At 43.9% G+C, this 72089-nt stretch overlaps 1 protein-coding gene across 3 annotated transcripts; it reads left to right on the top strand.

The window, feature by feature from the left end:
• Positions 1-19297: 19297 nt before the first annotated feature.
• ATVPS33 (Sec1/munc18-like (SM) proteins superfamily) lies at positions 19298-66493 on the top strand. Of its 3 annotated transcripts, XM_086806386.1 has the most exons (22): positions 19298-19520; positions 19649-19688; positions 19785-19865; positions 20173-20370; positions 21598-21708; positions 21809-21874; positions 22038-22145; positions 22234-22278; positions 58012-58068; positions 58174-58268; positions 58559-58610; positions 58719-58775; positions 58944-59006; positions 61152-61261; positions 62470-62592; positions 64060-64141; positions 64286-64356; positions 64470-64550; positions 65458-65515; positions 65606-65658; positions 65907-66015; positions 66170-66493. In XM_086806386.1, the coding sequence occupies exons 1-22, from the start codon at positions 19468-19470 to the stop codon at positions 66263-66265; spliced, it is 1809 nt and encodes a 602-aa protein (XP_086662512.1). In that variant the 5' UTR covers positions 19298-19467; the 3' UTR covers positions 66266-66493. The 3 variants fall into 3 exon arrangements, with proteins under 3 accessions (XP_086662512.1, XP_086662513.1, XP_086662511.1); XM_086806387.1 differs by lacking the exon at positions 22234-22278 and having other exon boundaries at positions 19299-19520; XM_086806385.1 differs by having other exon boundaries at positions 19299-19520; positions 58012-58268.
• Positions 66494-72089: the final 5596 nt, after the last annotated feature.

Here is a 72089-nt window from a genome sequence, read left to right as displayed (position 1 = left end):
TTCTTATTCCTTGGCTTTCGAGTGCTACGTTGAGGAAGAGGTTTTGACTGTCGAGGCACCCAAATTTGATTGGCACCTTCATAGTAGCCTTGAGCTACAAGTAGCTGCTTTTCCACCCACATTTTGATACTATCAATATATCTTGATTGTGGTTGTTGTGGTGGAGTTTTCTTTTGGGATGATGTGGAAGGTTTGGGGCCCTCCTTGACTTTGGTTGGTGCTGAGGCTGCAGGTTTGAGACTCATGGGGGCATTGTTGATGATGATGAGATTAGAGTCTCTTGTTGAGTGGCTATCGATGATGAGGCCTTTGGGCATGTGGTTGTCTTCTTTGATGAGGTTTGTCGATGAAGATGTATGGGAACCGGGGCCTTTCCTTTGAGTTCCCTGTTAGAGTTAGATGGTAGGCTGATTTCAAAGTTTTAAAGTTGTTCTTGATCGTCGGCATCAATGCGATGAACCATCAACTAGATTTTTCCTCTAAGCATAAGTTCAACGCATGTACCTTAGTAGGCTTCACATCTCTGTTCAAACATTTGAATGAATTAAACAGGGTGGTCTGTTTTTCCGTCGTATTTGCCCATAATTTTGGAAATTTGTACAACCGTATTTTTGTATAAGTCATTGAGGCTGTATGTGAGTGCTCTTGTTGGAAAAGACTCACTGAGTCCTTGGGCCACCCCCCTTCCTAGACTAGTCAGTATGTCCAAGGTGTGGGCATCCAGGAAAGGGTTGGTACTTATAGAATTTGCAGGAATGTTAGGCAAGGGGCCAACATTGGGTTCAGTCCTTGTGTTATTGCAGGCAATCCCTCTATTGTGGCCATGTCAGAGTGCCTAAGTGCTCCATAATGAGCAAGCACAGTTTTTTTTAATTTTACTTTTTATAGTTTCCAACAGCCCGTTACAACCTCAAGAGGCAACGCGTATGCTTCGTTCGATCAAATGGTGTTTCTTTAGCCATGTGTAAAGATCCCCTAGAAAGCTTGACCTTGGAAGAATTTTTAGAGTTGGTTGTATTATTCTTAGTATAATTAGCTTAGGCGCTATACGCACATGAACGACCTGAGATATTTTTCCAAAAAAAGCGTATACTAGGAACTTCCCAAATGGAAGAGGAGGTCCAAAACCTATTTTCCATCACTGTCTCAAGACGAAAAAAATTTCTGAGAAATTTTTCCTTGTTTTAGGGTGATCCAAAAGGAACTTTGAAAAACTCTCTATGAGGGAGTGGTAGTATTTTTGGAGTACTATAACTTTATTTCCCTGATTCATCTGTGATTTTGTCATTTAGACCCTCAAAAAGTAGATCAAGCATGGCTTGTCATCGTTTTAGCGCGGTTTTTTCGATTGTTTGTGGTTTTTGGGCTGTTTTTGCTTCGTTTTCTGGGTCGAATTTTGAGGTTGTTGTTCGGAGGTTAGAATGATCAATTTTGACTTTGGAGGATTGGTTCAAAATCAAAGAGCTCGTTGTCAGCTTTTCGATGAGCCCTAGAGCACCTTCATCAAGTACACGGTTCAGGAGATATGGACCTCTAAACAGGGATGGTTTCTAGAGTATTTTTAATTTTTTTTCCACGTGAACTAGTTTTTCACGTCATGAAAGATGTTTCACGTCGTGAACCAGACTTCAGGTGGGAATTATTATTATTTTGGCCGCGTGAACTTCTGTTTCACGCCGTGAAACACTCCACGCGTGATCCGAACTTCATGTGGAAATTAATTTTTGATTTTTTAAAATTATTTTTTTCACGCGAATCAGTTTTTCACATCGTGAAAGATATTTCACGCCGTGAACCGGACTTCACGACGTGAGAATTAATTTTAATTTTTTTAATTTATTTATTTTTACCACGTGAACTATTTCATGCTGTGAAACACTCTTCACGTGTGATCCAACTTCACGTGAAAATTAAATTTTGATTTATTATTATTTTATTTTCACGCGAATTGGTTTTTCACTCGTGAAACATCTTTCACGCCATGAAGTGGACTTCACATGGGAATTAATTTCAATTTCTTTTTTCCTTTATTTTTTTGCTGCGTGAACTGCTGTTTCACGCCATGAAACACTCTTCAATCACAGGTGATCCGAACTTCACGTGGAAATTAAATTTTATTTTTAAATTTTTTTTTTCACACAAACTAGTTTTTCATGTCGTGAAAGATGTTTCACGCCGCGAGCTAGACTTCATGTGGAAATTAATTTCGTTTTTTTTAAAATGTTGTTTCACGCTGTGAAACACTCTTTACGCGTGATTCGAACTTCACGTGGAAATTAAATTTTAAATTTTATCTATTTTTTTCACGCAAACTGGTTTTTCACGTCATGAAAGATGTTTCATGCCGTGAACTGGACTTCACGTGGAAATTAATTTTATTTTTTTTATCGCGTGAACTTCTGTTTCACGCCATGAAACACTCTTCACACATGATCCAGACTTCACGTGGAAATTAAATTTTGATTTATTTATTTTTTCACGCGAACTAGTTTTTCATGTCATGAGATGAAAGATGTTTCACGTCGTGAACGAGACTTCACGTGGAAGTTACTTTTGAATTTATTATTATTATTATTATTATTATTTTACCGCATGAACTTCTGTTTCACGCTATGAAACACTCTTCACGCGTAATCCAGACTTCACGTGAAAATTAAATTTCGATTGGTTTTTTCATGCGATATGGTTTTTCACGTCGTGAAAGATGTTTCACGCCGTGAATCGGACTTCATGAGGGATTAATTTTGATTTTTTTTTTGGACGCATGAAATTCTGTTTCATGCCGTGAAACACTCTTCGCGCGTGATCCGAACTTCACGTGGAAATTAAATTTTGATTTTTATTTTATTTGATTTTTTTTTCACGCAAACTGGTTTTTCATGTCGTGAAGGATGTTTTATGCCATGAACCGGACTTCACGTGGGAATTAATTTTGATTTTTTAAAAACCGCATGAATTTCTGTTTCACGTCATGAAACACTCTTCACGCGTGATCTGGACTTCACGTGAAAATTAAATTTAGAATTATTATTATTATTTTTCACGCAAATCAATTTTTCACGTCGTGAAAGATGTTTCATGCCGTAAATCGGACTTCACGTGGGAATTAATTTCGATTTCTTTTTTTTCCACGTGAACTACTTCACGTCGTGAAACACTCTTCACACGTGATCCGGACTTCACGTGGAAATTAAATTTTGATTTTATTAAAAAAAATTTCACGCGAATTGGTTTTTCACGTCGTGAACCAAACTTTTATTTTATTTTTTAAAATTTTTATTTTTATTTTTTAACGCGTGAACTTCTATCACACACCGTAAAACACTCTTCACGCGTGATCCCGACTTCACGTGGAAATTAAATTTTAATTTTTTTTTCACGCAAACTGGTTTTTCAGGTCGTGAACTGGATTACACGTGAAAATTAATTTTGATTTTTATTATTATTATTTTTTGCCACGTGAACTTCTGTTTCACATCGTGAAACTCTCTTCACACGTGATCCGGACTTCACGTGGATTTTTTTTTTCACGCGAACTGGTTTTTCACATCGTGAAAGATGTTTCACGCCGTGAACTCCGAACTTCACATGGGAATTAATTTTGATTTTTTTTTATTTTTTTATTTTACCGCATGAGCTTCTATTTTACGCCATGAAACACTCTTCATGTGTAATCTGGACTTCATGTGGAAATTAAATTTCAAAATTTTTTAATTTTTTCACGCGAAGTGGTTTTTCACACTGTGAACCAGACTTCACGTGGGAATTAATTTTGAATTATTTTTTTTTAATTTTTGTTGAATGAACTTCTGTTTCACGCCATGAAACACTCTTCACGCGTGATCCAGACTTCTTGTGGAAATTAAATTTCAAATATATTTTTTTGCCACATGAACTTTTGTTTCGCGTCGTAAAGAACTTTTCACGTGTAAACCAGACTTCACGTGGGATTTTTTTATTTTTATTTTTACCGCTTGAACTTCAGTTTTCATGCGACAACCGGAGTCCACTTCACGTGGGATTAAATTTCGAAATTTTTTTTAAGTCTAGTCGAAAATACAAATTTTTTCTTATTGGGGGGATTTTTTTTTGAATTTAGAATGAAAGGGATATGGGCATTTTCCCAAAAAAGGTAAATGGAATTTAAAAAAATCAACTCTTTAATGACACACCTTACACCCTTCATAAATGACCCCCAAAATGGATAAATTGACAACTCATAAGCATCTTCTCATTAAATGCTCATTAGCCTTAATGAGTTACATAAAAAGGTGATTAAGGATTTATCCAAGATTAATCCTTTCACTAATCTTTCCCTCTTTTATACTAATCAAGGACTCTAATTAACCACTAATCCCTAATTAATTCACACAATTGAGCACACCATTGGATAAAGCAAGGAAAAACTAATCTATGTATCAACAATTGTATAAATTAATCTAAATTATAGTCTCCTTTTTAAGGCAAAATTAAGCAAAGAGAGTCAAATTTATCCAATTGATCAAACATTTGATGTGATTATGTGTTTTGATGCATCTAGATGCTCTCAAAACTTCATCATCAGTAATCTACTAGCAGAACTCAATTATATTTAGGAGCATTGACAATACCTGCTAGTAAGTAGTTAGGATATTTGCATTTTGTGTCAAAGATTAGTTATTTATAGGCATAATGATAGCCAATGATGTATTTAGGATGTTTTTCGCTGAGGATAAGCTTGACAGGACCAACTACCCATTGTGGTCCTGTATGATATGCCATGTATTGGTCACCAAAGGGCTTTAGAATGTTGTTATTAGCATCGAGGAATGTCATGTCTTACCAACACAATAGCATAGTATATGTACTTTGAATGGTGATATGAATTCTAATGTAACTGTGGCATCCGCCTCCACACCTCCCTCAACAATGAAACAAGCCAAGTAGGATGGCATAGATGCAAAAGCACATGCATTAGTGGGATTTTCAATGAAAAGGAGCATAATCACATTTGCTCATGTAAAATTATGAAGCATGCTTAGGATGTGAGGGTCAAAGCCTTCTTTCTCTTTCTCTCTCAAACACACACACACACACACACACCGGTGCACATGAACACACATACAGTAATATTGATGTCTTCAAAAAACCCCGATGGGTCTATAAGGTCAAACGTGGAACACCATTCAAAAGACAAAAAGGGACTAACTAAAACTATCTACCTCAGCATCATATCATGTGGATACATGTGAGAGTATAATACAAGGTACAACGCATGTGGATATATGTGAGAGTATAATACAAGGTAGAGCTCATGTGAATATGAGTGCAATTAGTGGCTGCATGAGGAGGAGCATCCTCCTCATCCATCCAAAATATCTAAAATAGGAGAGTTTGTGAATGAGAGGCTCACCATGTCCATTACTTTGTGAAGGGAGTTGTTATATTACTACATAATTTTGATAGAGAGAGAGAGAGAGAGAGAGAGAGAGAGAGAGAGAGAGAGAGAGAGAGAGAGAGAGAGAGAGAGAGGGTGGGGGGGGAGGGAGGGAGGGAGGGAGAGGACCTGATTGGTCTATATGAGAGAGAGAGAGAGAGAGAGAGAGAGAGAGAGAGAGAGAGAGAGAGAGAGAGAGAGAGGACTTGATTGGTCTATGAGATCAAAAGTAGTACAATGAATCCATGAGAATATCAAGTCATGGAAAGAAACTAAAAAGAAAAATACTCGTTATTGTACAATGGTAATCATGCGAGTACAAAATGAACTCATGAGAGTACAAGAAAGCCTCAGGAAAATGAGAAATAATAGGGGGAGACACCCTCATCACATCAATCCAAGAAAAGGTGTCATGACCTCAAAGGATATTCTCCATATCCATTTCCCCCACTGCTATCCACGTGCCTTTGTAGAATCTCTTTGATCTCAAGCTGCCATGTGGAGGTAAGCCTCGGCCAAAGTTCTATCCGGGTGCTAGTGCATTTGCCAGGGTGACTTTTGGGAGTCATGATGGTATGAGTACTAGTTGTATATGTCATCCACTCCCCTCCAAGGAGGGTTTGTGGGCTATAGTGGCTCCCTCGAGGTCATTGTATGGTGTTGCCTTCTTGTGTTACTTTAAAGAAACTTATGATGGATTGTTGGGAAGTTTCTTGGATGTGGGCTTATGTTCTCTCTTAGAGGAAAGTCACCATGTATGTGATGGTCCATCAACATGAAAGTTAATGATTTTGTCAAAATCCCTCTTGAAAGAGGCATTGAAATTTCCCTCAGATCTCATTATACACTAGGCATCTACAAATGAAAATCTCCTGTGTCTTGACCTCACATGATATATCTTCTCCTCCCTTTCAATGCCCATACTACTCTCGTTGTCTCCACTCTAAGGTAGTGAAATGAGACTCAAATATTCCCAATTGCAATCCACATTGCATGTGACATAAGTCTATGCAAATGCATACACCTTCGGATAACCCATCCATTGTGGCCCACAAGAAATGATCTTGGTTAAATTGCATCTAGAGACGTAAGGCATGTAGTGTGAGTGTGTAGGCCAAGGAGATTTGAGAATGAATAAGCTGGTTGACATATTGATGAGTGAGATGAAGGGAGGGTGCAGCTAGGATGTACTTAGGTTGTATTATAAGGGTGGCAAGTAGTCCCTATGAAGCGTGTGTGTGAGAAACCAATGAGAGTGCCTCTAGCATCCTATTGTGCCCCTTATAGTAATTAGGTTGTACTATAAGGGTGGCAGTCCCTATGAAGCCTATGTGTGAAAAACCAATGAGAGTGCCCCTAGCACCCTATTGTGCCCCTACCAACACCCTGTCATGATAATTCCAAGGAGTCATAGGATGTACCTAGGTTGTACTAGAAGGATGGCACAAGTAGCCCATGTGAAGCCTGTATGTGAGAAACCAATGAGAGTGACTAGTATACCACACCCTATTTGTTATAAAGTAATTTTATATGCACATGTATGGGTTTGGGCCTAGGTGTTGGAATTAGGGTCGATTAAGAGACATTATGATGATACTCATTGTATTAACATAAAACAAACTAGATGTGTGAGAGAAATTAATGCTAATCACATCATTGACTGAATGGCCAGCATAATGACACAAGAGATGGGATAATGGAGGTTGTGTACTCATGCATTAATTGAGAGCCTATGATATAGGCTGGAGTATAAGTGATTAGGGTGTGATTAACCCCTAAGAAAAACCCTTACATGTGACATTGGGGATAAGGGCATATGGCCCAAAGGTCTCTTTAGCCTTAGCAAATCTTTCTAGACTATGGTTGGTAGTATCTAGTAGCATCTTTGGAGGCACCTAGAACAAGTGGGAGAGGATCTCTTCTTGCACTTAAATCTAGGATTTTTGGTGCTCCCTCCCTCAACAAATATCCATGGCTACTAAGATAACAATGCTAGCTCTAGTTACTGTTTATAACTCTGGTTATGATGACCATCCAAGTGGTTGTAGGTCTTACTCATGGTGGTTTACAATGCCAGAAGTTGATGGCAAATTCTAGGATTCTAGTTATGTTTACATTTCACTTAGGATAGAGGGGTGACTATAGGTAGGCGGGCCCTAGATGGTGGTCTAAAAAACCCAATCATGCTTGATTTAGTTAGCATCTACTGAGGCTCCTTCTTCTTTGTCTTCCTTTTTGTCTTCACTTGAGCTGTCTATTGTTCTTGCAAGTAGAGCTTTCTGAGCCTTATTTCTAAAGAAACAATCTTTTTCTTCATGCCCTGGTTTCCCACAAAAATTGCATGATTTATTGGAGGTCTTTCTGTGGATTTGATCCTTTAGAGAACCCTTTGTTGGACTTCTTATAACTCCCTTTGTTGAAGAAGGCACCATCTGTAATACCCTGCCTCTGCTTAACTTTTGCATCTTCTTCTAAGAGGGATGCTTCCACATCCATAAGCTTTGGTGCTAGCAAGTTAGTGAGAGTAGCAACTATGTCACCATACTCCTCTTGAGGTAAACTTTTTAAGAGGACGGCTACGATTACATCTTCTTCAATATTTTTCTTGATCCCATCCAGTTGAGTGAGAATACTTTTCATGTAAACTTTTTAAGAGGACGGCTACGATTACATCTTCTTCAATATTTTTCTTGATCCCATCCAGTTGAGTGAGAATACTTTTCATGTAATTCAGATGAGTCAGGAGAGTGACTCTCTTTAATTCAAATTTAGCTCAAAGAATTTAATTAGGAGGCTGATTCTTTAATTGGACTCCAAAGAGAGCGTCTAAGGTGTTCTAAGCCTCATTGGATGAGTCCTTTTCATCTATATGATGGATATAAGTATCACTTAGTCCCAAGATTACGATGGCTAAAGTCTTCTCATCCTTTCTAATCCATAAAGTTTTCTCATCCCATAGTCCTTTTCTCATGAAAGTAAACTTAATCTTCATCGGCCATGTATGAAAGTTGTACCCTTCAAGCTTATCTACTTTAGCTGCACTAGCCATCATATTGGGTAGGTCTTACCTCTTAGCTCTGGAAGCTAAAGGACAGTGTCTAAACCCTTCCACTGATTTGAGATGCAAAGCTAGAAGCTAAAAACCCCCCATCAACGTAGAGGCAAAACCTCGGATTATTTTTGCAAGATGATAGTACCATGGCTTTTTATCTATTGGGTTTGTTGTTTTTGACTTCTTGCCTTTCTTCTTTGGCTTGAGATGTTTTACATTAGAAAATCCCACAAACAATTAGGCCAAGGGGTTAAACCACATTCTTTAGCAATGTAATAAGAAGAGATTTAGGCTTTAAACCTCTGGATTAGCTATAAAAACCAAAGAGTAGTCTATGTTCAAGTAAAGTAGCTCTTTGAGAGGTGCATAGAGCCTGCCCGACCTCTACAGTCATTTATTCAAAAAACCGAGGCCACCACACGAGATTCACAGCCATCGAAAACTCCGGGAGTATAAGGAATTAGGCAATTCTCCACAATGACGATTTTTTTCCCAAAAATTAGGGGACGACTGCGCGCATTCTCGGTTGCTGTGAACATCCCTAGCTATTGCGTGCTTCATTAGAGGCATTGGAGTTGGCCGCCTCTGAGCTAGGAAGAGCATTGAAGAAGCACTTTGAGCATTGGTTGGGTGTGAGAAGTGTGAAATCTACACTCCACTAGCAAGTGGCTGTGGAGAAGATATCCACAACAAGGTAGCCATGGCTAAATAATGTGATAGCTAATCCTAATTGAGAGAGAGTGATTAGGATTAGCTAATGCAAGCTTCGGATGATAACCTAGCTATGATACCATGTTGGAATTAGGGTGGATTGAGAGACATTATGATGATACTCATTGTATTAGCATAAAACAAACTAGATGTGTGAGAGAGATTAATGCTAATCACATCATTAACTAAATGGCCAGCATAATGACACAAGAGATGGGATAATGGAGGTTGTGTACTCATGCATTAGTTGAGAGCCTCCCATATAGACTGGAGTACAAGTGATTAGGGTGTGATTAATCCCTAAGCAAAACCTTAAAAAGAGAGCACCAAAAATCCTAGATTTGAGTGCAAGAAGATATCATCTCCCACTTGTTCTAGGTGCCTAGAATATGCTCCAAAGATGCTACTGGATATTACTAACCATAGTCTCTAAAGATTTGCTAAGGCTAAAGAGACCTTTGAACCATATGCCCTTATCCCCAATGTCACATATAATATTTTGGTGTATTGTTTTCAACACTAGGCACATGAACCTTGGGTTCTTTGGGCATAGATTTGGAGCATGGGCATATTATTAGCTAATGTGAAATAGCTAGGCACTATATAAGTGACCTTGGTCTAGACTATTGTATCTTTTTGATTACCTTATGACTTTTGGATCATTTGACATATACTTTTCTTGGAGCTCATGCTTCTATGGCTAATTTGGTTAGTCTTTCCATGTTTAGGTGGCTACTCTCTTGGGTTTCGCCCACCATAAGCTAGCCACTCCTCCATCGGGCGCCTCTCTCATTGTAGGTTAGTGATCATTTGGAGCTTGTTCGTAAGTGATTCCATTTTGTTATGTGTTGGGTTGACTTTGAGCATTGGTTATAGAGGGTGTTCGCATGCTTGGGATTCTTTCACGTGTAAGTGCCTTTTTAAAATTCTTGGAGCTCGTTTGCACACATCGGAGAAAGCATTGTGGATCCCATTCACATTCCTTGGCCTTGCTTGCTGATTGTTCAAATGCGGAGTAAGTTTTCTCTACATTGCTAGCCTTGCTCACAAGCCTGGTGCATTGTGGGCACACTTTGGGAGATTTTGTAGACCATGTTCACACGCTTTATGATTGGTGTGTTGTGTTCACACGCTTTGAGTGTGTTGGGTGGTGTGGTGTTTGCATATAGCTATGGGTTATTCTTATTACCTCTATCCTTCTTTCACATGCACTTTTGCATTGTTAGTCTTTGTTCTTATTCTTTGAGCACTTTGGTTCATGTTCACATGCGATCATGGGCTATTATTTATACCCTTCATTTGATTGCCATGGTGTGACCTCACATTGTCATCAATATCATTTCGACACCATTTTAGTTACAAATTGAGGGAGATGTAAATAATGGGCCATGGGTAAGGCTACTATAAATAGGGCCTTGGGTTCATTGTAGGGATCTTTTTTATCATTCTTATCTTGGACACTTATATGTACTCTTGGCTCCTTTCATGGAGATCACCTTTCATGGTCTAGGGCTCATGGTAAGCTTGTTAGTCATCCTCATGGGGTGAGAGGTTAAATCACTTAGGCCTTATGCACATACCTTCTTTGCTACATGTGCATGTGGATTTTTTCTCTTTTCATCATAATCACATGGATTTCTCATATGTGTTTGATGCTCATCAAATGGTTACTAGATGTGGACTTTATGTGTTGATTTCTTTGATATTTGGTCTAGATCCATTTTAATTGGTATCATAGCTTTGATTTTGATCCACTTTCTTGGATTTTATTTAAATTTTTATGAATTTTCTTGATCAAGAAAATGAGAAAATGGAAAAATAGGATGGTTGAATCTCTTAATCTTTGTTTTTTCTAACCTTTTGGAGCTTTGATCTTGATTTTGGGAGTTTTCTAATGCATTTTGGGCAAGAAAAATAGCAATTTACATGTGTTTTTGGCAATTTTCTTGATTATCTACATAATATTTCTCTGTACTTTCTTGATGTTGATGGGGAAGAGGGTGGACATAAAAAATTTAACCTCATTTGGTCAATTTCTAAGGGTTTTGTGTGAGTTTTAAGCCAAATTTTGAATTTCGGGACCAAATTTGGGACTACGACCAAATTTTTTGGGTAAATTGTGGACCAAAATAGGGGGAGATTAGCTAATCTTGATTAGTGCTAATCCAAAACATTTTCCCCTTTTACCCTCTTCTTTGTGCTTGATCTAAGAGATTTGGAGGAAGATTTACGCTTAGCCTTCACCATTGAAGCTTGATATGGGGTGTGGGATACATTTGGCATGGCTATGATAGCCTAATGGGGAGAAACGCCACGAATCGCCTTCTATAGTCCAAGGGCTTTTCTGTGTAGCCATCGCCACCATTAGGGCTCCATTGAAGCCTAATCAAGCTTGGAGAAGGGTGTTTAAGCACGCAATGGTGAGTTAACGTGTTTTCTTTGTTGATTTTTGGCCGTTTTAGCGCGTTTTTTTGCCAACGCTTTAGTGATGTTTTGGCTTGCACATTTTGCCTTCATCGTGGAGTTCTTGCATCAAATACAAGTCAGCTATGCCTTAGACATCATGTAGTATGTGGTTTGGAGTATTATCTTGATGATTTTGGCCGTGAGGGTGCCCGTGAAGCCGCTTACGTTTTTATGGATTTTTGGAGAAAAGAATGACTATCATCATCATCTTCATCAATTGCAAGTCCTCCTCATGGTGTAAGCTTCCATTCAAGTCAAATTTTTCATGAAGCCGCTTACGTTTTTATGGATTTTTGGAGAAAAGAATAATTATCATCATCATCTTCATCAATTGCAAGTCCTCCTCATGGTGTAAGCTTCCATTCAAGTCAAAATTTTCATGATTTCTTCAACATTTTGGGTGATTTAGGGTTTCTCATGAAATTAGGGTTTCACCTATATTTTTTTTTCCAAAACTAGCACCAAGTTTCTATTCTCTATGCTTTCTTCTCCCCATACATGCGCTCAATGTTTGATTCCACCCAAGATTTAGGGCTTCTTGGATTTCTTAAATGATTTGGGGTTTTCTTTAAAATTAGGGTTATTCACCAAATTTTTGAGAAATTTCTTCATGAATCTTCCTTATCATGCTTGGCTACATTCAAATATGTGATCAATTTTTGCATGAGTAGGGGATTTCATGGGAACTTTCATTTTCTTGCAATTTTAAAATTCTTGGGAAAAATCAGGGTTTCCTTCATCATCAGGTGTGTGGATAGAGTTACCTTCTATTCACTTTGATGCAATTACTTCTCTATCAAGCCATTGATACACATTACATGCACCAATCAAGTCATTAATCATCATATATGTGGATGCTTCCAATATTAGTCATTTTCAGCTTTTCCTTGATGCATGGGAATCCCTAGGGTTGCATCATTGGCTTGCCTATTAGCAAAAGTCACATGCTATTTTGGTTGAATGGTAGCCATACCACTCTTATGTTTCCAAGGATTGCCATACACCGACTTTTCTCAATTTGATTAAGTGGAAATTGTCTCAAGGACACTTGGCAATGCACTTGGCAATCAATGGTTCACAATATGGTTATGCAAGGATGCATAGTTGATCTCTTTGATTACATTAGATTAGGTTTATATTGATTGAGATCCACTTCCAAATGCAACAAAGTTATGGAAATTTTTTTCCAAAAGTAAGTCAAGATGCATTCAAAGGATGCTAATCGGATGCCACGTGATGCTTTGGGTATGTCGAAATGCACTGGTGCAAGGGAATGCAAAGGGGATGCTTGTGGTTACATTTGGGCATAATCTATAGATTTTACAAAAGTGCAATTTAGTCTGAGGGGTTTTGGGCTGACCCAAATTTGACACCCACACTTCATTCTCCATCCTAACACCTTCCAAACGAGCTAAACGGCATACCATTTGGAGCTATTGGTGAGAGCGGTTACACCTATTTTCATGGGGCTTCCCTGTTTTGGTAGTTTGTAAACTAAAAGTGATCTTGTGGACTGAACTTGATGGGTGTATAGTACTCCTTAAAAGGATAGCCATACACCAACTTTTCTCAATTCAATTAAGTGGAAATTGTCTCAAGGACACTTGGCAATGCACTTGGCAATCAATGGTTCACAATATGGTTATGCAAGGATGCATAGTTGATCTCTTTGATTACATTAGATTAGGTTTGTATTGATTGAGATACTCTTCTAGGTTCTCTAAGGTTTGGTTCCACATGTGTATACCATGATGTATGTTGCTTCGGCTCAATTTATCAACACTTACATGCAATTCTCAATTAATGAGGATATTGATGAAGAGGATGCTGATGCAATGCAAGCAAGGAGCTATGAATTTTCCATGCCTAGTGGTAGAGGAAAAATGAGCACTTGGATGTCCTCTAGGTAAGATATCTTTGATGCAAGGAGACAAAGATCTCAAGAGGGGACAAGTACATTGAGGACTCCTATGCAACGAGGTGGGACAAATAAGAATTGTATACCCATAAATCAAGTTGATGTACATGATGAGACACATAGTCAAACATTATTTTGCTCAAAGGAAGTGATTAGAAGAAGGCAATGTGGAATGAATGATCTTAAAACCTCTACAAGTGTAGCTAAGAAAAAGAAGAGTAATATTTGTGAATTGTTGCTACCTACACTTGGTTTTCCTCTTGCTTTGAGTGGGGATAAAAGATCTATCATGCACTCAATGTTGAAAGATTTTGGCTTGAGAAAATGCAAAAGAGGACTTCCCTTCATTATCACATTTGATCATTGCATAATACTCATAGCTTTTCCATTGGATCCGGTGGTTGGAATAATGGTCACATTGTGGATGACAAGGCATTTCAAAGGGATACATTTCCATTTGACCCCAGTGGTGGGATTCAGCTATGAGAGGATTGTTCACAGTTTTAGTGGATTTACTTGTGGATGAGGATGCATGGCAACCACTTTCTTAGGTGGTGCAACAACAAGATCTATTATGTGAGGATATGGTTGGGCCATTTGGTATTCATTATATGGGATTTTATGACTTCTACAATGGAAGATGTGCATTCTAGAATTTTCTAGATAGATTTGGAGTCTTTTGGTAATCTCAATGAGCTCTAATGGTGACTATGATGGTAGTTTATGATATGGAGATGCTTTGGTATCATGCACATGTCATTTGGGGCTTATTTTGAAGTGTTTTCATGAGATATTGTGGTTTCGACATCGACATGGGCTGCCATAATAGTCCACTATGCTTAAAGAGCACTTCTTTCATGATTGGAGGGTCTAGTTCCACATTACTCATGCATGAGGCTACTTGGAAATCTTTGGAGTATGTGAAATAATATGGCATACTTGGGGAAGGTCTTGTTTGACCAAGTGGCATGAGTTGTATGGAGAAAATGGGCAATACTTGGGATTATAGGCATGCTGTAATTTTTGGACAGTTCTGTTGTTGGGGTCAATGCTCTACTCCAATTAGCTTCAATTGGTCATCACAATGGAAGAATATGATGCGGGACATGTTTGGCTAAAGTTTATGCATCATTTGCGGCCTATTTCATGGAGTTTTCATGAAGCATTTTTCAAAGGATTTCATCTACAACAAGGGATGCCACAACAGTTCCACACATATCCATTGGAGATGAAGTTTTATGGACTTCCTTACATTTGGAGAGCATATTTGGGACCTTAACCACTTCCCATTGATTCCATTTGAGGCTATGATAAATTGTAGATATCTTGTATGATTTTGAGGACAAAATATTTGGGAAGAGATGGGTTGTAATGAAGTAAAACTAAGGCCAAAAATATGTAAATAATGGGCCATGGGTAAGGCTACTATAAATAGGGCCTTGGGTTCATTGTAGGGATCTTTTTTATCATTCTTATCTTGGACACTTACATGTATTCTTGGCTCCTTTCATGGAGATGGCCTTTCATGGTCTAGGACTCATAGTAAGCTTGATAGCCATCCTCATGTGGTGAGAGGTTAAATCACTTAGGCCTTATGCACATACCTTCTTTGTTACATGTGCATGTGGATTTCTTCTCTTTTCATCATAATCACATGGATTTCTCATATGTGTTTGATGCTCATCAAATGGATGCTAGATGTGGACTTTATGTGTTGATTTCTTTGATATTTGGTCTAGATCCATTTCACCATGATGATATTGATATATTACACACACGTGCACATGATGATAGTGATACACGTACACATGATGATAGTGATACATATGCACATGATGACATGGACACACATGTACATGATGATAATGTATGTGACAGTGATGTGTGTGAGCTAGATCATGTGGGCATAATCTCAAGGGTAGGGATTGCATTGAGCATTACGAGTATTGATACACCTAGGCCTACCTACCTTTTTGGGGATCATAGGTATGTATTTGATGATCATGTGGACCAACATTCGATTAGTAATGCATCCATTACATCCATTAGTACTCAAGAGGTTAGTGATACTTCTCATGGGGAGTCACGGGATACCTATTAGAATAGGTTTGAGTTTCTTATGTTAGATGTGTGAGGCCATTCTTCTACGACTTTCACATGTGGAAAATTCTTTCAATGAGGTGGATATATGTGCCAGATAGTCCGCACAAGGCGACTTCATCGACTCATTTCTTGGTTACCTTAACACATATGGTTCAACATTGTTCGCATGGGACAACTCTTATGTTGGTGACTTATACAAGTGTCATGTACTCGAGCCACCATGATTATGTTTTTGATGGTGTAGACTACATCGATAAGGATCTAGATGATGACAATAATGCATTGTATACTTATACACATGATGATATATCACACACATGTGCACATGATTATAGTGATACATATGCACATGATGACATGGACACATGCACATGATGATGTATGTGATAGTGATGTGTGTGAGCTAGATCATGTGGGTATAATCTCAAGGGCAAGGATCACATAGAGCATTACCTACCTACCTTTTTGGGGATCATAGGGATGTATTTGATGATCATGTGGACTAGCATTCAATTAGTGATGCATCCATTACATCCATTAGTACTCACGAGGTTAGTGATACTTTGCATGATGGGGAGTCATGGGATACCTATGAGCATAGGCTTGAGTTTCTTACATTAGATGTGCAAGGCTATTCTTCTAAGATTTTTGCATGTGGGGATATTAATGATATCACTACTACTAGCTCTCATAGCTTATCTGGTAGCATTTGTGTTGTGGGTATAGTGCATATATTTGAGCAATCAGGCATTGAGCATGACGGTAGTGACAACTTTACTATGGTGAGACCTCGTAGTAGGGAGGTAGGATTATATATATGGCATCTAGAGAGTTTTGCATTTGACTTAGACATTTTTTTAAAATCCATTATTGATAGAGATAGGCCATACTTATGAGGATGACTTTAGTGCCCTAGGGGACTCCATGGTTAGTGATTTCGTGGGTGATTCCACTTCTCTCACATGTGGATACATTGTTAGTGATAATGATGCTTATGGTGATCCTATTAATTGTATGTTTGCCTTGGAGGATCACACACATATAGAGGGAATTGTACATGAGGAAAATGTGCATGTTATGGATCATGCCTATACACACATTTGTTCTTGCATGATGCCAACCATGAGATGTGTTCCTTTGGCTTCCATGATTGTTGACATGATCCTATTTTCTTTGGAGCCAAGACATTCATTTTTGGGTGGATCATGTGCCATTTGAGATGTATGGTAGATGATTATGTGGCATGACATTAAGATGCACTTGTGATACACTCTAGTCTTCGCCTACATGGTGATTCTTTTGAGTCGGGATCTCTCAATATTCTGATCAATGGTTTTGACCTTTCTTGATAAATACTTTGGATTTTGGATTTGCACTACAGTCACAAGCATGCACTAGTGAGCTTTCCCTTGGATTCGAGCTTTCCTTTCGACTCAGGAGTTGCTATTCCATCGGCTTTAGGAGTTCGTGATGTGTACCATGCCTATCCATTTGATCCTAGAGGATACACAACTAACTTTTTTATTGATGGTTCCTTATCCTTTTCATTTGATGGTTCCTTATCCTTTTCATTTGATCCAAATTGTTAAAGCCATTATCTTGGAGTTCGCATGTCTCAGATTTTCTTTTAATCTAGGCAAAAGCATAGTTAGCCTCATTATCGATATTGGTTCTCTACACTTTCCATTTGATCTAGGCAGTTGGAGAGCCATTACTTTGGATCTTGGATTTCCTTTTGATCCAAGCAGTCGTATCCTTAGCCTTGTCTTTGATGGCATACCACTTTCCTTTTTGTTTGATCTATGGGGTCATGTAACTCAATTTCATGTGATTCCGAGGGTCATGCAACTTTGGTTTCAACATCATATGACTTGTGTTTTTGGCATCCATTTGCTCTGACATCGACACCTAGTTATGGTCGATTTTAGCTTTGCCTATTATTGTATATGTTTTGTTTGTGCATAACCACCCTTCGATCTCAAGGACAAAATCATTGTAGGAGGGAATGGTTTGTAATGAAGCAATTTTATATGCACATATGGGTTTGGGCCTAGGCACATGAACCTTGGGTCCTTTTGGGCATGGGTATATTATTAGCTAGTATGAAATAGCTAGGCACTATATAAGTGACCTTGGTCTAGGCTATTGTACCTATTTTATTACCTCGTGACTTTTGGATCATTTGACATTTACTTTTCTTGGAGCTCATGCTTCTATTCTTGATTCATGGCAATCTTTCCATGTTTAGGTGGCTACTGTCTATGATAAGCAGCATGGTTGATTCATGGTAGTCTTTCCATGTCTGGGTTGATACTCTTTATGATGAGCACCACATCTGTGTACTTTCTGTGTACTCCATGCAATGAGTGTAGTTTAGACCCCTTGATTACACTATTGTGACCCTACCAAATTGTTAGAATGATTCTAATGCAATCCTCAATAGTTCGTGTATCCAAGGTGTGGAGGTGATGTATGCAAGGCACTATCTCGAAAAATGCATCCCCCCCCATTAGCGGTGCTACTACAAAATCTACAAGAATAATGCGGTGTGACACTAATGGTTTGTGGAAAAACATCACATCCTAAAGCCTCTTAATCAAAACATAAAAGGAGAGAGAGAGAGAGAGAGAGAGAGAGAGAGAGAGAGAGAGAGAGAGAGAGAGAGAGAGAGATTGAAAAAGAAAGTTCTTTCTTTTCACACGCAGGAACTTTATATGTTGTATGCATGTTCACTTATTCACATGAGCTTTATATGTTTGATTTAATTGTGCCCTACAAGCCCAATTAATTAAAACCATCATACTAAGCTCACCCTTACATGACCCCATGTCATGCTAACTGGCAAGTGCTCCCCTCCTCTTATAGCGCTCTTATAGCGCGTATGTCATCTACGTATGTCATCTCTCTCCTTTGTCAGTATGGCCCTCATGCACGGCAAAGAAGAGGCCTTTCACTTAGGCTTCTGTATATATTGCATGATGTCAAGTAGAAAGCATGACCTTTGCTTAGGTGCAACGCCGAGTAGAGGCCAACATGGCCATCTCTCTCCTTTGTCAGTATGGCCCTGATGCAGCGGCAAAGAAGAGGCCTTTCACTTAGGCTTCCGTATATATTACATGATGTCGAGTAGAAAGCATGACCTTTGCTTAGGTGCAATGCCGAGTAGAGGCCAACATGGCCTTCTCTTAGGCCCCTTTACTAAGCCCCCCCTTCTTCAAACAATAAAGACCTCCCTTCTCCCTCTTTCTCAAATGCAATGCCTTGTCTTAGGTGCAACGCCCGAGCAGAGGCCAACATGGCTTCCTCTCATGCCCCTTTATTGAACCCCTCTTCTTTAAACAATAACGAACTCCCATCTTCCTCTTGCTCACATGTAACGTCTTTGCTTAGGTGCAACACCACGAGCAAAGGCGAGCATAGGGCCTTTAGTGAGCCCCCCTTCTTCCAACTCCCTTCTCGTTCTCGCTTTCAATGTATTGAAGCAACATGTTCAATGTTGCCATGCTGCTGGCCTTTTTCATTTAGGCATCACCACCAAAGGTTTACTTGCCATATAAAGAGAGATTTTCTTTAGATAAAGTTCACTTGGGGTAGCCTAAGGGGAGGCATTTTTTAATTAAGGGAATGGAAAGTTTATTCTTTTGACCCCTCCTTAGAGGGGGTTGTCTTTTTTGATCCCTCTCCTCACGCTACGTGTGTATTTTTCTCGAACCTTTGATTTTGGAAGCCGAGGTGGACTTGCTGCCTTTGTAAGGAGATTATTGTTGTTAGCAAACACGACGAGAGCTGGTGGTGTTGGATATGGCGCAATTGCCAAACCTGGACAATGCTCCCATAAACCTCTCTGCATTAAGGTTTCTCTCAGGATTCTTCTTCTTTTGTTGATCAGCAGTTAGCGTTTTGCAAGGGCCTTTCAGTTCTCTAACGCCCACTTTTGCTTTTGTTTGTTTGTTTTTTTCCTTTCTGTTCGGCAATTTTGAAGAGACAAAGCTCAGAAGGAGCTCGTGCGAGCCCTAGACTCTGTAAGCTACATCTAAATCAGAATTTTGCAGATTCTTGAATGTTTTCTCATGATTTTTGTTTCTTTCAAAAAAAGTTATTTCCCCGCTTTTGCACAGATGTATGGCAAGAAGGTTTTGTACCTAGATCCGAAACTGAGCGGTCCCCTCGCCTTGATCGCACAAACCTCCCTACTAAAGGTGCACCGTCTACTTTTTTTCCTGTTGCAATGTAGATCTTTGTGGCTGGCTAATTTATGTATAAATGTATCTTATAATAATATGTTTTCATGTGTTTATGCATGTATATTTTTATGCATATGGGTGTACGAATGTATGCATGTATGTAGAGAGAGAGAGAGAGGAGATGGAATGGCTGTAGTATCATGTTTGTATGCATGTATGTAGAGACAGATTACATGAGTCTTTTAATGCCATAGTTGAGCCCACAGACCACATATAGCTATACATTTGTCATGCTGGGATTGTGTTTTTTTTTTTTGTGCAGGACCATGGTGTGGAGAACCTTTTTCATCTCTCAGCAGATCCAGTGCAGTCTGATTGTGCAAATGTTTTGTACTTTGTCCGGCCCCGCATCAGTTTGATGAAGGTGATCGCAGAACAAATCAGGCATGATAAAGAACAGAGAATACAGAAGCAATACTCCATCTATTTCATGCCTCGACGGACTGTTGTTTGCGAGAAGGTAGGTTTATTTTTCCTTTGTATATGTAAGTAGTCTATGTTTTATCAATGGTAGGAAGATGATGTATTAATGTAGACTTACGGTAGGCCCATAAACAGTAGCTCCGTAGGGCTGCCCACCCGTGACCCACCTGGCCAGTGGTCACCTGCATGCTGTGTTGGTCCACCGCCAACTCACCATCTCTGTGTACTCGTCAAGTTCTGCTCTACCTGTGTGTGTGTGTGTGGTAGCTACCTGCAACAAGCTTCAAAGCCCTACAAACCCTAACAGGAAGATAGCTATTTGCCGATGGCTGCTTGTAGCCTCGCAGTTGGCATGTGGTTGGCCATGGTTTGCCATGGCAGGACATCCGTTTGTGTTCAGCTGATGCAGGAAGATAACTCTTTGCTGATGGCTGCTGGCACATTGCAGCCTCGTAGTTGGCATGTGGTTGGCCATGGCAGGATGTCCATTTCTGTTCAGCTGATGCAGCGCCCCAATGACATTGTCTCTGGGATTGCCCAAAGGCCTAGCAGTTTTGGTGGAGGATTCTTAGGCTCTGCACATCTTATCCCAGCACTCTCCACTTCATTACATGGCATGCGATGGCTTGGGCTGTGGAGGTGTTGCGGCTCTACAATGTCGCTTGGCTTATCTGGCGGGCTAGATGCAGAGAGGGCTCTGCCACACCTCCCACAGAGACGATCCACATCTCTAGCCAGACATCATTCACACCTTGCAAGGACGATGAAAGTACCTCATAGGTGACTCCGAGCAGATGACTCAGCCTTCATGCCCATATGGAGCCCAGGTCCCTTCCTCACACTGGAGGGGGTGACGGACTGATCTGGCACTACAGCTCCCAATATGGCTTTTTCCACCCCCTCCACCATTGTGACCTCCCTCTGAGAGCAGCCAGCAGGGGAGTAAGACCCCTTTTCATTTGTTTTTGTATGCCTCTCGGGGTTTTTTGCACTGCTTTTGCCTCTGCTTCACGGGGCATTTACTTTTGAATGATAAAAGGATCTTTGCTTGGAAAAAAAGACATACACACGTGTAGCTTTGTGTTGCAAAAGCTCTTTAATTTTGAGCTGGCAAAGCATCATTACAAACTTTCTTAGTGTATTTTAAATAAGGCATTGCTTGTGTGGAGGTAATACTTGCATTACATTTAGTTTGGTATGAATGCTATGTGTTGGCTGATAAGTGCTATTACTGTTTTCTATGCTCACCTTATGCATGCTTTAGGTCCTGGAGGAGAAAGGAGTTTCCGAATTTGTAAGCATTGGCGAATTTCCTTTACACTTTATTCCATTTGATGAAGATGTGCTTTCCTTGGAGCTTGATGCAGCCTATAAAGTAAGGTTCATTAGTGGCAACATATGGTCATCAACCACCTTCACATCTTAATCATTTATGCTAACTACAAGGAGACAATCCTGCATTTGTGATATATTAGGAGTGTCAAGTGGAGGGAGACACAAGCGCACTGTGGTACATCGCTCGAGCTATATCCAACTTACAGGTGTTTATGCTCTCTAGTTCTCTACTCTTTATTGCTCAAAATATCAAAATCTAAGTAGCAAAGTCCATGCCTGAGATGTTTTCTAAATGGTGGGCTTGTAAAGGTCTAACCAAGAGAGCGTAGGTTATCGCAAGAGAATAATTTGTATGTTTTTGTATTGCAGCTCTCTTTCGGAATCATCCCGAATGTGAAAGTCAAGGGCAAAGCGGGTGCGCAGGTTGCCGACATATTAAATCGCATGCAGCAGGAGCACCCAGGAACAACCTATGGGGTGAGGGAGTTTGTGACCAAGAGTTGATGTGTAGGGCTGTCTACAGGTGGTTTTAACTTGGTCATGCTTTCATGATCTTTATTTCCAGGCGGGAATTGCAGAAATTAATACCTTGATTCTTCTTGATCGAAATGTAAGAAACACACCCATTAATAACTTTTCTAATGTTTAAATACATCATGCATTTCCATATAAATTTATCCCCGTCTTACTGATAATTCTCAACATCTTTTCTTGAGAACAGTTTCCATCAATGGTATTATTATATTGCTGTCACTTTCACTACAATCCTTCTATCCTCTTAGGACAAGCTTTTATTCCTTGAAGTATGCAAGGTGATGCTTTTATCTCTAAATTATTGTTTTCATTAAGGGCACAACAACCACAACCTTCATTTCATTCATGAAAAGAAATATGGGTCATTTTGGGAATCTAATTAGTGCTCGTGCTTTTGCTTAGAAAACCCCATTCTTATCATAAGGTCAAGATCTTCTTGTTGATTAGGCCCTTTCATCAAAGGTTTAAGATCTAGTTGGGAGGCTTGGCTGAGCAGCTCACCCCAAGCCACTATTCTCCCCAGCATCTAAAAAGGACCACAAAGGCCAAAGCCTATTCTGGGCTGAGCAAGAAGGGCGATTAAAGAACATTTACCTTGAATCAGGAATCATTTGTGGAATTTTCCAAACAATTTTTTGAGCTCCATTTGATAGTTTTCAAAAGAAAGATTCAAAAATTAATGGGAAATTTCTACAGAGTCTAGAGTCTTGACACCTACAAGTAATCGGGGAACAAACCCCAAGCATGGACCATATAGTTATCAGGTAGTCCAGCAGAATGCATCATAGGCGCTTGTGCCACATGGCAGTCGGCTAGTGGACAGCTGTCAGGTTGGAAACAGGTCGTGAGCAGTCCTCTCCACAGGCGGACACCATCTGATGTGGCTGACCAGCACCTCACATGCATATATATATACGTGTGCTAGAAAATCACCAAAATCATATGCATTTCTCAACGCTAGTCTTTCTACAAGGTGTTTCTCTTAGAGCATGGGCTAGCCAGGAGATCTTCAGAAGTGCTTGGGCTGAGAAGTGACTTCTTCATCTTTTGTACTTGAAGTGCAGTTGTAACATTTCTTTCTCATACATAATAGAGATCAGTAGTTTAGGACTCTTGTGTGTGTTGTATGTGTGATTCCACTTCACTCTTTTCTCTCTCTCAAAACCCTAGCACATAGGCACAAGTGTTCTATAGCTGGTATTAGAGCACAGTGAACTTGCAATTTTTTTTTTCTTTTCTGTCACCCATGTGCGTTGATTGCTTGGAAGGGTAGAGCCCTAGGTTCTAGGAGTGCACAAGTCTAGGTTTGGGAAAAGTTATTATTTGGGTTCCTTTTGGTGTCTCCTATAGGTGCCTCCAATACCGCACAAGTGTGAAAGGTTGCAACCCTTGCCATCATTCTCAGATATCGCACATACCCTTCTCTGTGTGAAAGGTTGCAACCCTTGCCATCATTCTTTATCCATGGTTTCGAGGTACTCATCATGGATTCATAGATCACTGATTTTCTTCTTAGCATGAAGGCGTCTATGGAGGAATTTTAGCAGATGTGTCCTCCCGTTTGGATAGAGTGGAACGTACACCCTGAGTGCCTAGTGTTTCAGATTTGGAGTTTATCGAGGCTAATGCTTTTTAGTAGGTTCATGGCGATTCCGAGAACGAAGTGGCAAAACTTTCTAGAGAAGGGTTTTTCACTCCTTTGGATGCACAAAAGGATCCACGGGACGAGCTTTGCTCTGAGTCTAGCAATAGTCCTTCTACACCTGCGCATAGTTGGTAGTAGGAGAGACATCGTTCGTGTCACCGACGGTCTCCTTTGTGGAGTCCCTCTCCATTGGATTCTTTGGACAATTCCCGCTCGCCTTCACCGGCTTGATGCAGTGGGGGGCTACTGGTTTGCCGAGTTCTTTCTCCATGCCTTGTGAGGAATGAGCTCGGTTATTGAAGCTTCTATTGTCTCCAAGCTCAACAAGAAGATGGATGGAGAAATTGTCACCAATTGGACGTGGAGATGGTTGCCATGTTGGTGGCAGCAGGTGGTTGAGATGTTTTTCAACTCGATTTGGTGCAATGAGATTTGATAGGTGCCACCCTCTTTTCTTCTGGTGGGAAGACCGCCTTAGGCGCCACCTCCGACTTGCTAGGATGACTGTCGCAAGGTTGTGTTGAACCTGTTTATTCCCATATATTACCGGTGTGAATTGATATAATATGCGGAAGCTTCGGAGAAAGATCGGTAACTTCAAAACTCAGAATTCAGCACTCTTTTCGCGACGGAAATTAACGCACAACACTTGAAAGGAGAAGTGCAGAAAATAGAGAGAGAGAGGGAGAGATGGAGAGGACACAGTATTGGGTCCCAATCACCCTCTATAGGGCCCCCACCACGGATGGTGTATTTGCTTTATTAGAATGATGTGAAAACTGAAAGAAAATACAGCAATCTTGGACCTTTTCTTGGCTGGGAATACCCTGCCCTTGACCTGAATCCTTCACCCCTTTGCTAAGCACTCTCTTGGCTTTGTCTAGCCTCTTATGCTTGAGCACTTGGTGAAGAAATGAGATGAATCATTGGGATTATGGCCTCCACTATTTATACTTCTCATTAGGGGTAGTCGGCTGGTTTACTGTACCTCCACGACTGGTTTTAATACTATTAACTGCTGAAAGTGCCACGTTTCACACTGGACTGCCTTGGCTGCCTCTGTGGGCTGCTGTCCAGTCCAGCGCAGGCTGCTGGGCAGCGCCTGGGCACTGGCCGCCTGCAGTCCAGGCTGCCCTAAGGGCTGGCCAACTGGCTGGGCTGGCCCAAGAGCCAGTCGGCTGCTTGGCCAAGCCCTCTTGGGGTGGCCGACAGCCTGCCCAGCCCTTCCTTGGGCTGGTGGGCATGTCCTGGGGCTGCTTGGCCCCATTTTTGGGTGGCCCAAAGCCTTCCCTGTGTCCAGATCTGTTGCCTACCTACATCTACACAGCTGTCTGATATCTGGTGGCAGACCAAACATACAAAACAACTGACATCATTCTAGAGGGAGACTCACAGCGCGGACTGGCACTGTTTCATGTGCAGGACAGTGCACACCTGACCTTGGACTCATGTGCAGGACAATGCACACCTGACCTCGGACGACTGAGATGGATCCCTGGCTGACTCGTCCCGGACGGCGCTCACATGGGACCAGTTCACCATCCCAGGTCCTGCACCTTCTGTACAGAAATGTCTACGTGGCATCCAAGTGCGGGATGCACGTGACATCCCCTTCTGCTTAACTTGACGGAAGCTGCATAGCCTTCAAATAATCCGTCAATGACGCCGGATAGTCTTCAAAGAACTCTTTGTCGAGCCATACCGCTTCATGAGTTCCTCGGTCCTGAAACTTCGTGAGGAACTGTCGTAGTCTTCGGCCTAAGCCATGCTTGAATGGTGCAGAAGGATTTGTTCTGGAACCCCTTCGGTCTTTATTGGCCTGTCGAGTGTAGGCCTCTTGTGCTTTAGCCAATCTGTCCTTTACTGACTCTAAAATCTCCTGGTAAGACTCCGTCACTCTGTTCGCCTCCGGTACTGAAGACGAAATCGTGGTTAACGACTGGAAAGGTCTTCCAAACGCTGCCTCATATGGAGTCCTGCCAATAGCTGAAGAAAAAGAGTCATTCAAAACAGCTTGAACTAAAGGCAAAAACGATTCCCACTTATCTTGCTGATCGTGGACATAACACTTCAGCACATCAAAGGCCAACTGGTTGTATATCTCTGTCTGGCCATCTGTCTGTGGGTGGAATGCACTGAAAAAATTCAGCTTAGTACCAAAGTTATCAAACAATGCCCTCCAAAAATGACTGGTAAACTTGGCATCTCGGTCTGACACTATGGTTCCAGGAATCCCGCCAATCGGGTACCAATGCCGAATGAATAACTGGGCGACATCCTCGGCGGTCACATTGGCCCTGCATGGAATAAGCATAACAAATTTGCTAAACCTATCAACAATAGTTAAGCACTGCGTATTACGCTTACTCGGACTGGGAGGCAGATTTGTGACAAAGTCCATCGAAATGTCCTGGAAAGGACCCTTAGGAATTGGCAAGGGCTGTAACAACCCTATCTTCTTTCCACGAGGAGCTTTCACCTTTTGACAAATGTCACAGCGTTGTACATATGTAAACACATCACGCCTCATCTTTGGCCAATAGTATTGCCGTTCTAATTTCTCCAGAGTCGAATTCATGCCCCTGTGACCACCTGTAATGGCGTCATGGGCATCATGAAGAAGAGCTGCCCGGAATGACTTCATGACACAAAGTCGGCCTTTGTAGTAAAGCCAACCATCGCGTATCAGAAAATGGCATGGTCCTGTGGCATCCAATGCCTGTTCCCACTGAGTACCGAATTCCTCGGAATCCGCGTACGTGTGCTTCATGTCCTCTAGTCCTGTACCAACAAGGTCAAGTCTAGTGGTCTGAACCGTAGACACTTGTCCCTTCCTGCTCAAAGCATCGGCCACTGGATTGGCCTTTCCTGGAAGGTACTCAATCATACCACCGAATTGCTGGAATATCTGACTCCAGCGGTGTTGTCGATCACTCCACTGTGCACTTGGCATCGTCTGAATCCAGCGCAATGCCTGGTGGTCAGTGCGAACCTCGAAGTCACGGCGGCCATACAGGAAATGTTTCCAATGTTTCAAGGCCTGTATAACTGCTAGGAGTTCACGATATAGACTGAGTAGTTCTTCTCGGCGGGCAGTAACTTACGAGACATGTAAGCTACTGGATGACCATTCTGTTGCAATACACCGCCAATTGCGATGTTACTCGCATCGGTGATCACTTGAAATGGTTCGCTCCACGAGGCAAGGGCTAAACAAGGCGCTTTTGACAAAGCCACGTTGAGGTTCTGGAATGCCTCCAACGCTCGTGGAGTCATTTGAATCTTTTGCCTTCTTGTTTTCACTCCTTTTAGCAGATCGGTGAGATCTGCCGAGAGATCAGAAAACTTGTCGATGTGGGTGGAATATGCCTGGCATATACCCACAAATGATCTAATGTCATAAGCTATTTGAGGTACTTCCCAGTTAACAATCTCGGCCACTTTAGCCGGATCAAGTCGAATGCCTTCAGCACTAATTATATATCCCAAGTAATGCACCTGGAACAGATAAAATTCTGACTTCTTTTCATTGACGTAGAGCTCGTTGCTTTCCAGCAACTTAAGGAGTTTCTCCACATCAATATCGTGCTGCTCAACTGTAGTTGAAAATATTAGTATGTCATCCAGAATTATGAACACACACTTTCCAATCAAATCCTGGAAAATACGCATCATCATGCGGTTAAATGTAGCTGGGGCGTTCGTCAAGCCAAGTGGCATGACCACAAATTCATAGTGGGCCCGTTCTGTACGGAAGGCTGTCTTGGGGATGTCCCCCTCTACAATCCGTACCTGGTGGTACCCACTCTTTAAATCTAGTTTTGAGAACACCTTTGCTCCATTCAGCCTCTCGAGAATATAGTCAATTCGAGGCATCGGGAATCTGCTCTTGATAGTTAGCTTGTTGAGTGCACGATAATCGACACACAACCGGGAAGAACCATCTTTCTTCTTGACAAACAAGATCGGTGCTGCAAATGGCGATACGCTGGGACGGATGAAGCCAGCTTGCAACAATTCTTGGAGTTGGCGGTCCAACTCCGATTCCATTGCCTTAGAAAGGCGATACGGAAACTTGCTCGGGGTTCCGAGCCTGGGAGGAGGTCAATCCTGTGATCCTCCGGTCTGGATGGAGGGAGCTGGGGAGGGAGGCTGCCCCGAAGAAAAATCTTCTGGAACTTTTCATGGAGAACCGAGTACTTCTCGGAAGCACTGGCCACCATGTGGGCTGTCTGGATGTAAATCATTGCACAGTGTGCGCCTTTCCTGACTGCTCGCCTAGCCTGCAAGTGGCTTATGAGTGGAAATTCGGAATACCTGGCTCACACTTAATGGTCATCGGGGTGTTTGACACATTCTGATTGATCTGGAACGTGTGCTTGTCCCACTTGACATCAGGAAGAATGTTGTGAAACCACTGGATACCCAAAATTATGTCTGCTCCTACAAGAGGGGCAACCATAAAGTCCCGCACAAACTCTATGCCCTGAATCACTAACTTAGCACCTAGAGCTTCATACTTGACGCTTGTTGTCATACTTGTGCTAAAACCCTCAACCTGTTTGTCCACCGAAGTCAGCTTGAAACGGGCACGCCTAGCGGCCTGTTCCGTGACCACATCCTCCGTGCTGCCGCTGTCAAACAAGACAACGACTCTCTGGCCACCTATGTAGCCAAAGGACTTGCAACTCGTTGCGCTCATACTCCTGGTCATGGGCGCCCTTATGCTTATCTTCGAGCTCCTGGCTAATACTTGCTCCAACTGAAGCACCGGGGTTTAAAGAACTAGGGTTGGCCGCTGGGGTCTGTGTGGGAGCTGAGCTCACCACGGAAGCTGTGGAGGCAGCGGCGGCCTTTGGAGGCTTCTTCGGACAATCCCGAGAAGTATGTCCTTTTGTATGACAAAAGAAACATCTACCCTTCTCCTTGTACTGAGAAAGCTCCTCAGCACTTAACTTGCCACCTGTCTTGCCTGCCTCCGCTTTCTGGTCTGGAGTAAGCTTAGACGCATTGTTCGAGTTCTTGGAGCCAGAGGCTCCCGGGCTTTGTCCTGGGGAAGACCCCGTGTGGTTCTAGCTTTTGCCCCCTGAGGCGTTAGCCCTAGGAGAAGCCGGCTGGGAAGTCTTGGGCGTGCCACCATTGTGTTTCATTTCTGCACTCTGCGCAAGCGAGAGTGCATCCTCAAAGGTGGCTGGCCTAAACATACGCACCTCCCATTGGATTTGCGTGTCCAGGCCATACAAAAATTACCCTTTCTTGTTCGTATCAGATAAGCCTAATTGCAGACATAAGGTTGAAATTTTATTGGCAAACTGAAGGACTGGTTGCGCGTTCTGACGCGCTCCCCTGAACTCGTCTTCGAGTCGCTCAAGGTAGTGGGGCGTTAGAAACCGTTGCTTAAGGTCGCGGACGAACTCGTCCCACACATAAGCCGCCATACCTGCCCTGGTGTGGGCATGAGCCCAGTGAGTCCACCAAGGAATGGCCTCACCTTCCAAGTACCAACTGGCTAAGATCACTTTGTCAGTATCTGTTTTCCTCACTGCGGCAAAGTAAGCTTCAAATTGATGTAACCATGAATAAAGAGTTGTGGGATCGAGTTTACCATTATACTTACTGAAATTCATTTTCTCGGGAAAATGATTAGGGCGCCGCTGGTGTCAATCTGGCGTCCAAAGCTCTGAGGTAATGCTCGTGTTCCATGCGTCGCATGGCGTCGTCTTCTCGTTGTCGGATCTCGAATGCACGCATCTGCAACTCAAGCAAGGAGCTTGGCTGCGACTGTGACCCCGCGAGAGGGTCCCTGTGTGACGAGGGTCTGGTATCTGGGATACGGAAGGAGAGGGAGGAGGAGATGGAAAACGCGACGCTGGAGAGCGGGTACGCTCCTCCAGAGCCAAGATCCGCGCCTTCTGCTCAACTAACTTGGCTGTCTGTTCTGCGAGTGCTCGCATCATCTGCTGGAACATGTCTGTGCCACTCAAGCCTGGTGCCCTAGCTGGGCTGCTTGGTGCACTCTGGTCCCATGGTTCTGGGTCTCTCTCGTCGCCGAAGCTCGCCATAGCAGGAAAATGCAATTCCTTTCCGGAACGCAATCCACTATCTGTGTGGGAGACTTCCGGAGGCTTCCGGAGGCTAAAAACCAACCGTCCTTCAAGGGACAGGAGTCACTCCGAAAGGGGTAGTCCACCGGCGTCTAAAAACCAACCACACGAGCGAGAGAAATTTTCTGGTTTTCTTTGCTGAATCTTTGTACTTGAAGTAGGCTCTGATACCACTATAATATGCGGAAGCTTCGGGGAAAGATCGGTAACTTCAAAACTCAGAATTCAGCACTCTTTTCGCGACGGAAATCAACGCACAACACTTGAAAGGAGAAACGCACAACACTTGAAAGGAGAAGTGCAGAAAATAGAGAGAGAGAGGGAGAGGACACAGTATTGGGTCCCAATCACCCTCTGTAGGGCCCCCACCACGGATGGTGTATTTGCTTTATTAGAATGATGTGAAAATTGAAAGAAAATACAGCAATCTTGGACCTTTTCTTGGCTGGGAATACCCTGCCCTTGACCTGAATCCTTCACCCCTTTGCTAAGCACTCTCTTGGCTTTGTCTAGCCTCTTATGCTTGAGCACTTGGTGAAGAAATGAGATGAATCATTGGGATTATGGCCTCCACTATTTATACTTCTCATCAGGGGTAGTCGGCTGGTTTACTGTACCTCCACGACTGGTTTTAATACTTTTAACTGCTGAAAGTGCCACGTTTCACACTGGACTGCCTTGGCTGCCTCTGTGGGCTGCTGTCCAGTCCAGCGCAGGCTGCTGGGCAGCGCCTGGGCACTGGCCGCCTGCAGTCCAGGCTGCCCTAAGGGCTGGCCAACTGGCTGGGCTGGCCCATGAGCCAGTCGGCTGCGTGGCCAAGCCCTCTTGGGCTGGCCGACAGCTTGCCCAGCCCCTCCTTGGGCTGGCCGACAGCCTGCCCAGCCCTTCCTTGGGCTGGTGGGCATGTCCTGGGGCTGCTTGGCCCCATTTTGGGTGGCCCAAAGCCTTCCCTGTGTCCAGATCTGCTGCCTACCTACATCTACTCAGTTGTCTGATATCTGGTGGCAGACCAAACATACAGAACAACTGAAATCATTCCAGAGGGAGACTCACAGCGCGGACTGGCACTGTTTCATGTGCAGGACAGTGCACACCTGACCTTGGACTCATGTGCAGTACAATGCACACCTGACCTCGGACGACTGAGTGGATCCCTGGCTGACTCGTCCCGGACTGGGCTCACATGGGACAAGTTCACCATCCCAGGTCCTGCACCTTCTGTACAGAAATGTCTACGTGGCATCCAAGTGCGGGATGCACGTGACAATTGAAGCAATAGAGGGAGCGTCTGATGCAGAAACATGGAGAATTGATAGCTGACTGTCTCGCTCATTTTTGAAGCATTTGCTCATGCTCCCAAGGACCGTCTGGCGGTGGTCAAAGCAAGTTGAGTGATTTGTGGATGGTTTGAAATGGCCTTTGCACGCAGATGTTCGTGCACATCGGCCCCATTTTTGTGTTGCTATGACCCTCGAATGAGACGTGGGATAGTTCCCGAAAGAGCACACAGAGCGGAAGCAAAAGGGCACTAGAGTGTGCTGAATAGAGAGCGCAAGAGAGAGAGAGAGAGATGGAGCAACTATGCTGAATATACTGAAGCAAAACAGTCCCAAGCAAGAGACACAAGTAGTCTCATAAGTGAGGGAGCAAAAGATATACAAGACAAAATGAAAAGGTGAGAGGCCAGCCCACCTATTTATAGGTGGGGAGAGCTGAATAAGCTGGCGGACTGGAGCTGAATAAGCTTGCCAATTGGAGCTGAATAAACTGGCCGACTGGAGCAGAGTAGCTGGCTGATTGGTAAAATACCAAACGGGCTGGGAAAAATCCCAGAAAAATATGAAAAAAGGGGGTGGCTAGCCCACAATCAAGGGCCATGCAAAAGGGACCAAAAGGACACCAGAAATAGGTAGAAAGTGGGGATGAATGTGCTAACACCCCCTCTTAGCACCAGATGCTGAACAAACTCCGAGAAGCCGAAGAAGCCGTCCTTTGTCAAAGACAAAAGAATGCAGCAACAATAGGTACCAGGAAAGCTGCCAGGTACACTGCCCCTCTAGAAGAAAACAACCATGTAGGTTGCGTCGTGCTGCTCCAAATATCGGTGCCAAACCCAAATGTAAACACAGTGCCACAGAAATCCCTAGAAGCCTATAGCTCCAAGAAGATAATACCCTCAAAAGAAATAGAGTCCATCTGCCCCAACTCTGTACCAAGAGTAGCCAAATGCTGTACAATAGCATCCTCCTCGAAGGTCGGCATCGCGAGATGTAAGAACTGAAGTGCCCCCTCTGAAAACTGATGTTGGGACTCCACAAGCCCAACCAAATCCAAATCCCAATCCTTCAATCTCTGGAAGTACCACTGTGCCCCAAGCATGGTCACGAACACACCTGACCACAAACCAGAATCCTCACACAGAGTAAGGGAAATAGGAACATCCACAGTAGTGGTAACTGAAGTAGTAGTAGCCTCCTCAATAGCATCACACAGTGTAGAAGCAGGTCCTCCATAGAAGGCAAAGGGACCAGCAACACATCCTGGTCACTGGTTGGCGAAGAAATAGTCGGAGGCGAAGCAATTGGAGACAAATTTCCCTCAGAAGTTGTGAGCAAAGATAGCCCACTATCTTCCAAAAAAACATTACTTGATATATCATCCTGGCAAGGAGAAGTATGCACAAAAACTGAAGGCAAGGCAACAGGAGAAACAAACTCATCAGATGCAGTGAGCAAAACTAGCCCACTATCCTTCGGTGCAGGAACATCTCCAAAAGAAGTATCCACAAGATCACTGGTTGCATAGCACCCAGAAGTAGAAACCATCTGTCGATCACTGGCATCACCATACTGTCAGAATATGCAGCGGAAATGATATCCAAACTTGGGTAGACAAGAGCAAGTAGACTGCAGAAAATAATCAGCACAAGAAACACAGAGAGATGTGTGTTAACTCTTCTCTATACACAAGATCCCGAAGATACTGAATGAGGAAGTGGAGGAGGATGGGGGGCAATATATACAAGCCCATGAGGGCAGTCGGCCAGCTCTAAAAGAGGCCCACGACTGGACAAAATCCCACGACTGCTGAATATAGCAGTCGGCCAGCATCTGATGCCCCACGCCTGGACAGAACAAGTCGGCCAGCACTCCTACAGCCCACGACTGATACAGATGCAGTCGGCCAGCTTCAGAGTGCTCCTGGCATCAACTGGCAGCCCTCCAGCCACTAGAAAAAAATGGGAAAAATAGGGAAAAAATACGGGGAGAGTGGAAAAATGATATACGGGCGGGCACACCCACAACAGAGGCCCTGGTGTATAAAACTGGACAGGAGATGACTTCTAACACCCCCTCTCAGCTCCTGGCTGTGTAACCAACCACTGGGAGCTGGGGTGCCGCCTGAGCAAATCCTGAGAGCGACTTCGTGAAGAGGTCCACCGTACTGTCCTCCGTCGAACAGAACTCCAGCAAGATGTCATCAGCCACGATCTGTTCACGAACAAAGTGCCTCTGGATGACCATGGGTTCCTCCAATGGAAGCCCAAACCTGCAATGAAACCTCCTCCTGCTGCTCCATAAAACTGCTCCTGGGCCTGAAGTAGATCCCCTCGTGTCCGGATCTCCTCCCCAAACTGAGTCACTCCAACCGTGGAGTCGGACTCCATCCAACAATCCCCCTCCTGTGTACAAGAGTCCATGATCCTTAGCATGCCGCAGAAACCACAGGAAACGCGATCCTGCCTCCCAAAGAGACATCTGCAACCATCAGGAAGCTCCCGTCCAATCTGGTGTCCATCAACCAGATCAATGAACCATACAGCTTCTGAGTCATAGAGACATCACACTGCTCACAAGGATCAACACCTATTACGGTGCACAAGCAAGTCCTGGAAACCTGATGAAACCTGTCAACCACCCCCTCTGAATCCGGAACCACAAAGCCTGGAGAAACCACCTCCTTCTGCAAGTAAACACCTGTCACCTGCCTGGCTTTCCGAAAGGTCCCCGTGGAAAGAACATCCTCAACTACTGGAAGTTCTATGTCCCGAACACGACGAGACATCAGAGCATAAGTGACCTGTTCAGCTTCCTCTGACTCACGAACACAAGAACTACCAACATCAGTACTGGAAAGTTCCTGCCAACTGCTGCCATCTACTGGTAAGCTATCCACCACCTGGTCTCGGAAAGCTCGCACCTGCAGCGTATCCACACCTGAGTAGCTATTACCACACTGCCACTCATCACAATCTTGAGGACCTGGGAGAGAGAGTGCTGAAAGCCTGTAGACTCCATTCTCCACTCCACCTTCCCAAACCACTTGGCCTGTTGCTTTGTCCCGGAGAGCAACAAAATGCTCATCAAACTCCACCCGTACGCCAGTCTTGCAAACCTGATGCACTGACAACAGATGAAAACCAAGTGCCGGAACATACAACACCTGGGAGGAATGCTTCCCCCCTCTGCCATCGGGAACTATCTCCATCCTGCCCTCACTGTGAACTGGGATAGTGGACGTATCCCCAGTAAGAATATGACCAGAAAGCATGCAGAGATCCTGTAAACCGGAACGGGAAGGAGTCATGTGCCTGGAAGCACCACTATCGAGAATCCACTCCCGAGTATCCGTTGCGGAGAGTCCTCCAATCTCCTCCCTGCCTGAAGAAAATGAAGCATCTGTGTCCATCACCTCCAGGTGCACAAAAGCCGGAGTCTTCATGATTGCTGAGGAGTCGTCACCCTTCTCGGTCTTCCGCTTGGGACACTGCCTCCAGTAGTGCCCTTTCTCGCCACAATCATTACAGGTCCTCTCTGCCTTCAGTTTCTCGCGGTCAGCGTCGGACATCTTCTCAGAAGACTTCTCCGATGAAGCCTTCCCCTTGCCCGAGTTACGGCCTTTCGACCGTTGGCCAGTAAAGGCCTCCGAACCTCCACCGTGAGGAGGGTTCGTGAAACGTTCCTCTTGGTCCAAGACCATTGGCACAAGCTCCTCCCAAGTAATGGTGCTGAGCCTGCCACTAGTGATCAACGAGGAATAGAAAGCAGAATACTGACCAGGCAAGTGGGAAAGTAACGTGATGGCCATATCTTCGGATGATATCTCTTTCCCAGCTTGAAGGACTTCCTGCTGAAGGGCCTGCAGCTTGTTAATGTGTTCCCGCATCGTCGAAGACTTTGCAGGGTTCATAACCCGCATCTGCACTTCCAAGGATATCCGCTTCATGGGTGACACCCTGTTGTACAAAGAAGCCAAGTGCTCCCATATGCCTCTCGCCAGCGTCATGTGCTTCACATGGTTGATCACCTGTGGTGTGCAATTGAGGAATATAAATGACCGGACCCTGGCGTTGACACGGTCCCACATTTGTGCCTGTGCCTCTCGGTCCTTCCTCGTCGATAATAACTCCCCTTCCTCAGCTTCCGGCCGTGGCATCCCTATGATAATAAAATCAGCAAGATCATATGACTCCAGAACTGACTCCATCATGACCTTCCAGATGCCGTAATTGGACCCGTCCAACTGACGATCCACTGGGAACGTGGGGAGAGTCGGAATCTTCACGTGCTTCTCAGCCATCTCGATTAAATCTGCCATCTCGGAGAGTAACCTGAAAGGGTGGGTGGGTGGGAAAAATCTGAAAATCAGAATATATGCAAGACTCAAGTGGCTGTCCAGCCCCTCTGCCCGCCTTCCTCTTGCACCTTCACTTCCCGTTCAGCCCGAAACAGTCCACCGATCAGCAACCTGTTGCTCCCCCTCTTGCTCAGAAAAACGCCCAAGATCTCCTAGAGCCTAGGGCTGTGATACCATGTCAGAATATGCAGCGGAAATGATATCCAAACTTGGGTAGACAAGAGCAAGTAGACTGCAGAAAATAATCAGCACAAGAAACACAGAGAGATGTGTGTAAACTCTTCTCTATACACAAGATCCCGAAGATACTGAATGAGGAAGTGGAGGAGGATGGGGGGCAATATATACAAGCCCATGAGGGCAGTCGGCCAGCTCTAAAAGAGGCCCACGACTGGACAAAATCCCACGACTGCTGAATATAGCAGTCGGCCAGCATCTGATGCCCCACGCCTGGACAGAACAAGTCGGCCAGCACTCCTACAGCCCACGACTGATACAGATGCAGTCGGCCAGCTTCAGAGTGCTCCTGGCATCAACTGGCAGCCCTCCAGCCACTAGAAAAAAATGGGAAAAATAGGGAAAAAATACGGGGAGTGTGGAAAAATGATATACGGGCGGGCACACCCACAACAGAGGCCCTGGTGTATAAAACTGGATAGGAGATGACTTCTAACACATACATGTCACAAAGCAACTGCCACACAGAGAAAGTAGAAGCATCATCAGGAGCATAGATGAAGTGTCGAAGAACCGAATCCTGACAATTCAGGAGGAGAAAGGCATAGATCCGTCCGTCAGTCTTCCTCCACCGACACATCCTTTGCAGAGACAAGGTCCGGCAAGCACCGATTCGTGTACAAGAGAAACTCCATCAAACCATACGCCCTGAGAATAGAAGTAACCTGCAACTTCCATGACTGAAAGTTACCACCATCCAACTTGTCTGCCTCATCTAGGAAACAAGAAAGTGGTACGGGAGCCAAATCTGAAGCTATCATCATTGATCCAACCAATAGGACCAAACCTCATAAGAAAAAAACTGTCCAAATCAGAAAACGCTGATGTAGGTCCCTTCCTCCCACCTAAACGAAGCCCCAAGAGGCTGAACAGTACCCGAAAATCCTCTTGTAGCAAAAAACGCAGAAGCTTTTGTCGACTGTACCTCCAACCTTGAGGCCACCAAAAGAGGGAAGCAAAAAATACAGATTTGATATAGAGAGGAAAGGCAGCCACACAGGGCCTGGGAATATGCTGTAAGAGGGTGCAAGAGGGAAAGGCATCAACAAGGACTAGCTTGGGCTCTCCTCAAGAAAAAAAAACACACAATCTCAGAAGAAGTGTCCACCACAGGTACCAAGGGTGCCACCAAAGCCCGAACCACCCCAATCCCCCTCTGCAAAAGGGAATGTCCACTGGAGAGGAAAACGCAGCCAAAGAGGGCCTGCTGTCCTGAAAAAACAGGCCGCCTAGATCCAAACTCCAAGTAGAAGTAACGCTGATGAGAATATTACCTTCTGGCTGCAAGCGATGAAGCCAAATTGAAGGGAAAACAATCAGCAGAAACTGTCCAAAAAACGCAGCAACCAGAGGGCTGCAAATCTGAGAAAAATGCAGAGGTTAAGGGGCTGTAAATAGGGCTGAATCTGGGGCAGCAGAGGGAATTGCTGAATGGGAGCGATGATACCATGAAAGAGTGCATAGAGCGGCAGCAAAAGGGGCACTAGAGTGTGCTGAATAGAGAGTGCAAGAGAGAGAGAGATATGGAGCAACTATGCTGAATATACTGAAGCAAAACAGTCCCAAGCAAGAGACACAAGCAGTCTCATAAGTGAGGGAGCAAAAGATATACAAGACAAGATGAAAAGGTGAGAGGCCAGCCCCACCTATTTATAGGTGGGGAGAGCTGGCCGACTGGAGCTGAATAAGCTGGCCGACTGGAGTAGAGTAGCTGGCTGACTGGTAAAATACCAACGGGATGGGAAAAATCCGAGAAAAATATGGAAAAAAGGGGTGGCCAGCCCACAATCAAGGGCCATGCAAAAGGGACCAAAAGGACACCAGAAATGGGCAGAAATTGGGGATGAATGTGCTAACAGTTCCAAGTATGGGACCCAATAGTTGGGGCAACAGAAAGGCAAAGGCAAGGGTAGCCAGCCCAAGGCCAAGGATCGTAAGGACAAGGCAAGTGGGGAGCCTCGGTGACTCGTCTCACCCCTAAAGAGCGCCGCGCCAAGATGGTTGCTAGACATTGCTTTTATTGTGACTCCATCAAGCATATTGGAAGGGACTGACCGAAGAACACACAGAAGAAGTAAGGGCAAGGAGAAGTACAAGGCGAAGGCTAATTCATCTATCACAACAGTATCTACAACACTGGCTTCATCTGCCCCCGCTCTACAACGGCTTTAGGAGAGTGCACCAGATAGCGTGTGGATTGAGAGTCAGCTGGTTGCCATGCATACAGAGTTTAGATCCATAGTGGGTGCAGTATAGATACCATGCCAGAGCCTCTTTTTGGACGCAGGTAGGAGAGGGGGTCACTAGAGATTTCTTTGAGATTGCAAGCCCACATAGAGGGAGAGGTTATTTGCAAGTTGCATGGCTCGGATGGATCCATTGTTACAAACCCCCCCTCATGTGAGAGCCATTGTCACATATTTCTTCAGCATTTTTCTCACGGGGCCAAGGTGGCCTGGAGAGTAATCATTTAGCTGCGATGTCACCATTTAAGTCTCTTCACCAATTTTTATCAGTGTTCCGGGGCAAGCCCACACACAAACTAGAACCAAGGTGAGAACGGGGATTTTCCATGGAAGAAAGCTGAAGCATTCACTGGCAAAGATTGGCCTGAAAAATGGTTGTATAGTATGAGCATCATGGGATTTAATCATTAATGTGACATGTAAGGTTTATAAGTCATTGTGTTCACACATCATTAAAAACTGGTTGGACATATTATTATGTTGGGCATGTACAAGTGGACAGAAGGAGGCGCCTAGTTACAGCTTGGGCAACAAGCTGGGAAAAGCAGATATTTTTGGCAGCCAAGCCACTTTTGGCACAAAGGAAAAGCACAGCTAAAAGAAGCTGGTCGACTCCATGAGAAGCATGAGCAGGGGCTGTTTTTACATATATGCGCATGCATCTATAGGTGGTAGAGGAGGTTGTTGAGCAAGTCGACTGTTGTATCTCTCTCTCTCTCTCTCTCTCTCTCTCTATGTTCGCTGTTTGCTTCGCTGTTCGCCGCCCTCTCTCCCGCCTCTCTCTCTCTCTCTCTCCGTTGTTCGCCCATCGCTTCACTGTTCGCCCCTGCTCGCCCCCCCCCCCCCTCTCTCTCTCTCTCCCTCTCTCTCTTCGCTTCGCTGTTCGCGGCCCCCCCTCTCTCTCTCTCTCTCTCTCTCTTCGCCTCTCTCCCGCCCGTCGCTTCACTTGCTCGCCGCCCTCTCTCTCTCTCTCTCTTCGCCTCTCTCCCGCCCGTCGCTTCACCTACTCGCCCTCCTTTCCCACCCGCCCTTGCTCAAGCCCCCAAGGCAGCAACATAACTCTCCCTCTCTCTCTCTCTCTTTCCCGTTGCCCATCTCTCCTGCTACTCACATACGCACCTGTGCACCTATTGCCCACCTGCTCACCCTAGTTGTAGGGTAGGGTTGTAACCCACCTCCAAGCAGGTAAGGGCTTGCACCTCATGGGGGTGGGGTTCGTGAAGAGCAACCTCTCAAACAGTCCAGCAGTTTGACATGGCTAGCAAGAAAACCTTCTCCGAAACCCTTATCTCCCCTCCTACCAAACCCAATGAAAAACCATCACCATGGGAGCGGTACCTCCTGAGCATGATTCAACATCTTCAGCAAACAAATTCAGCCTTGCAAAATGAACTACATCAGACAAAACAACATCTTTCAACCCTGGAGAAACAGATTAAGGAACAACACCATGAAAAAGAAAACAGGGAGGAAATCACACGGTAAATTTACTTGATCCACAGGGAGGAAATCACACAGGTAAATTTACTTGATCCACAGCCTAAAGAAATTCTCATTAAAGAAGTATTATCACAGATTAATGAAGAGAACGAGCAGCAATGGATTGCAAAAGAAATTAGGGTGGGTGGTTTATCAGAGGATTGGGAACAGGTGGAGGTATTGGAGGACGAGGAGATTGCGAATGATACTTATGTCCCGGAATGCGAGATTCTACAAAGAAAGCTGTGCAGAGCTATCCCTTTCATCGACATTGGAGATCCCTCAGTGGCAATCAAAGGAAAACATGTGGTTTTGAGGTACGCAGATATGAAAGACAAAATTAAAGTCATGAAGCAAACAAGGTCACTTAAGGGAACGAAGGTGTGGATGGCGGATGAACTCACAGCCACACAACTAAAAAACAGGAAACAAGAACTCAATAAAGTATACGAAGCAAGAAAACAAGGAAAATGGGTAGTCTACCGTAGAGGTAGAGCTGTTATTGCAGATTTCAGGACAACCAAACATGGTAGTAATGAAATTTCAGGACAACCAAACATGGTAGTAATGAAGAGTAGCTGCTAGAGAAATCCTTCATGTTATCTAGGATTCTCCTACGGTCATGTAGGGAATTTGAACTATTTTTAGTTTTATCTCTATTTTCATTTTGTTGCCCCCGAAGTGGAATGTAATCACATGGATGTATCTGATTAGTCCTATAGGTCAGATGTGGCCTCTAAAGGACGTTAATATAGTTTTCTTTTCTTTTCTTTTCTTTCTCTCTCTTCACTGTTCGCCCGTCGCTTCAGTGTTCGCTCGCCTCTCTCTCTCTCTCTCTCTCTCTCTCTCTCTCTCTTCGCCTCTCTCCCGCCTGGGCTGGCCCGCCTTCCTCACCGCCTCCCTTTCCCTACCCACCCTTCCTCAGGCCCCCAAGGCAGCAACATAACTCTCTCTCTCTCTCTCTCTCTTTCTCTCCTCCCTGCCTGTGGGAAGCGTTGTAGATGTGGGAAGCGTTGTAGAGTAAGCTCGAGGAATGGCTCCGAGTCTCCAAGAGAAGCTCGAGGCCCTCGAGACGGCAATGAAGGCACTAATCAAGGAGAACAAGAAGACATCCGATTCTAACCTCAATGAGGTGGAGAACAAACTACACTAGCACATCATGGCCCTCGAAGCACGGGTCACGGACCTTGAACAAGAGAACACAGCACTCAAGGAGGAGGTGAGTGCATTGAAAGTGGAAGTGGTAGCCATCAAGAACACCGAGAAGGAAGAAGGGGAGATCAATGACAACACTCTCACGGCCATCAAAGAAGAGATCTCCTTGGAGATCACAAAGAACATGGAGGGAAAACTCAAAGCCAAGCAGTCAGGATGGGTTGAGGTGGTGAAGAAGAACATCCATAAAGAAGTGAGGGAGGAGACTCAAAGGGAAGAACACCAAATCATTCACACCACCATTGAGGAGGAGAAGATGAGGCATGCCCGCCGCCTCAACATTCGAGTCACGGGTATAGCCGAGACATCCGACTCCACTCCCGAGAAAGATGGATAGCTTCTATGCATGAAGCTCAGCTATAGGGAAGAGGACCCTCTCCTCTTCACCAAAGCATGGAGAGCCGGGAAAGACTCAACACGCAAGCGAGCTCTCATCCTACAATTTGCAGGAGAGACGGAGAGGGTCACCTTCATGAGAAAGAGGGTGATTCTACGAGGATTACAGGGAGATCCCATCTATGTGGATGACGACCTTACAAGGATGCAGATAGAACACAGGAAAACATGCATGCCGAGAGTCCTACAGGTCCGGAAAGAGGGCAAGAGAGCATTCTATCGTGATGGCCGTGTCATCATCGATGGCAAGGCCACCGATTAGCGCCAGGCGGCCTATGGGACATCGGCTATGGAGGATCTAGATTCACAGATACACACAGCAGTTTGGAACTGCAATGGAGCACTTTGGACACATCCTGGGAGGATGGAGGAGGTCATGGAGGGATGGGACATCATACTACTTACAGAGACGCGCTAGAGCCCAGAGAGGGGGCTACCAAAGTAGAGGGCTATCAGTGGGAGTTTACATACAGGGACCACACGACAGAGCACATCGAGAGGATCTGGAGGTATAGCGGTACTCTTCAAGCGAGAGCTACAGGAGCGCCCTACAGGTGGCAGCACATGATCAGGAGGCTAGATACATGTGGATTAGACTGCAGCTCTCTGTAGACAGGGTGTTATACATTGCTCTATGCTACTTCTCTCCTAGAGGATCGAGATATGCCATGACAACAGAGGATGAGAGTAGAGGCGAGGAGGAGGACACAGGGCCATTGGGAGAGTCACCATATGCTGCCCGTTCAGATGAGATCATACACTACTCCAACCTGGGGGAAGTCCTCCTTATGGGGGACTTCAATGCACGGACACAGAACCGACAGTGCGACATTTATGATTTCGAGCACCCCGAGGTGATGCACACACTAGAGGTGGAGGACACGGGAGCTTGCAGGGTGTCAGAGGACATGGGGCCTGATAACACCAGATATGGTAATCACTTACTTGAGCTGGGAGAACAACACCATCTCGTTATTTATAAGGGGATGAGACAGTGGCAGGATTCAGGAGCATTGACATGCTTTCCACGATCAAGGGGGGGTAGCACAGTGGACTACATCATGGGGTCCATGGAGACCACATAGGCAGTGACATCTTTCACCATCCCCCCCTGTCCTATTGGTGCGGATCACACGTACCTCTTACTGTCACTGGCGAGCTCCACACCAGCACCCACACAGCCCACACAGGCATCGCACACAACCTTCTACTTCACCCATGACTTGGCAGACATATATGAGCATCATCTATATGACGGGCTATTCCAGATGGATCCCGTGTCACCTCTAGACACACTCACCACCCAGCTGTCATCTCTACTACATACGGCTGCCACCCACAGCTTCCCCCATCATACACACATTGCACATACAGATAGATCTGGGAGCATGCCCCAGAATCGGTGGTATGATGATGAGTGCAGAGAGCTATATAGACACCTCCGTGCCCAGAGAGCACTGGGGACCATTACACAGAGACAGGCGAGCCGACAGATGAGGATCCTCACACGCCGTAAGAGGCGTGCATATGAGGAGGCATAGTACTGGCATATATACCACCTACTCATGAGCAGAGATGCAGCCACTGCATGGCGCAGGATGAGAGAGCCTCGCCCCGATTGAGGATCCACACACATGGCACACATATGCAAAGAGCCTCTACCATATCCCTTAGCAGCCGCCCATACCACAGCCACAGGAATCCCGCCCTACCACCTCTACTTTCTTTACGGCCTCGATGGTAGAGAGAGCGTTACAACATGGGAGATCGGCTGACCACACAGGTATACAGAGTGAGCATCTTATTTATGCAGCTGACACACTGGGACCCTTTGTTGCTCACCTCTTTAATAGGGCACTAGTGGAGGGCCTACCAGTTGAGTGGACTATGCACACCATCATGCCTCTCCACAAAGCGGGAGACATGCTAGACCCCAGCAACTACAGGACTATCATGATTGCTCATACATTGGCCAAACTTTATGGCGCAGTGCTCGAGGCAGAGTTGAGCTCATATGCAGAGGAGGAGGGACTGCGAGCACCAGGGCAGGCTGGATTCCGACGAGCTTTCTCCACTATTGACCATATATTCACTCTGAGATGTTTGATTGACCAGGCTAGGGCGTGGGAGAAGAGATTATACTGCTGCTTTGTGGATTTCCGCAAAGCATTTGACACGGTGCCACGAGAGAGACTCTTCCAGCGCCTACAGTCATTGGGGATCCCATCAGAGATGGTTTGGGACATCTATGCTTTATATGAGCAGGTCTTAGGGCGCATACGATGCCCCGGGGGGCTATCTGATGTTATTGCTAGCACCATAGGTGTGAAGCAAGGATGCCCACTCTCTCCTACACTATTTGGGCTATACATCGATGAGGTGGCTGACTTCATTGGTCACGGTGGTGGGGACGGGGTAGACATCTCAGGTACCACAGTCCACATTATGCTATATGCAGATGATATTATTCTCGTCTCTGAGTCGCAGATGGGACTACAGCACCGTCTCCATGCACTCGATGACTTCTGCACATAGAGGGGGCTTATAGTGAACCTTGGGAAAACCAAGGCCATGATTTTCCACACCTTAGGGCCGGTTCGACGAGTGACAGCAGGCCATCTTCACGCTAGCAGGAGGACAGGTAGAGGTGGTAGACTCATATGTGTACCTGGGGATTACATTTACGACTCCGCCAGGAAGATTTACTATGGCACAGGAAGCCAGGGATAGACTAACACGAGGGTATGCAGCTCTGGCCATGCTAGAGAGACAGTGTCACCAGGCACACTTCCAAGAGCCCCGCATGAAGGGGTGGTTGTTTGACACACTAGTCACCCCTGCTTTGATGTATGCTGCAGCAGTATGGGCACCTGGGCTCGCCACCTCCACATGGTCTCAGATAGAGAGGCCTCAGATTCTCATGCTCTCATGGATGATCCGCAACAAACCCTCCGTCCCACATGACATTGTCCGGACGGAGTTTGCTGCACCTCCTATGCTAGTAGAGGCCCTCTTCTAGACGATCTGCTTCATACAGAGGATCAGAGATATGCCATCAGATCGACTCTCACATAGAGCTTTTGAGGCATCCAGGCAGCTCGCAGGGAGTGGAGATAGGAGATCATGGTATTCACAGATGATACAGTGGCTCACTTAGCATGGTCTTGACATAGATCACCTGCCACCTTTCCAGTATGATATACATGCACCACACATCCAGCTCTCTCACAGTGAGAGGAACAGTCTCCTTCGGCAGGATTTATGGCAGCGATATACTCAAGAGACTTGGATTACACCCAGTCAGCCTCTACCGCCGAAGATGCTATACACAGAGATCAGTTTATGCGTATCTCAGCGGATGGATTCATACAGAGACCTGGATACATGGATGTGTACATGCCTCACAGTGCCGGAGTGGTGATTGGCCAACTCAGAGTGTCATCACACCAGCTTGAGATTGAGGTAAGTAGGGCAGCACGGATCCCCAGAGCAGAGAGGATATGCAGACTATGCCAGGAGGAGGTTGAGAGTGAGGAACATTATGTATGCAGATGCAGAGCATATAGTGTCATTAGAGAGAGATACACCACCATCTTCAGTGGACATCCCTCACTCTGCTAGATCATGGAGTCTGTAGACCAGCGCAGATTTGGCCAGTTCTTGCTAGAGACACAGCGCCACAGAGAGAGACTGCTACGGACTCATACCATAGGGAGAGGTGGGCGACAGCTCCAGCTCACTGATTTCTTCCAGAGATCTATCCCAGTGCCTATTCTGACACAGGAGGGGGTTACACTTCAGCACGCTGCGGACCTCTGAGCCAGACGGAGACCGAGAGCACCAAGCTACCAGACTCCCAGACTACATCAGAGGGAGATCACAGAGATACGGGCTCGACATCAGCACCATATCCAGGAGCGGCTAGCTCACTTACACTCACACCCGGAGATCATGCTCCAAGGTATTTTTGCCTCGCCATCGCCTATGTATCACATATTACACCCCCATTATGGTACTGGTTGGAGCTAGACAGATCTGCATTGCATTCTTGTATACCCTGCGCATATAGGTTGCATACTGAGCCTCTAGCAGTAGTGCTCCATCCATCACACCCCCATCTAGCTCAGTACTTTCATAGTTTATTTCATGTTCATTTTGTCCTTTTTTTTCTGGACATCCAGAATACATTGACAGTTGTACATTGATTTGTCTCATAGGTCGAGTTCGGCCTCTAGTAGACGTTAATACAGCTTTCTTTCTTTCTTTCTTTCTTTCTCTCCAGTGCTGGCCATACAGAGGGCTGCTATCCTTTTCTCAGAACCGGACGTAGTGTTGCCCTTCTTTTCTCTCTTTTGACTGGCTGCACACAGCACAGCAGCAGCAGAAACTTCTCTCTCATGTTGAGAAGCTGGTCGCCAGCCTTGTACAGTATCTGCTAACCACCTCCAAAGTGGTCGACTGCTGGCTGTACCTACAGCCGTACAGTGAGCCACACATGTGACTTCAGCTGCTGTTCTCTCTCACAGTCCTAGCTGTGCAACGGGCAGATTTGGGGCTGACTTTTGGGACTGATTTGAGACAGCTATTGGTTCTGTTATATCTTGGCTGTGGATAGAGATCTAGGCATGAGCCTTGTTGATGCTTTGTGGAAAATCTAGTGCTATATGCACCGGCACCTTGAGTTCTTGTAAAGCTTCTACCGAATAAAGACGTTCCTAGGGGGGACCGGCCGTTCTGGCTCAGTGTGCTGTCTTTATATTGTTGTGGCTTCCTGCTATGTTATACTTTGTTTGTATACTTGAAGTGTTTTTCGTTTGTTCCGGGTCCCCAATTGGTTACACGCGACACAAAGGGGGCCTAGGCATCATCGGCCCCTCCATTCAGAGCCATGCCCTGTTGGGCAAGTTGATTGTTCGAGGTCTCCTTCCGAGAGTTGCCTTGGAAGGACTTCCTCCTGGCTAGGATCTCTGACTGCACTCCGATCTTGGGGGGCCCCTTGGCCTCAGAGCACGGGATGGATCTTCACAAAGATGTGGGCACGTGGCTTTAGCCCAACATTTGAGGACAGATTTGCAGCCAGTCTCTTGCGTACTTGGGAGCATCTTAGGCCAGCCCTATAGCAATCAGCTCCAGTAGCCTCTAAGGAGTGACTCTCACTCGGAGATTGGCTTGTATTCAGACAGCTACCCCCAGAGGCTCAGAAGAGAGGCCTTATTGGGATCTGGGGCAGAGACCGAGTTAGCCTTGACATCGACTCTTTCATCCCTAGCTCGGAACTTCGATTTGAAGATCAATCGCACACCAATCACCTTACGCTGCAGTGGTCTAGGCACCAAAATCCAAGTGCCATTCCGTTCAATAGCATCCAGCTTTGCCTGCATAGCACGATGCCAAGGCTCATGTGAAAGAGCCTCGTCCACAGAAGTGGGATCAGAAGGACCATTAATGATAGAGGACATAAGAGCATAATTAACAAACATGTTGCCCTCATGAACTTGTTTCCCTGTAACTCTGGAAGAACGCCGGAGAGAACTAGGTGGAGGAGCAGAAGGAATCTCACGTAACCCAGAATCACGAACTGTTTGATAATACCATCCAGGCACAAATAATCTCGAACTCGCTGGAGGAGGAGCAGAGTCATCATCATCTGACTGAGAATCCACAGCTGGAGGCAAAACAGAAGCAACGGAGGTGGAGGAAGAAGCTCACCACCCCCCTCTGAAGATGTAGGAGTCACATCGAACACCACATCACGGCTCACAACAACTTTGCTGGCCTGAGGATCATAAAGACGATATGCCTTGGACACAGTGCTGAATCCGAGAAAAGTCATGCGCTGAGACTTTGAGTCCAACTTGGAGCGATGCTCCTTAGGCACATGAACATACGCTGAACACCCAAATATCCAGAAATGAACAACGGACGGCTTCTCACCATGGAAAGCCTCATATGGAGTTTTATCGGGAAGAGCAGCAGTAGGAGACCTGTTCTGAATGTAGACAGCAGTGGAAGCTGCCTCAGCCTAGAAACGTCGAGGTAATGAAGAATGCTCAAGCATAGCACATCCCATCTCCATAATGGTCCTATTCTTCCTCTTTGCAACTCCATTCTGTGATGGACTATATGCTGTAGTAAGCTGTCTCCGAATGCCATGGGTCTTGCAATATTGCTGAAACTCGTGGGATGTGAACTCACCCCCTCTGTCGGTCCTGAGAGCCTTGACCGAGCGACCGGTCTCTTTTTCCACCTCAGCTCTCCAATCACAAAAGTGCTGAAAAGCCTCATCCTTGGTCTTTAGAAAGAAAACCCAAGTCTATCAGGAAAAGTCATCCACCATCACGAGCATGTACAACGCCTTACTCAAAGACGAGGTACTCATAGGACGACATAAGTCTGCATGAATGAGAGCAAGTGATGTTGAATATCTATGTGTCGCCTCCTTCGGAAAGGCGGGTCGGTGTTGCTTCCCCTGTAAACAAGAGGAACAAGCAGAAGATGGAGCCTTGATGGTCGGTAAACCCTCAACTAACCCATCCTTCGAAGCGCGCTGTAGAAGCTGATAGCTCAAATGGCTAAACTGAGCATGCCAAAGAGCAGAAGAAGCACCAGAAGAAAGCAGAGCGGTCAATTTGTACAGACCACTATCTTGGACTCCCTGATCCAAGATGCTACTAGTTGCCTTATCGCGAATGGTAATCTCATAACGAGAAAAGATCACCTCCGCACCCTGAGCTGTAAGAGCACTCACTGACAAAAGGTTAAAAGCCAAATCTGGAATATACAGAACGATAGAGAAGTACCTCTTGTCCTCGAAAGAGCGGAAGATGGGGATGGTGCCATGACCATGTACTGGCACGGAAGAAGAATCACCCAAAGTGATCTCGCTTGACCTGGTAGTGAAGTCCTCGAACCAATCTCGATGGGGTGTCATGTGAGCAGTAGCACCGCTATCCACAATCCACGACATAGTCACAAGGGAACGGGAACGTTTTGGGGAACGGATGACTGTTTGGAATGGGAACGAAAAGCTTGAATAAAAGGGAACGGAATCGGGAACGCCACATCATTGCATAAATGTGTTTATAAATTTACTTTATATATCTGTAAATGCTTTGGAAAGAGGCATAGTAAAGAAAGAACCTCAAACCATCTCAGTAGTGGCCATGATAATGCATAGATGTGTTCTACATGATACATAGTTCACTTATATTTCTTACATGGTCTGCGGTGCCATTTTGGAACGGGAACGGGAACGGCTATCTCTATGGAACGCGTTCCCCCGTTCCAAGAGCTTGGAACGACGTTCCCTTGTGACTATGATCCACGACCGTGACTGAGAAGTCACAAGAGCAAGTATACGACGAGTACTTGCTAATAGAAGAATGCCATCATTCTTCTTGGTCTGAGACACCGCTTTAGAGGAAAAGTTCTTTGCTGCATCATCCCGCTTCTTCTTGTGACATTGGGGTGATTTATGACTCTTCTTGCCACAATAATGACATTCAATGTCCTTGTTCTTAGAAGATTTGTTGTTGTCTTTATCCTCGTCGTTATCCTTGGAGTTCTTGTTAGAACCCCCTTTCCATTTCTTTTGTTGATTCTTCCCTTTATCTTGTGCTGCCAAAGCTCCATCAGGGCCACCAGAGGTGCCAGTCCGCTCCTCAAAGCGAGACTCAATCTGCATAACGGAGGGGAGAACTTCCTCCCAAGTAACTGGAACAGGACGAGGAGAAGAAACAAGAGACTGAAAATATGCATCAAACCTCTTTGGAAGCTTGGAGAGAAGCCGAATAGCCATGTCCTTTGTAGAGATGTCCTTGCCACAAACAGCAAGCTCGTCCCGGAGATCTTTCATCTTGGAGATGAAAGCAGATAAAGATGGAAAGGCGGAAACTGATAAGTTCATAAGTTGCTTTTCCAATGCCAAAATCCGACCCGGAGACTTAATCTCGTAGAGAGATTCAAAAGCCTTCCAAACTTCATGTCCAGCATCTGCTGTACGCACATGAGAGAACAGAATCCTGACAATTCAACATCAGAAAGGAGAAAATGCGACGATCATTCACCTGCCAAATATCAATCTGTGCCTGAGTCACACCATCGGAAGAAAGGGTGGGAGGGGTGGCATTGGCTGGTGTAACAAGCCAATCCCAAAGATCCATGCCACGCAAGGCCGATTTCACCTTCACCTTCCATAAGGTGTAGTTGGAACCATCGAACTTTGTAGACTTAGAGAACATATGAAGAGAAGTCGGAGGAGCCATCACAAAAGCTCCGACTGGGAAAATACCAAACGGGCTGGGAAAAATCCCAGAAAAATATGGAAAATAGGGGTGGCCAGCCCACAATCAAGGGCCATGCAAAAGGGACCAAAAGGATTCTAGAAATGGGCAGAAACTGGGGATGAATGTGCTAACATTCAGGTCTCTCACCTTTGTATTTCCACTCGAGATCTCATCAATCTTGAGGGGCCAAAAAGAGTGGGTGAGAGGATAGCCTTGTTTCAACACATTAGTGCTGGAAATCTGTTGCAATGTACCTCCTCCTCCTAGGGCTCTCTCTCGTCCAGCGACGGACTCATAGAGGGTGTTATGCTCCCAACCATGTCAGATGGGACTGTAGCTGCCGTAGGAGGCAGGCCCGGTGTACTCAAAAGCTTTGTGGAAATCCACAAAGCAGTAATAAATTCTCTTAAGTCATGCTCTATCCTCAATGATGGAACGGAGGGTGAAGATGTGGTCAAGGGTAGAGTAGCTCCTCTGAAAGCTTGCTTGTCTTGGGCTTATGGACAGCTTTATGGGCTTACGATTCAGCCATATGGGTTTATGGACAACTAAGCTATGTTGGCCAATATCCACATGGTTTACACACATTCGTGGTATTTTGGGGCTTCTTTTGATGAGCCCATGTGTATGGTCGAATGATGATTGTATCTGGATAATCCGGCATCTCCGGTGGGGAGAGTAAGGTCCTCATTTGGGTTATTCTATCGAAGCCCATAACAATCTCTTCTCGACTCATAACGAACTTGACAAAGAAGAGATAAGTACTTTTCCATTGTTGTTTGTCTGTTGTTTAGCAAATATGCATTTTGGATAAGTGATTACCCTTGTATGTGTATACAAGGAGAAGGGCAAGTTGTTTCAAGGAAACATTTTCAATGGTTGAAAAGCTTGGTATCTATGGTATACATGATTATCATATGGATTTTGGCTCCCTTCATTGGGATGTATTGCATTCATGGAGCACATGACAACTCATGGATCGAGGATTTTTCTATGGATTTCTATTGGCGCCCGAAATGCCTGTAAAACTATTAGTGGCCAAAATGCCTATAAACTGGTTGTAGTAGAAATGTTTATGGAGCACTAGGATATCTATGCCTGTGAGTGATTCTTATCTTATGCTACACACTTTGAGTCCCCTCTCTTCCAAGGTGTGTGGTCAGAGTACCAACACAGAGTGCAAGTGGTAGAGTGAACATGATGTCTGGTTGCAAGGGACTTATGTCTACGCCAGGGTCATGTGGACATGACGCGTGTTTGGTTGGGGACTTATGTCTATGCCAAGGATCATGTAGACTGACACCATGTGGGCAAGGGAACTTGTGTCCATGCCAAGTGTCAGTAGACTGGAATTTGGTATGCTGGGGACTGATATTTGCACTCAGAACTAGTGGACATTCTACATCTGCGTGCATGGTCAATTGGTTTTCTATTTCTTGGTCTGGTGTTCGCCTGTGTAAGCTTGGAAGCCAGTGGAGAGTAGCATTTGTTTGACTTACGTGACACTGGGGATTGGGAATGAGTAACTACTCCTTGGAGTTAGTGAATTCGACTTGGATTATGGATAGAGAGATATGATTTGGATATTTATATTATGGAGACTAATTAGTCTCGCCCATTTATTTAGGCCATGGTTATGATGTCTGCACTTATGGTACTGTTTTGTCTCGTCCATATATTTGGGCCATGGTTATGATATCTGGAATTATGGGACTATTTTGTCTCGCCCATTTATTTGGGACATGGTTATGATATGAGATTGTCTTGTCTCACCCACTTGATGGGACATGATTATATCTTGGATATATGGCTTGAAGCTTAAAGTTGCAGACAACTTTTAAGAAGCTGGGGAAAATATCACCAGTTCGGATATTTCCTACTATGAAAGGAGTCTGGTGGACTTGAGGATGTTGTGAGAAGCAAAAAGAGCCCCTCCTAAGCATGGTATGTAGATAAATGCAGTGTATGTATGGTGATGTGTGATCAATCCCAGGTGGCGAAAGACGACGCGTGGCATAGAATGTTTAGGCGCAGGTGCGCAAAATGGAAATAGTAACAACATGGTGATCCAAGGTAAACGGGTGGTTGATTTATCCAGAAGAAGCAAGGGTGGCGACTGCCTGCTGGCTGACATAGTCAGAATGAGTTGAGGAGATACAGGGCCATTTCTGTGTCAACTGAGCCTCAATATAATCAGCTAAAGATGAGGAGGGCATTCTCTGGCTAGTTTGAGTTTGGTAGAAGTATTTGCAGATCACAGTTGACAAATAGAGTTGTCAGCTGACAGCTGTAAGAAGGCTTGGTGATTTGAGTGATTTTTGTGGCAGCTGTGACTCAGTTGCTATCAGCTAGGAGTCCAAAAGGTTAGATCTATGTTTGCTTTAGTGGACTGAAGGCCTAGAGGTGCTAGCTGACATCATAGAAGAGAAGAAACCTGAGTCGGTAGGGTCAGTTTGAGCCATCCTTGAGAGGACAGGCAGTTCGGAGGCAGCTGTGGGTAAGCAGCTGTCAGCTGGAGGTCATAAATGTGATATCTTGATTAGTCTTAGGTAGCCTGAGGGTTGGGGAAGGTCAGAGGACACTTGTGTGAAGGTTTCTGTCTGAGAAGAGGCTTTTGAGTCAGTTTAGTCTATTTTCTGACAACCAGGTCTGTCCCAGATTGTATAGTCAGAAGGGAGTCTGAGGAATGTCAGCAGAGGGCAGTTAACTAGTATAGGGAGCTTCTGAAGCAAGGATATAAGGTCAGCTGACAATCAGAGGATATTTTGGAGGTCTGGAGGATAGTTTTCTGCCTGGGGAGTAGTGGAGGATTTCAGAATCAGATTTCAGGCAGTTCTGAGTCAGCTGAGGGTATATTTGGTCAGCTAGTTGTCAGCTGTGGTCAGGAGAGGCCAAAGGGTATATGATCAGAGCTTTTGGAGGAGGTCTAATTGGTGCCCTTGGAGCTGGGATTCAAGTGTCCCCCAGTTTTGATCCCACCGTGTCTTCTTCTTGTGTGCCTGGTCACAAGGGAACGGGAACGTTTTGGGGAACGGATGACTGTTTGGAACGGGAACGAAAAGCTTGAATAAAAGGGAACGGAATCGGGAACGCCACATCATTGCATAAATGTGTTTATAAATTTACTTTATATATCTGTAAATGCTTTGGAAAGACGCATAGTAAAGAAAGAACCTCAAACCATCTCAGTAGTGGCCATGATAATGCATAGATGTGTTCTACATGATACATAGTTCACTTATATTTCTTACATGGTCTGCGGTGCCATTTTGGAACGGGAACGGGAACGGCTATCTCTATGGAACGCGTTCCCCCGTTCCAAGAGCTTGGAACGACGTTCCCTTGTGACTACACTGCCTGTAGGTGGTGTAGTAGAGGCCATCACCCAGCCACCACAGATCATTTGGTGCCCCCACTGAGGATTAGAAGGTTTCTATTTAGGGCTTTGGTCAACAAGTCCACTTGCTGTTCAACTCAATACCCATGGCTGATTTCAGATTTGATGTGATCAGAGGTGAGAAGAATGAGGATGTTGCCCAGTTCCTTAGGAAAATTGAATTGGTGGCTTTAGGCAATGGAAGGGAAGATGATGCCTATAAGTTGAGGATGGCAGATCTGTTGTTGGAAGATGAAGCCAGGGAGGTTTGAATATGAAGCCATAGATGTTGAAAGAGGAAGCTGGGGCAGGTTGAAGGAAGCCTTGAGAGGAAGGTATGGGAAGCCAGAAAGACCTGAAGATCTATGGAGGGAGCTTAGCAAGTTGAACCACGAAGAGGATGAGGATATACTGGCCTTTGTGGATAGGTTTGAAGCTATCTGGAGAAGGGTTTTGAGAGCCTTGGGAGAAAACTATGTACCTCCAGATTTTCTGAAAAAGGATAAGTTTGTTGAAATGTTGCATGGGAGAATCAAGGAGAAGGTGAAGTTGAGAGATCCAAGAACTTTTGATGAAGCTGTAAGGTTGGCATCAGAACAGTGCCTTAAGAGGATAAGAGAGCAGGAGCTGGCAAGGAGAGAAAAGGAAGCAAGCAGGCCTATGGTGGCAGCTTTGCCAATAAATTTGTGTATGCAGAGGGAGGCCTATGTGGAAGCCCCAAGAGTTGAGGAACCAGGTAGAGGGCATAATGGACTATATCAAGAAATTCAAAAATTGACTGAGCAGGTTGGGTGTTTGAATTTTGCTGTGCTGGAGGTTCTTGGAGCTGATTGGGATCAGGTGGAGCCTCACGGGCTATGTGGAAATGTGAATTGGTTGGAGCTGTCATGGAAGGAGAAGAGTTTTCAGATAAGACTGATGATATAGATCTAGATCAGAGTCTGTTGGAAATGGAGACGGAAGTCCTTTGCACTGGAACTTTGGAACTGGATGCTAAGGTGCATGTTGAGGAAGCTGACACAGATTTGAAGGATTGGCTGAGGGAGGAAAGCGCCTGCATGTATTCTAGAGGTGACGGGGAGCCCAGGGGATGTTAAGGGTGATGCGTGTAGTCAAGTAGGGCTGAAGGATGATTCTCTATGTTTTGTTGGTACCTTTCTTGATGAGATCGGTGTTGACTGTTTTGTTGAAGTTGCTGGAACTGTGGATGATATTGAGTCTTTGGATGTGGGGTATGCAAGTATCCAGTTTAATGAAGGTAATATGTTTGGCTGTAACCTGAGTGATGCAGGACATTTTGGGAGTGTGCAGGGTGTGGATAACGTGAAGGAAAAGTATGGTGATGATCTTTATATAGATGCAGCTTTGGGGGGGGGGGGGGTGTGGGAAGGCGATGAAAAAACTTACCACTCTGCGTTGGAAGGTGATTGTCTTATGTATGCGAATGTTTTTGATGATGTACCTGAGAGTGGTCTGGATGGAAAGATTTTGGATGGAAAGAAGTGTCTGGGAAAGGGGAGAATGCTGTAGGATGGCAGGCTGTAGGTGAATGGTTACATAATGAAGTTTTATATGAAGGCTTGAAGGAGGCATGCAGAATTGATGAGAATTCAGAGTTTTGTGATGAATCAAGGGTACTTATAAATGGATGGAATGAAAAGAAGGCTGGCAGAAGGTCGATTTGGGTTGTGCTATTTGATAGGGGTAGGGTTTTGATGCTGTTTGCTAACAGTCTGCAGGTATTTAATCCAAGCGGTTGGATCAGAACAGATGGAAGACGGTGGAAGATATTTTTATATCCCTTTGATCCAGGGGGAAGTTGAAAATACTGGATCATGTTTATACTGTAAATAGAGTTGTTTAAAGTGGTTTGTGGAATAGAAGAGTTTGGAGCAGGAAGGAAAGAATGAAACACATGAATGTGTTTCAACCAGGGGGGTTGACTATATGTGAGAAGCAAAAAGAGCCCCTCCTAAGCATGGTGTGTACATAAATGCAGTGTATGTATGGTGATGTGTGATCAATCCCAGGTGGCGAAAGACAATGCGTGGCTGTAGAATGTTTAGGCGCAGGTGCGCAAAATGGAAATAGAAACAACATGGCGAACCAAGGTAGACGGGCGGTGGATTTATCCAGAAGAAGCAAGGGCGGTGATGCGAATTCAAAAAGCACGATTGATTTCTTTGGCGGGGGGCTCGAAGAGAAGGTAGGTGGAGCAACTACCAGAGGGTGAAGGCAAGTAAACTGCAGTGGAGTGGTCTCCTGCAAGGCTGGTTTGATTTATGGAAGACTGCAGACAGAAGGGCTACACAATGTGAGAAGGTTAGACTGGTCCAGAGCAGAGGGAGGCAGAAGATCAGAGGATAGGCTAAGAGGAGGGTCTCTTAGATTCTCTGTACAGAACCTGTGTTAGAGACATGGCCCTGGTCAAAACTGCTCGACGGCAGCAGCTGGATGTTTGATGATGCTGGTTTCTATGAAATTTCAAGTTGCGGATGAAGATTATACAGTGGAGAGCTTTTACTGAGATCAATCAGTGAAGAACCCTGAAGGCTTCTGTGTTTTCTTCTTTTCTTTTGAAGCCTCAAATCCCAAGGCTGTTTGGACACTGTAGTTTAGTCTATCTGGCAGAATCCAAGTGTATGGGTTGAATCAATTGTGTATGAATATAAAGTCTTTTGCTTGATGTTCTAGTTGTGGATTATGTGTTGTTTGACTGAGATCTTGGTGGTAGATCCTCTGTATGTGTCAGTCTGATAACTAGTGGGCTGCTGCTGACACGGTCAGAATGAGTTGAGGAGATGCAGGGCCATTTCTGTGTCAGCTGAGCTTCAATATAATCAGCTAAAGATGAGGAGGGCATCTTTTGGCTAGTTTGAGTTTGGTAGAAGTATTTGCAGGTCACAGTTGACAGCTGTAAGAAGACTTGGTGATCTGAGTGGTTTCTGTGGCAGCTGTGACTCAGTTGCTGTCAACTAGGAGTCCAAAAGGTTAGATCTATGTTTGCTTTGAGTGGACTGAAGGCCTAGAGGTGCTAGCTGACATAGAAGAGAAGAAACCTGAGTCAGCAGGGTCAGTTTGAGCCATCCTTGAGAGGACAGGCAGTTCGGAGGCAGCTGTGGGTCAGCAACTGTCAGCTGGAGGTCACAAATGTGATATCTTGATTAGTCTGGGATAGCTTGAGGGTTGGGGAAGACCAGAGGACACTTGTGTGAAGGTTTCTGTCTGAGAGGAGGCTTCTGAGTTAGTTTAGTCTATTTTCTGACAACCGGGTCTGTCCCAGAGTGTATAATCAGAAGGGAGTCTGATGAATGTCAGCAGAGGGTAGTTGACTAGTATAGGGAGCTTTTAAAGCAAGGATATAAGATCAGCTGACAGTTAGAGGATATTTTGGAGGTATGGAGGACAGTTTTCTACCTGGGGAATAGTGGAGGATTTCGGAAGCAGATTTCAGGCAGTTTTGAGTCAGCTGAGGGTATATTTGGTTAGCTAGTTGTCAGCTGTGGTCAGGAGAGGCCAAAGGGTATATGATCAGAGCTTTTGGAGGACATTGCTGACCTGGGAGGATAGTCAGAGGAGGCAGCTGAACCAGAAAGGAAGGTTGGGAGGGTGTAGAGCGGATCTATTGAGTCAGCTGGAGGGTTGTGGACAGGTGCAGGTCCGATTGGTGCCCTTGGAGTTACGATTCTAGTGTCCCCTAGTTTTGATTTGACTGTGTCTTCTTCTTGTGTCCCTGTAGGTGGTATAGTAGAGGCCATCACCCAGCCACCACACAACGTCTAAATATTTAGAAAGTACAAACTTTTAAGAAGTTGGGAAGAATGTCATGAGCCCGGATATTCCCAAGTATGAAAGGGTCTGGTGGACTCCAAATGTCTAATTATTTAGAAAGTACAAGCTTTGGGAATGGGGGATTATCTAGTACCAAAGATCTAGGGCCTGAAGCTTAGTCTAGGTGCCCGAGATGGTTTCTTGGACACAGAATGTGCATTGGAGCTCAAGTGTGGAAAGCATTTATGGTGAGCTCCAGAGGATTTGGGAGAGATCTAGTATTGAAACATGGTTCTACATGGTGCTCACATACATTTCTAATAAGGTGGAATACAAAGGAACACACACTAAAATCTAGGAGGGTTACTATTTTTTCACAATCTCCTATGGAAATTCTGTTTGTGTCATAACGTTCGTAAGCTTAAGCAAATGAGGAGACTTGCTAAAGCACCTGTTGACAGAAGGTCTAAGAGTTGAGATATTTTCAGAGGTGAAGTTTATGGGTGGGAACCATCACATGTGAACAACAATGGATCAAAGTGAGACAGTTGGCCTCACACTTGTCACGTTAGCTCTCCACTTGTCATTATAGTTTCTTGCCAGTCTAGCTCATGAGAGTCCTAAATCTATAAATAGGAGCCCTCTTCTCTTCATTTGAGTAGGCTCTATTGCTGCATACTAACCTCTATCATGTTGGCAACTCTTCTTTATTCTTGGTGGTTCTCTACTCCAAGGTTATAGCTCTCTACCACCGCTAGAGGCTGCCCTAGAGGCTTTGCTATTGCCATGGGGTATCGTATCTCGGCAATATTGGCTTATGGACAGCTTTATGGGCCAGCCATATGGGCTTATGGACAGTTTTATGGGCTTATGATTCAGCCATATGGGTTTATGGACAGCTATATGGGCTATTGGATAATGTTGGCCGGTATCCACATGGTTTACACAAATTCATGGTATTTTGGGCTTCTTTTGATGAGTCCATGTGTATGGTCGAGTGATGGTTGTATATGGATATTCCGGCATCTCCCGTGGGGAGAGTAAAGCCCTTAAAGCTTGTACATGATATTTTTCTCCTTGGGTAATAAAATACTCCGCCCGTTTGGGGGGGGGGGGGGGGTAGGCAGTCGGCCCGATCCAGTGGCTTCCGGCCTCTATGTGGTGTCCGATGTGGACATCTCTCTTTTACAGTTTTGTGGAATTAAGTGGCTTATGTTTAAGGCTATGGCCAAATTTAAGTGTTTAATTACATAAATGGTCAAGTGTTTTGAGAAACTCCTTCTACCCAATGCGGAGTTACAGTAGGTAAGGGTAATCTCCCCTACCAGTGAAAGGAAACAGCTTATAGTTTTTTTAAAGCTCTTTATCTGTCTAAGTTTGCAGAGTTGGTCTCTCAGATATACTCCTATTACTGGCAGGTTGATATGGTCACTCCTATGTGCTCACAGCTAACTTATGAAGGTCTTCTTGACGAGGTGGGCTTTTGTGATATCTTTGAACATGCTGTGTTAGTAGTCAGTTTACTTACTAACTTGGGCCAGATAATGATCTTTTTGTTTTTCTCTTTGTACTCTCTGCAGTTTCTGCATGTGAACAATGGAGTGGTGGAAGTAGATGCCTCAATTATGGGAGCACCTCAGGGTAGCAAGAAGATAAAAATACCACTTAATTCAAGGTGATGCTTAACATTAATTTAAATGATATAAACAGACCATGAACCCCCGCCCCCCCGATGACAATACCAAGGGCAACACATTTGGGCAATGCATTTGAAAACTTTGAAACAATGTAAAACAAGGATGTAGTGTTTTTTAAGGTGGTGGCTGGAGGGGTAATGCGGTTGAAAACTTTGAAAAAATGTAAAACAAGGATGTAGTGTTTTTTTTTTGGGGTGCCCAAAAATTATCAATATTGTTTAGGATCTAATACTAAAATTAGATGGTAGTGCTTATTTTGTCTGTCCAGTGATAAACTGTATAGGGAGCTCCGAGACCTCAATTTCGGTATTGTTGGCCAGGTTGGTATATGTGGTTTTTTTTAACTCTATTGAGGCTACTCGGACCTCTTTCTTGTGGTTAGATTGAAGTGATAGTAGATAAGAAAAGTGTGTTTGTTGGGGTTCTAGGTGCTGCAACAAAAGGCAACCAGCATGAAGAATGATTATGCGGAAGTGACAACCATGGTAAAAATGCACTCAATTAGGGTACCTTTTTACTGCATCAAGATATCTAACAAATTTGACCATGGTTTCCTCTTGTAAGTATAAGAAAGCTTCGCATGAACTCTGTTTTTTGAGAAGTAGAATGGCATTCTAAGATGGGCTTCGTGTTGAAACCTCATGTGAGTGCAGAACCAAAGTGTTTCGGACTTGAAAGATTTTGTGAAGAAGCTTAACGTACTTCCTGAGATGACGGTATGTCTTCCCAAAGTGAGCTTGTGGGATTCCATAACAAAGCACATGGTAGGAATAGTAATATTTTTTTTTGGCTATCATTTCACTTGGGGATAATATTCACAGGAAATTATTATTGCATAAATATAACATGAGTGGTTCCCTAAAAAGTGACCAATTGAGGGGTCTAGGTAGATGGTTGCCAAATCTAGCAGAGTATACACAAAGTGGGGAGAAAGAAAGAAAGAAAGATATATTAAACATCTACTAAAGACCCAGTGGGCCTATGAGACCATATTGATTCAATAATATCCATGGCATATCTCATCATGGAATAGAAAATAAAATAGGAACAAAACAAAACTATCTCACTGGAGATACAAAACTGTCCATGGAAATCTCATCATGGAATACCAAGAACATGAAACATGAGAGGAGCATCAGCCCCCAGATGGTATACCACTCTCCAAAATATCAAGCATGGGGCTAATGAGTATGGCCAAGAGGTCTCCCTCAGCTGTCACGTGGAAAGGTAGCTCGATGGCAATGGAGCATGTCCTAGATCTGGAGTTGATGAGGGGATCATGGCCGACGTCCGGGGGGCGAAGGGCATTGGGCACACTAGAAAGCGGAGGCCCGGTCCGAGGCAACTGCTCTTGAGTGAGGTGGGTCTAGAGTGTTGGGCTGGAGCTGTCGCAAGAATGTGTCCCTGTGTCTGTGGAGCTCGAGCTGGAAGATCCCTAGGCAACGTTGTTCCGGGAAGGTGATGATCTTGGAGAGTGGGTCAAATCCCTCATGGAACAGACAGTGAAATCTCTCGCGGATCTCATAGTATACTGGGCAACGACATATGTAATGCTCCTCTGTCTCAACCTGTGTGTGGCATAGTCGGCAGATCCTCTCCTCTCTGGGTCTCCATGTGAACTCCCCAGCTTTGAAAACGCGCTCAGCTCTTCGTGCCTCCACTCTGTATTTGGCCAATCGCAATCTGCATGGCATGGGACATGTGAACACTCTAGGTAGCCCGATTGCTGGATGAATCCATTCTTATTGAGTGTGAGGAAGTGATCTCTCTAGAAGTGCATCTTCGGTGGGAGCTCCATCGGTGTGATCCATGTGCAGTGGGTGTAGAGGCTGAGAAGATCCAACTGGATAATCCAATTGGTGTCCTCATGAGAGAGCCGGAGAAAAGGAGAGTCCAAAAAGTACTGAAGGGGTGGGAGGCGGTCCATGTGGAACCCATATCCTAAGAACCAAGTGGAAACTCGGGCATACCATATTCCTGGGTGGCCCTCGAGTGCTAGCTGTCTGGAGGACTCCAGGGCAAGCCTTGGGTACCTATGGGAATCCATGTGACTTATACGATGTGGAGGTATGTGACTGTGTGGAAGAGTGCATCCACTACCATCGGGGCTGCAGCAAACTCTGCCTGGATAATCTGGTGTGGGACTGATGGTTTTCTGCGGATCATATGGGAGAGCATCATGACTTGGGGCCTCTCAACTCGCTGCCCATCCTCATTGGATAAATCTGGCCCCTGAAAGGCTGCTCCATACATCAAGGCTTGTGTGACGAGGGTGTCTAAAAGCCAACCCTTCGTCGTGGGCTCCTGGAAATATGCTTGGAAGCATTTACGCTCAAGTAAGCTCAAGGCTGCATATCCTCGTGTCACTTTGGCATGTGCTGCGGGAAGCATGGTGAAGCGTGGGCCACTGAAAGTGACACCAAGGCAGACATAGGATGAGACAATCTCCACAAGATCCCCTCTGTATGTGAAGCTCAATCTGGATGTGAAGGGGCAGGAGGTATTGAGAACCAGAGATGGGACTTGGAATAGAGGTGGAGAGGAAGGGGGGAAGGTAATCGAGAGGGGGTGTTTGGAAAAAACCAATCAGTAGGTAGAAATGAAAACTTAAAGGAGGCCTTGGACATTGCCATATAGCTTTAAGGTTGGTACATGGAGCAATGCAAAATTTTATTTGTCTTCTGTTTTGTTGCCTTGGTCTCTTAATCTAGTTGTAGGCCTTTCCTTTAATAAGGTCCTACACTGTCCTATCATGTAGTCAATGGTAGTTTTGGGATAAAGACTTATGCAATTTTTTAGTTGTTGAAGTGAGTGCAGGCCAAATCATGGAAGCTTTTTTGAATTGGAGTGTTTTGCTGCAGAGACATATCAATCTGGCGCAGCATTTGTCCACAACATACACCAACAAGGCTTCTTTTCTTGAACGGCTTAGTATTGAGCAAACACTTGTTGAAGGTCTAAATTATGAAATGTGAGTATCTGGGATTTTTGTTTCCCATATTGAAGGCAAAAACTTAGAAGTATTCTTATATGCATGGCACATGCATACTACTTTTTCAAATGTGCGATTAATCAGTAGGAAATTGTCAGAGGCTGGTTATTATAATGAGTGGATAGGGCTTATCATTGTTCTCCAAATTCTGGACCAATCATTAGGAAATTGTCAGAGGCTGGTTGTTATAATGAGTGGATAGGGTTTAGCATTGTTCTCCAAATTCTGGACCTTGAGCTGCTTGCCAAGGCTTCCACAGCTCTTCGTGGACCATCATCTTCTGGCTATGGATGCATGCTCCAAGACCTCGCACATTGAAAGTGACTGCACATGGCTAGGAGAAGAGGCTGTAGATTGTCCCAGAGTCACCATCTGCTCTGCTGTATACCTTTTTGAATCTATACTAGGTGTACGTTATACTTGGTTGCACTGCAAAGGAAGATACTTTGGAGGATAATAGGACACCATCATCTTCTTATTTTTTCTTGACGTGCTATCCATTATCCTCCTTACGTAATCTCTTATGCAACGATCCATTGAGGTCTTCATCGACTCCATGAGAGAGAGGCGTACATCCAAGCTTCATCTCACCTCTTGACCACGATCCAAAGACTTTTACATGCCCCCTTAGGTATGTTCCACTCACTGCTTTTTTCCAGTATTTGAACATAACAAAGCCAGTCATTGTGCGGACTACAGTGACTTGAAAATTCTTGTATTTATTCAAGTGAGAAGCCCATGCACTGGTTTTCCAGGTGGTCCAGTAGCCTCTGTGCATGTGCTTAGCTAGCAGACAGTGAGAATGCTATTTGAGATTAGGGTCTTTACAGACACGTACCTCTGTCTGGTGGGCAGAGGAGTAAAGACCCTTAGTGCATTACATGTGGGAGGTTTGCAAAGCCTGTGATAGACCCAGCAGCGAGTTCCCAGGTCTTGTCCACTAGCCTTTGTGCATGTGGTTAGCTGGGAGATACATATCTGGCCTCATGGGTCATGGGTGGGGAATCGCTCCCCTCCATCCACCATCCGCTGTCTCATTAGCAGAGTTGTTGTCTGTAAAGACCCTTAGTGCAGTTTCGTGAGTGAGGTTTGGCAATGGATGAAATAGCTTACTCTGCAGTTTTTGGTTTGTATATGCTTTATTTGATTCTTTCAGCTCTTCTTTTGACGCTTGTGTGTGTGTGCAGTACGTTTGAATATATAGAAGCGATGATTCACAAGCAGGATCCCTTGGTCAGTGTGTTACGCCTTCTTGTATTGCTGTCTCTCACCAATGGTGGCCTTCCGAAAAAGCATTTCGACTACTTCAGGTTGGTCATTTCATTTAGTGATTCAAAATAGTTATTGATGCCAGTTGCACTTCGTAAGCATATACTCGATAAGATCGTTTCTTGGAATGCTTATTGGTGTTTGTTCTGGAAGTGAGAGAGTTTGGATGGTGGCACTGCAAACTAGGCGGGCCATCCATTGAACCTAAAGGAGGAGCTACTTATGCTGGTCCTGTTTCTCAACAAGACTACTGCAAACAAAGACTGTCCTACAGCCTCCCACACTCATATTAATGACACTGTTGTCCACAGAAGAAGCCTCTCCCTTCTGGGGAGACAGGCAGAGGTGGATAGTGGAAGGCACAGGCGCTGGGGATAGCCTTATCCGAGATTAGCTTCTTCTTCTTGCTAGAGGGCTGCAGATGGACTTCAGAGATCAGGAGCACAGCCCCCCAGCAGACGATCTCAGATGGAGGCCACCAGTAGCACCCTCTAGGCTACATTGTGACTGAGGATGGTGTACAGGCAGCACACCCATGCCTCTTTCTGGACCCAGGTAGGGGACAGTCAACCAGGATTACTTCGCCTCAGCAGGGTCCTTGCCAATACGACTAAGGAGTCCAGATGCGGGGATGGAGTCCGGACCACCCATCCTCTCCCCTTCTCCACGAAGTCCCTTGGATCGCCACAGGTCCTGTAGTCTCGGAACTCTTGGATTCCCACCTAGTCATCATCCAGGCCTCCCAGAATGATCTTGAAAGAGGTTGGTGACAGGAGATGTGCTATTGGGGACCCATCACCCTTCTCAGCAAAGATCCTGGGCAAAGCTATCAGTCTTTGCCTCTGACTTTTTGTCCCAGATATCACTCTTGGCATGCGACATCTTCACTTTCTGGGAGGTCACTGGGGCAGGGATGACCAGGATTTAGCAGCGTTCTGCCAGGCTTTGAGAAGGCCTGCAGGCTGCAACATATAGGATCAGTTGGGTTCTTAGAGGCCTGGGTCCAGGATTGCCACAAAATCGAGGACTCCATGAAAGGCACGCAGACACTTTAGACTTAAAGGGAAAACAAGAGCTGTTTTTGCATGGGGTGTTGCAATGGGGTCTCCTGAGAGAAGAGGGGGGTTCTTGTTTGCTTGATAGGGAAAACCACTAAGTGTGTCGGTGCTCTCAGATCCAGGCACCACTGAATGAGTTGATACCACCAGGAGGATTGTAGGAGTCTAAGCACATATAACACAATGGCTAGTTTGGCTGGGTTTTGGTAGCACCACACATCAATTTTGGCACACAGTTCCAGTGTTCATACAACCTATCCATTAATTAGACACTCCTCATTATCACTATCAGTAATGGCCCAGGGGCTTCCAGCTCCACCTTGTTATGTGTAGTGCATGTTGTGGAGTGATGATGTTGTGAATAAGCCAGCATGTGTTACACGTAAGCATTCTTGTAGAGAAACTTTGCCATCCTTGCAACTGATTTGCAACTGTCGGTTGTTTTTTCAGGAGGGAATTACTTCATAGCTATGGATTTGAGTACACGATTCTCTTAAGTAACTTAGAAAAAGCTGGCCTCGTGAAGAAACAAGTTAGTATTTATGAGGGATTTCGTGTTACTGTGCATCATTTGGTTGTCATAGAGGAAGCCATCACATGTGGCTCTTTTGGCTGCCAACTTTTGATGTTTGGATTGCTTTCCAGCATCAAACTTATTATTATCATTCATGTGTAGGAGGGGAAAAGTAATTGGCAACAATTAAAAAAAGGGATGAAGCTTGTAGTCGAAGATGTGGATGATGCTAGGTAAGCCACTCGTGCTCTTTCCTTTGGATGCATTGTAAATGCTTTTTATCTTAACAAAATTTTAATTTTAGTTTATGCCCCTTGATCTGAATATGTTCTATTTTATGATGCAGCCCGAATGATATTGCTTATGTCTTCTCGGGATATGCACCTTTAAGCATCAGATTAGTGGAGAATGCCCTCAAATGTGGCCGGTAATATATTTGCATTCCCTTGTGGTTCCATGTGTGTACTTTCCACAGTTAGGTACTTGTACTGGCTGGTTTTGGTAGAGTACAACTGGGCGAGGCCCTTTTAAAGCCATGTGTGTACTTTCCACAGTTGGGTACTTGCACTGCCTGGTTTTGGTAGAGTGCAACTGGGCAATGCCCTTTAAAATTTCAAAACCAGCCCACTATGCATACAAAGCTGTTGGAACTCGGGAGACAGGCATCCTTCACATAGTGAGCCATGAGAATGACATTGTCATTATACAAATGAGGAATACAAACAGGGAACACAAGCGAGGAGGATGACTGCTGGTCCAATTGCCTCACGTAGTTGAGCACTGCCTACCAATGCAGCCCGAAGAGATTAGGAGAGGGCCTCCTTGTTTCACCTCAAATTAGATTCATGAGTCCGTATCTCCCCTATTCATTTGGGAATCTCAGCCTTGAATCGTAGATATGGGTAACTAAGGTTGGGCAGAAAGAGCGCATCTCACTTGAAGAAACAGGAACCCAAAACGAACCCTTGCAAGCTTACAAAGGCATGGGCAATACAACACCCTTGGTTCATTGATGAGTCACACCGTGTATGCGCTGTGCCCGCTTGATTGGTTTTCCATCACAACTCCAGCTCCCATACACAGCTCATACAAATCCCGCACACAGCCCCTTTCTTTCCTTCACATTTTTCCCCTCTTTCCTTCAACTGACATATCATCCTTTTCTAAGGCCAAATTTGCCTAAGAGACCTAATCAGAATAATTACTGGTCCGTTTAAAAATTTAAAACGAAAAAGGCTGAAACTGTATATAAATTAGTGGGTTTGTTTTTTTCAGAACCTTGTGTCTGGCAAACAGTTTCAGTAAGCCATGCTTAAGTTTTTACCGTTTTTTAGGCATGCTGTTGACGGAGCAGTGAAACTTGTTCCAGGACCACATTTTGAACGAATACAGGTGGGTTGCCGATACAGTTTTCTCCTTTTTTCACCCGTGATATCTTTTTTTCTATCCACTTTGGATAACATTGCCATATCATGTGAGCAGGGTAATAACAGTGGTACTACTGAGGCCCCACATGAAGCAAGTGGCCAAGAGAGGTATAGCATAAGGGAGTTTTTTTTTTTTTTTTTGGCATCTACATTTTACATCCTTTGATAAAAATTAAAATAAGAACTTAAAAATAAAACTCATTGACATCTTGTAATGCAAGATCCTGATAGACTTATATACCTTGCCTCTTTTTGTTGTCCCTTCATTGTTTACCTTAGGTGTGCAGGCCTAACCGTGCATGTGCACTTTGTGCAAGAAAAGTATGTTGCTGATGGTTTTGAGATTACTTGTTTAGGCATGAAAACAGTGGAGTCACGGATGGAAGACGTTTGCTTGTTCTAGTGGTATTTATTGGAGGAGTCACTTTTGCTGAAATCTCAGCCCTTCGTTTTCTAAATGCGCAGGTAAATCTGATCTTGAAGTGAGTTTGCTGGTGGCAAAAAATCTTTTGGAAGTCTCAGCATCTGTTTGTGAATGCAATTGTATGTAAGAGGGGATGAAGTATGATTTGATGATAGCTATAACCAAGTATTTGTTTTTGAATGCAATTGTATGTAGGAGGGGATGAAGTATGATTTGATGATAGCTACAACTAAGCTCATCAATGGGACAAGCTTGCTCCAGACACTTGTGGAGGACCCAACGAAAGATTAAAAAGCTGTACAACGGGTTTTCCCTATCTATTTGTATATTAACAAATCAATTTATTTGAGGGATCAAGTAATGAGTAAAAGTTTTGTATGTTTCTTAATTTACGGGATTCAATTGGGAGTCTATTGTAAAAGAGTAACTTGAGTGTTGGCTTATTTGAATGTACAGTAGCATACAAATATCGTGACTTCCAATTTAAAAGAGACCAGTGTGGTTATCATTAGCTTAAAATATCCATTTGAGAAGGTGTGGCTCCTGCTTGCAGTGCATGTGTGCACGCTTATTGTTGAGTGTTTTGTGGAATGCTTGTACCTAATGGTGCAACAAAAGAGATATGTCCCGATTTCCGTATGGTTGTTGAGCTTCTTTGCCATGGTCATTTTGAGACAAACCTAACGCAGGATTGACTTTAAACATTTGAAACAATGTAGCATTTGACATGGTTTAACCATTTTCTAAGGGAGCGAACCTTGAGATTCTTGGTTCTGCCCTGCTCCGGGTCCTTCACTGGAGCTTTGCCTAAAGACAAAGCAGGCCCATTTCATGAAGTTTATGGTGCTGTTTACTAAGCTAGTTGGCAATTTTGGGGCTTTGAGGACCATCGGGCAGCTCTTCCTGTTTCTAGATTGTTATTTCTAATAATTAGTCCTGATCAACTTTGCATAAAAGGGTTTCTCTCAAGTGAATCTATCTCGCGAAGAGGTCTGGATGTAATTGGACACGTGTTTTACCCAAGTTGCAAAAAATACTTTTTTCTTTTCTTTTCTCTTTTTAAAGTTTGATTTTTTGCTCTTTTTGAATCTGTTTTATTTTGAGTTGACTCTCGTCTCATGCCTTGTTTTATTTTTTTAATTTCTTTTCTTCTTTTTAAAAAATTGAGTTTTTTTCTAAATTTTGAATCTTTTTTTTAGTTGACTCATGTCTCATGGCTCATGGCTTTTACGAATTTGGAGTAACTTCTCTCACATCGTGAAGTTATGGGTTCATATCTCATACCTACCGAGCTCGCATAATGGATTTTTGTATGAAATGACTCATATCTCACGCCTTGTGTCTAGTGAGCGTTACACTCGTCAACGGTTCACTTCTCACATCTCATCTCTCACGTTTCATGCCTAATTGGGTTCACAACTCACATCTCATGGATTTTTATGAAATGGCTCATGCTAGCTTAGTGAGCTAGACTCACTACTCATGTCTCACATCCCATGCCTGGTGGACTCATGTGTCACGCTTTTTGTAGACTCATATCTCACGTCTGATTAGACTCACATTTCACATGTGGTTGGACTCATTGATATTTTTTATGGTTTACCAAATTTGTTCTTTTATGAATAAGCACACTTGGGAACGGATTCCAGGTAGTGTGTAGAGCCTCATGTCTTTAATGAGGGTTAGTGAGCAATTATTAAGTGATAGCTACACTTAATTCTTTAATAATTGCAAAGGATGAGAATTTTCTTGGAAATTGATGTTGGTATAGATTGTATGGCATAAAAGTCTTAATAGGATATAGGTAGGTGTGTCCTTTCGAGTCTTCAAGGCAAGTTTAATTGATTGGTACAATATCAAGTCCAGCTACTAGTCCACCTACCCTTTGACTCATTGGGTGACACATCTCACGTCTGTTATAGCTCATGTTTATGGAATTTTTATGGACTCATGTTTCCTATCCAAGAGGTAGTTTGGTCTAGTTTTTGGAATTTTTAAAGATTTTTTGGACTGATGGAAAGTGTTGTTTTGAATCTTAGTTTAAGATGTTTATACAAGTGATTAAGTATTTTGGATTATTTTTTGGTTGCTTCTAAGTTAGCGATTCTAACAATATATGAACAAATTTAAATTTTCTACTCTAATAGAGCTCAAAGATGTATGTTTTCGGAGTGGATTTCACTTCTAATCATAAATGTTAAGCTGTTTCTTAATTTAATCCAATGAAACCTAAGCCTTGTGGGCTTCAAAATCATGTAAATCACCAAGAAACCGAGACTTTTTCTTTCGAAATATCTAACTAGAATGTTAAAATACAATCAAGGTTCCAAAAAAAATAACAAACAAACTAAACACATTCAAGGTTCCAATTCGTATGTATTTTGGAGTGTGACCTAATCAGCAGTGGTGGGTAATATTGGTGGGTGATCCGAATTGCTTGGAATGGATGAAAGAATGTAGCTAATATTGATGGGTGATCCGAATAGCTTGGAATGGATGAAAGAATGTAGCTAAGCCCTAGGCTTTTCCTTGCTGGCAGCAGTGTCAAATATGTTATACCTTAGCCTTGTCAACTTCACAAGTGTTATTTAGTACTTTACCATAGTAGAGAGCTACAAAATGTTACTTTATGCATAGTTGAGCTAGCTCATTTGTCGGCATGTCCTCACTCTGTTGTTACATCGAAATACTAAGGAGCTGAAGATAGAGTTTTCTTTGCTTGGATGGAGGCAAGAAGGAGATAACATTTGCAGTGGTTCTCTCTCACAAAAGGCAGATAGAGAAGAAGCTAATGAAAGGAAGAATCGTATAATCAAACCTATCCAATAAGTATCCATCAACAAACAAGCAAGATTCAATAAAACACAAGCAACAGAGTAGAGAGAAGATGGGGAGGTCACAAGTATGTTATTACAAGGGAATGAATGTGTATTGCTCAATGTCAAAAATAACTTATATACAATGACTAGTTTTCACACTAGGTTGGAGAAAACTTAAAGCTACCCCCAAGTCACTAGTTCTAATTATAAACAAGTACATACACAAAGTTAGTGGCTTTCCTATTTGGCATTAAGCTCAGAGTAAGGTCGCTTTATAAAGTCATTTATTAGGAATTGGGAATTCATTCCACATGTAGGTAAGATGCAAAGTTTCTTACGATAGGTTGGGTTGGTGAAACCATAACTGGAACAATTAACATGACTCCCACATAAGGGTGTTTTTAAAATGTAAATGCATGTCTATTGAAAGCACTTGACGGTTGGGATTTTTCATGTAGGAAATACAAAGAGTTAATTTTGCATTGTGTTCACCAAGATAAATAGATAAATTGAAGGTATTAGCTCGATGTTTGAAGATATTTAAATATAGAGAAATTAAATTATACTCAAAAAGAGGAAATAGCTTGGTTCTTATTGTCCTTGATGTGCTTAATTTTATCACATGTATGCACACATGCAAGCATATGAATGGATGCACTACTTTATGTTTTGTTTTTTCCCCTTTCTTAGGCATTTGGGTAAGAATCTTTTCTATTAAGAAAACAACATTGCATGGTTTTAAAATAATATTTTTTATCTTTTTATTCTCGGTCTTCTTTTCTTCCCTCCCTCTTATTAGTTAATAAAAGAAATAACACAAAACAAAATTTTAGAAGTGATTTGGAGTTCCATAGTTCTCAAGAAAATATCTTGTTAGTGAACTTGTAAGTGAACCACAAAAAATCTCACCTCCTTCAAGGTGATTGAAGCTCTACCTTTACTCCCATAGGTGTGGAAGCTCTTTGGTGTGTCAAGGAGATGATGGAAAAGATGGGCTAGCACACCCACACGGGAAGTTGCTTCATGTGGCTCGATGCAAAAAAGTACCCAACATAGGCAAGGTAAGCTCTTAAACATATTTGCTGCTAGCCCTGTAGACTAGTCTAGGGCTTAATTTTGATTTTCATCCATTCCTAGCTATTGGCTTCACCTAATATAGCCCAATATTGAGTAGGGATCACACTCCAAAAGATATTCGATTTTGGCCCACTCACCCCTCAACAACATTAAGAGCACAAGTCCTCCATCAACATTGAGCAACTAGATGCAATATCATATGATGAACTACACTCAGTAAGTTATCAATCAATTCTTATTAATGGCATAAATAATTACTAAACTATGTTTTGTGTGTAGCATATCATAGACTTAGATGCTTGGGCACATCACAACAACAAGGGCAGCTCAAGGGACCCCTTCAAGAACAATCCGGCATTGACTTGATACATGGGGCATATTCCAACTAAAGGTATAATGGTTGTGTATAATGCATTCAGCCCAATGGCAACTCCTTACCCTTCAAAAATTATCCAAAGTCTTGTGCCTCTCTAGCATCTCCAAAAATGCGAACAAAATAATTCTCATCACTAAGGCGATGGTCTATGCCAGATTCCAAGGGGGCTATGCTTCCAAGATCCTTATCAATACGACCATTGCAGAAAGTGTAGAGAGGGATCAACATGCATCATTGATGCCATTATCCATCATGTCTGGCACTTTGCCAACAAGAGAAGACACAAGGCTATAAAAGATAGCATTAAAAAGCTAAAACTGTGCAGAGTATAGGTGTACCTTTCAATGCAAACCAATGTTTTCAAAAAAGAAAAAAATTTGTAAGTGTGATTTTTGTTTCCTAAATCACTTCAAGAAAGCAATTGACATCCTCATGACAATATACTATTTAGGCATTACTCATGAAAGAGATACCGTTTTTGAACATACATCAATTTTTAGAAAGGAAAAGACACAAGAAAGTGGCAAAAAGGGATGGGTGGATTGAGAAGATCAAAGAGAAGGACAAGAAACACAAGGACGAGAAGACGAAAATATGGAAAATGGAAAATTTTGTAATTCACATACATGGTAAGGGAATGAAAGAAACCATGGAGAATAAGAAGCAATAAACTAGCTCTAAGAACCTATGTACTATAATGTATACTAAAATTGTAAACACTTAAAACCATAGCAGCTTGTTTATCACCTGCCCTCCTTGAGAAGGGATATCTATTATGTATAACCTTAACCACACATTTTAAATCTACCAGTATACTAATTGCACCCAAAGGATAGTCAATTGTACCAACATCCATCCTCAACATAATGATATCTATCAAGTTATCATATGGTAGCCAATGGAGATAAAAAATCTAATACAGGAAATCTCATCAATGAATCAGTCTTGATAATGTTTCAAGGCTTATTCTTCCCATGGATCTGACTTATTGGAGTGCCCAGAATCTTTGAGAAAGCCTGTTGGCACCTATTGGATCTTCCAAGGATCAAATAACATAGTGTGTTGCCCCACCTCGTCAACCAAGAGTAAGCACACACTCTTAGGTCTTCTACCTTCTAATATCTCCAAACGTACCAATGATAAAAGGAGAAGTCTAGATCCAAGGTTATACCACTAGGGATTTGGTACACAATTTCTTTCATTTTGCCAAATGTCGTTTTGGCAACATTTTACCTTTCAGCATATTCTTCGATAATGTTTTCAACAGTTCCACTTGTTCACGTAGACATTACATCTCCCCTATATGCTAATCAAACTTTTCTAGATATACTTAACTCAATCTCCCTATAATCCCCATGGTCCAATAGCCCATGCATTAATTTTAATGTGAACATCAGGTAAAAAGAGGAATCAAGAAGATAACCTCAAAATTTCCTATCTTAGAATAGAGAAAGAAGACTTACATCAAGTAGCCCCTAAAATGAGAGACTAGTTTACATACTAAAGTGTTATAAGCTTCCTAATCTTCGCAATCCATGCACAAGAGAAGAACTATGGTTTCATGAGAAGAGAAATCGCCCAAAAAGTTAGTTCTTTTTTCTTCCTACTTTCCAAAATTTAGCCAAAATAAGCTAAAATATATGTTTGGCCCAACCCACCTCTACTTTAATGCACTCAAGTGCTAATGGTTACAATTGTCCTATGCTTTTCCAAAGCAAGCTTTTGTAGGTGCTAAAAAAAATATCTACCATGCTTTGAAAATAAAGAAAAATCTACAGTTTGCACAAAAGTCAAGGGTTTACTTTTTTCTAGGTGTATGTTTGTTCATGTGTCAAAATAACAC

Source organism: Cibotium barometz, chromosome 12 (genome assembly GCF_041138505.1).
Source record: "Cibotium barometz isolate CiBa-2024 chromosome 12, ASM4113850v1, whole genome shotgun sequence".
Lineage (NCBI taxonomy): Eukaryota > Viridiplantae > Streptophyta > Polypodiopsida > Cyatheales > Cibotiaceae > Cibotium > Cibotium barometz.
This window is presented reverse-complemented; position numbering and strand designations above follow the sequence as displayed.

Bases quoted from the DNA above. Each gene is read 5' to 3' on its own strand.
- ATVPS33 (XM_086806385.1), top strand. From the start codon at position 19,468: ATGGCGCAATTGCCAAACCTGGACAATGCTCCCATAAACCTCTCTGCA. The intron at 59,007-61,151 runs GTATGTCTTCCC...GTTTTGCTGCAG, and splicing joins ACGTACTTCCTGAGATGACG to AGACATATCAATCTGGCGCA. The intron at 65,516-65,605 runs GTGGGTTGCCGA...TCATGTGAGCAG, and splicing joins CACATTTTGAACGAATACAG to GGTAATAACAGTGGTACTAC.